At 32.8% G+C, this 71739-nt stretch overlaps 2 protein-coding genes and 1 pseudogene across 11 annotated transcripts; all 3 read right to left on the bottom strand.

Annotated features, from left to right (window-relative positions):
- Positions 1-11220: 11220 nt before the first annotated feature.
- On the bottom strand, positions 11221-25092 carry LOC147383760 (protein ZINC INDUCED FACILITATOR 1-like). 6 transcript variants are annotated; one of them, XM_086425014.1, is made up of 18 exons: positions 24787-25092; positions 24371-24411; positions 24187-24247; positions 24007-24109; positions 23807-23909; positions 18428-18481; positions 17887-17949; positions 17555-17604; positions 17349-17424; positions 15328-15543; positions 15051-15138; positions 14821-14906; positions 14598-14705; positions 13689-13733; positions 13470-13558; positions 12855-12898; positions 12197-12323; positions 11221-11475 (listed from the first exon to the last, which is right to left on the bottom strand). In XM_086425014.1, exons 1-17 carry the CDS (start codon positions 24935-24937, stop codon positions 12214-12216), a joined length of 1488 nt encoding a protein of 495 aa, XP_086281140.1. In that variant the 5' UTR covers positions 24938-25092; the 3' UTR covers positions 11221-11475; positions 12197-12213. The 6 variants fall into 6 exon arrangements, with proteins under 6 accessions (XP_086281140.1, XP_086281142.1, XP_086281138.1 ...); XM_086425016.1 differs by lacking the exon at positions 24187-24247 and having other exon boundaries at positions 24787-24929; XM_086425012.1 differs by lacking the exons at positions 24371-24411; positions 24787-25092 and having other exon boundaries at positions 11221-11487; positions 24187-24263.
- A 5024-nt stretch (positions 25093-30116) lies between these two features.
- LOC147383759 (protein ZINC INDUCED FACILITATOR 1-like) lies at positions 30117-46839 on the bottom strand (annotated as a pseudogene). Its single transcript, XR_015172456.1, has 15 exons — positions 46531-46839; positions 46102-46142; positions 45917-45977; positions 45737-45839; positions 45537-45639; positions 40147-40200; positions 39586-39648; positions 39254-39303; positions 39049-39122; positions 34644-34860; positions 34367-34454; positions 34137-34222; positions 33912-34019; positions 32793-33056; positions 30117-30388 (listed from the first exon to the last, which is right to left on the bottom strand). The product of XR_015172456.1 is annotated as a protein ZINC INDUCED FACILITATOR 1-like (transcript).
- Positions 46840-54225: 7386 nt separating this feature from the next.
- Positions 54226-67852, bottom strand: LOC147383758 (protein ZINC INDUCED FACILITATOR 1-like). 4 transcript variants are annotated; one of them, XM_086425020.1, is made up of 18 exons: positions 67591-67851; positions 65806-65846; positions 65631-65691; positions 65451-65553; positions 65251-65353; positions 64526-64579; positions 63944-64006; positions 63527-63576; positions 63355-63430; positions 62396-62602; positions 62101-62188; positions 61892-61977; positions 61654-61761; positions 60960-61004; positions 60778-60866; positions 59219-59262; positions 58634-58757; positions 56753-56930 (listed from the first exon to the last, which is right to left on the bottom strand). In XM_086425020.1, the coding sequence occupies exons 1-17, from the start codon at positions 67739-67741 to the stop codon at positions 58666-58668; spliced, it is 1461 nt and encodes a 486-aa protein (XP_086281146.1). In that variant the 5' UTR covers positions 67742-67851; the 3' UTR covers positions 56753-56930; positions 58634-58665. The 4 variants fall into 4 exon arrangements, with proteins under 4 accessions (XP_086281144.1, XP_086281146.1, XP_086281148.1 ...); XM_086425022.1 differs by having other exon boundaries at positions 65631-65706; positions 67591-67623; XM_086425021.1 differs by lacking the exon at positions 64526-64579 and having other exon boundaries at positions 67591-67852.
- Between the last annotated feature and the right edge of the window lie 3887 nt (positions 67853-71739).

Raw genomic sequence — 71739 nt, 5'->3', positions numbered from 1 at the left:
CATGATGACATATGTATTGTAAAATAAGCAAGTGTGATTGGTTGGTGGAGTGAGTTTCTGAATGGCTAAAGGTAGAGTGACCTTGAGTTGGAACCTCATATCGCACTTCTTGACGTGAAAGTGGATAGGAATCATAGATGCTTTTTCACTCATGAAAAAGCATCTATGGTTACCATGCACTTTCACGTCAAGATGTGTTGATATGAGATTCTAGTCTGAGGTCACATTAGCATTATTCTTCCATTTTAAGTATCATAGATGCTTTTTCATGCCATGGACTTTCACGTCAAGATGTGCGATATGAAATTCTAGTCTGATGTCATATTAACATTATTCTTCCATTTTAAGTGATTTTCAATAAAGTCGTGTTGGAGTGACATCAACCTAGAACCTCTTATCACACTTCTTGACATGAAAGTAGATAGAAATCATAGATATTTTTCACTTGTATTTCGAAGAAAAAACATTTATGGTTTCTCACACACTTTCATATCAAGATGTGCAATATGAGGTTCTAACCTGAGGTCACTTCAACATTATTCTTTTCAATACACTTGACGTCATGCTATTAGGTTCAGGAACTCTAACTTGATGGTCAAGTTGAGGGTTCTACAACTTGGGTTAACCCTCAAACTCGCCCAAGTTGTAGTCCTACTATAATCCTTACTTAAAGTACTAACATATTTATCAGAAGAGTCGTATTGTAATACCATCTAAATGTACGTCGTGAGGGATATTTTTGACATGCATGCATGTCAGAATCATATATGTTTTTCATTGGGATACGAGTGAGATCTAGATGAAAGAATCTATTGGTTTTGATACAATGTACATTTTAATGTCACTTCACATCCTGATAAGAATGTTAGGGGTAATTTTGAAAACACGAAAAAGATGAAAATGGATCTGAGCTGCTTCTTATAAAGTTATGGGGACCAAAAATCAATTTGTCAAAGAAACAATCCGTGATAAACGTTGACAGTCACAATTGACAAAACTAACGTATGGCCGTTATGTGTATTGGCCCTACAATCAAATGTTTTTTTAAAGTACGATTAGAGGTGTGAAGTTAGTGCATTTGATTTTGCCACACATTGTGCGAAACCATCCCTCCACTCACTACTCTTTCATCAAATTGGAAAAAAAGACTACCATTCTCTTTCAAAATTTTGGAGGAACACTCCTCTAGTCATGATGGTGATGGTGATGGTGACGGTGATAATATCGAGATCCTTTTACAAATAATCGAATAGAGAAGACCAAGGATAAGAGGGCATATCATCGACTTGAAAGTAGGGTTGGCAACGGATCGATTCGATATCAGATCAAAACTATTCCAAAATTTTTTAAACATGTACCCGATCTGATCCAAACTAATGAATGAATATATGTGAATCGAATCTGATCCAAACACATTCTTTATTTTCAAATGATCAATGTTCAAAAATTTTAAAAATATATAATCACATAAAATTTTAAAAAAGATTAAAATATTTTATCTATATGTATTTATATGAAATTAAGAATAATAAAAAATTATTAAAATATGTTTGTATTAGATTTTTTTAGGAATGGATTGGAGTAGATCTGAATCTGATCTGACAATTTGATTTTTTATATTTTTTTGGAACAGATTGATTCGAGCATCGGGTATATTTTAGATCATTGCCAACCCTACTTGAAAGCATAAGGAGATATTTCAAATATTCACAACAAATAAAGAGCCATGTCAATCATTTTAAAAAAGTTTAGGGAATCACACATCATATGAAGAGGTCACCCACCCTTCAAATTACTCATCTCACTTTGTATAAGAGTTTATAAACATTGAAGCATTTGTTTTAGAGAAGCAATATTGGCAACCAAACTTTTACTTATTACAACCCACCTTTTTTAATTATTTATCACACCCCAATTAAAAATTAAAAGACACTCTTCAAATATTACAAAGGTTGGTCGAATTATAATCTCAATATTACAAAACATTATAATACTCATTTGAACAATTCCATTAGTTGTTTTGTTTATAATTATGATTAGGCTCATATAAAATTCTAAACCCAAAAAATTAAATTCTGGCAAAAAAAATGAGAAAGCTTCTATTGGCACCCGAACTTCTACCGTTTTAATCATTCACTTATTTTCCTTATACATATAATTGGGGTGTAATAAGTAAAAAATTGGGGTGCCAATAACAGCTCTCTTGTTTTAGGGTGAGTGGGTCCAAACTAATGTCATACCCCTTGACTTTCAACCTTTTGCCTCAACCCAAGGTTGAAGATTGAGGTTTTTGGATATTAAAAAAAATGCTTTTTCGTGAGATATTGAAGACAAGGGTATGTTGATCATTTTCTATTTGTCTCTCATAAAAGACCATGGTCACACCCTAGTGACTAGTGATAGAGCAAGTATTTCTATAAGTCATGATAATCTGACTCCCCTCCGATCTACTCCCCTGGCGTGGCAGTGCATAGAACCATAGATTTTTTCCTCAGGATATAAAATTACTCATTCTCATAATTATGTGTATCCCGAGGAAATATCTTGTTCTATGCACTGCCACGTTAAGGGAGTATTGGGGGGGGGGGGGGTAAAAATCATTATTCTTTGACTCGTGATTTTCTGGCATACACCCCATACTCTCCCCGCGTGGTTGTGCATAGAATCCTTGATTTTCCTCGGGATATACAACTACACAAATACGCCACGTGAGGAGAGTCATTAAATCATTATTCTTATTCTTTCCATAATATAATACCAGTCCACTCCACTTACATCTTGTTATAATCAGTCAATAGATTTAATGCTTTATTGAAAAAGTTAAGATTAAATTATGTTTTCTTTCTCTTTTATCAATTTCATTTTGAATTTTTATTAGAGTCGTGATAATCAGACTCCCCCAAGTGGCATACTCAAAATACTCTCCTGACATTTATTTCTTTGAAAGGTCAACAGGATTAAGGCAGACCCAGAACAAAATACTCTCCTAACATGACATGTGTTGTAATCATAGATTTTTGCCTCGAGATACACATGCACATCCCCATAAATATGCGCAATTGTGTATTATGAGATACAAAGATTAGTCTAAAAAGGATTTTTGAAGCGAAAATGTCATAATTACCCTTTTAACAAATTTTGAGATTTAAATAAATGTGTTTATTTGAGAATATTGAAAGTAATTTAACGTTTTAAAATTAATGACATGCCCCTTGACTATAATCATCAGTTATATAACAATGAAAAAAAAGATCTAAGTTAAAAATAAAAGAAAAAATCTTTGTTTTCTCTTCACGAAACTAGTGATTTTTAACTCACGCAGATGATTATGATGATGGGGATGAGTATGGTTATTATCATCATCAAACTAATGTGATCTATGTATAATATATTTATTAAAAAATATAAATAATTAAAACATTATTTTAAAAGTCAACTGCAATGTTCATCGAATTGATTCAACTCAAAACTTAGCAAGTGTACTTAAATAAATTAAATAAAATTATATTAAATTTATAAATAGATTTTAATAAATAAAAAAATTTATTTTTCATTTTTACAAAAATATTAACAACCAAATAAATTAATCAAGTTTTTTATTTGAATGCATGTATTTTTAGATTAGACCACTTTGTACAGTTAAACGGGGATTTCAGGTATTTTTCTTAAAAAATCTTCAAAAGTCCTTAACAAGTGAATAGTTTATTAAGTGGGATTTTAATGGTCCCTATTCTTTTTTAAGGGACTAATCAGTACATATTCTCAATAAAGAGTCCTTCATAGTCATTGTCCCAAGAAAATAATAATGAAAAAATGGATTTTCGGATGGATTTTGATGTACCCCATTCCACTCCGAAAAAATTTGATCTGAACATATTTTAATAAATTTTTTATATTCTTAATTTCATATAAATACATATTGATAAAATATTTTAGTCTTTTTGACTTCTCTCTATATTTTTAGTTGAAAAGTGGATTTTTTTTTTAAAAAATTTAGGAACAATGACCACAAACCTATTTTTTGAAAATATGTACGAAAAAGTCCATTACAAAAAAATATTGACTCTTTAGTAGCCAAATTATCATATATTAATCTAAGAAGGATTTTTAAAATGAAAATACCATAATTACCCTTTCAATGATTCTTTAAGTTTACAGAAACATGTTTTTTTGAGAATATTTGAGTTAATCCTATGTTTTATAATTAATGACATGCCCCTTAACTATAGTCATCTCTTATGGATCAATTTAAAAAAATATATAAATAATTAAAACATAGTTAAGGGGCATGTCATTAATTATAAAACATAGGATTAACTCAAATATATAAATAATTAAACTGATTTGGTCTATGTATATTAGATTTATTAAAATATATAAATAATTAAAACATAATTTTAAAACTTGACTTGAATGTTCATCGAATTGATTTGACTACTTATATTTTAAGATCAAACACTTTGTAAAGTTGTTAAAAGGGTATTTCAGGTATTGAAAAGATCCTTAATAAACTAATTTGAAAATAAGGCATATGCTCGGATCGGATCAATTTCGGATTAAGGATGAAATGAAACGGATTGGATTCAGTTTACATATTCATTAATCGAATCAAATCTGGTACATGTTTAAAATTTTCTGGATCAGTATTGGAGTGGTATTGATCTGATACCGAACCGATCCATTGCCAACCTTAGCTATTTTCAACAAAAAAAATAAAATAAAGAGTATTGGTATAATTTGGAAATTATTAATTATGAAAATGACATATATATTTTTAGGTTTTGTGTCGAGATGTTTCCTTGGCCTCAACCAAGATACGTACAAAATATTGATCGTGAAACATTGACCGTTTTTATTGTCTCAGTCGAGGTAGTCTCGTTTTTCTCTTTGATCGATACCATGCCTTGAGGAGAGATTTTAATCCCTATGTCTAGTAACATTCGAAAATTACACGAAATTGTGTAGAGTTCCCGTAAATAATGGTCAATATAAATAGTAAATAAAATTAAACAATACACTTCTACATCCCAACATCGAATTGAAACAAGGACCAATATGAGATTGTAGATACATCGGACAATTATAAAATTCCATCATCATTATAACTCTATCATGCTATCATACTCAATTTGAAGAAAAAAAATAATCACCTGACTATATCACCATTATAATCATATAATCAAATCAAACGATCATGAGTTGTCAATGGATCAGATCAGGTCAATTTGGTACAGATTTAATAAGGATCGGATCTTGGATTGATCCGATAAGTATTATATCCTTATCGGATCTTAATATTAAGATCCAGATCCAATCCATTAACAATCGAATAAGGAGAAACTCAATTTTATGTACAAAATCTAAATAAACTCTATATATCTCGACAAATATATCATGCAATTTATATACTTTCTAATATATTATCGAATCGGGTCCTTATCAGATTGGGACATGGTTGATCCAGATCCAATCCAATAAGATATCAAATCGAATCCTTATCATAATCCAAAACATCAATCAATACCTGAAGTTATCTGATCGGTTCCATTGACAACCCTAGATCCTATAGCTCTAAAAAATCACAACATGACAAATGCAGAAAAATTAAAATATATAAAAACAAATTGGAACTCTAATTAAACACACCATAAAGATGTGTACGACGTTGTTATTCCTTTATCTTATATCGATATCATACTAACTTATGACCATGACTATTCCACTTGACAAAACTAACGTACAATTATTATGTGTAGTGGGCCATTGGTCCTACGATCACATGATTTCTAGCATATGTATTATTACGGGTGTGATGATAGTGCATTTGATTTTTCCATATATGAGGAAGACGAAGCAATCATTCAGTTTTAAAATTTTGGAGGAAACCTCCTCTTTTCATGAGATGATGAAGATCATGGTTTTGAGATCATTTTTCATTGATCCGTAAGAAGGTAAAGGTTAAAAAAGGCATATCATCTAGGGGTGCAACTTGGTCTGGTTCAAATTGAGAATCGAACAAAACCGAGAGCTTTGGATTAGCTTGATTCAATTTATAATGAACTTCAGTTTAGTTCCAAGTTAACAAAATAAAGAACCAACCAATTTGGTTCGGTTCTTGGTTCATGTCTTGTAAGAACATAACCAAATTGAAAATGGAATCCTTATATTATTAAAATAATAAATAAATATTAGTAATCTATTTAATAAATTATACCTATTTTTTATGAATAAATTATTTATTTTTGTATGGATAGATTAATGACATTTTTTTTATGGATGAGATTAATGACTTATTATATGAGATTTCATATTCATATTTATTAAAACTATATTGATTCAATTAAGTTTTTAAGTTATTGACAATTCATAGATTTAAATCGAACCAAATTGACCTTAACTCTGTTTTGATTGGTTTGGTTCTATGAAAATTTGGTTCGGTTCCGATTCTCATTTAATGAAACCGACCTAGGTCATTTCAATTCTTATTTGGCCTGAAACCGATCCAAGTTGCACCCTTAATATCATCAGCTAGAAAGTAAGAGGATTCTACTAAAATTTTAAAGATCACAAACCTCTACAAAGAAAGGACGCGTCACCTGTATGTTTAAAAAAAAAAAAAAAGGTTTTTTTATATATAAATTATCTACTGTTGGAACACTAGTGCATTTGTTATAGTGGGTAGGCCCTAACTTAACTTTAGACCCAATTTGTTGGTACAAGTCCATCCATCAATTCAGTATGGTAGAAGTACTTTTTCTAACCTTTACCACAAACACCTCAACAATAGCCTTAATTGTGAGTTTGCCTTCCTTTGGGCCATGCCCCTTGCCCGTTAGGGTCCACTCCCAAGGGATCAAGCCAGAGTCATCGAATCAAATTTTTTAGGATTATAAAAGGAAAAATTGTATAATATTTTCTTAAGGATTTTTTTTTTAGAGAGAGATTGTATATTTTAGTAACTTCTGATTTTATAAATAGAGATCTATAGGTTTGTAAATGTTTGAGAAAATAATAATTATTCTTGCTCTGATTCGTAGATGTAAGCACATTACTGAACCGCAAGAATCTTTGTGTGCGATTTTTTCCTCTTTGTTTTTTCATTTTTCTTATAAATACATGTCAAACACCCTTTGACACCTAAGTTAAAATGGAAATGTAATAAATATTGACTAGCAAAGTCGAACATCTTTCTAAAAATCCTTCTTTTCACGATCACCCCTACCAATATGTAGGCTTCCCTATTTCCTTAACCACCTTGTTGGACAAGTCATCCCTTTCCTTGTTTTGGGGGATTTTGGATAATCTCTTTTTTAAATGAAAGCTTAGTTAACGGAAAGTTTTCACATAATAGCAAGTTATCCACTTAAGCAAAAATGTGAGTGATATGGTCAATCACTCTTATATTCTTGAGATACTTTCTCAATTGAAAATATATGATAGTTGAGCTAGTCTTGATTGAGTACCTACTCTGCTATGCTCTTCCAAATAGGAAATCAATTCAATTCAACAACACTGAGTTGATTAGCTCCTCAAGTACGATGGGATTGAGCTGTGTTTGGGTATGATCCTAACCAACCCCTCTCATATCAAGCTCAAGAGACAACTATTTGTTACATTGATTTTTACAATGCCATCAAATGTCGTCAGATCTTGTAAAATGGATGACATCTAGGCTTTGTAAAATTTGTTGTATATATATACTATCTTTAAACATAATGTAGATATGCGATTTTTGAATTTGAAATATCGACACTACGTGGATTGGAATCGTTACCATTCATTTTTTTAAAGGGTGTGAATGACCACCCAAATAATAATTTTGAAAACTTGATTTGAGACCTCGTAGTGACTATCAAATCTTGGGTAAAAAATTCAGTTTACTAAAAGTCTAAACAAGGGGGTCGATTAGAGATTGGGGAAGGTGTTAGGCACTCATCTCTCTCAACCTTAAGTACTTACCTTGAAAAATAGTAATTTAAAAGAAAACAAAATAATTAGAAAATTCGACAAAATGATGATTTTGTACGCTTAAACGTAAGAAGATTTAATGTTGGCTTAGATAATGAGGATCACCTCATTGAAAGAGATAAACCCTACTCATGTCTTACCATAAGAACATATTTTTTGAAAAGTATAGGCTTCGATTGTTATAAGCCTAATCTCATAGAATGAGGAGGACCCAATTACCTTTAGCCTCAAGACAATTTTAATTGTTAGTCCACATAGTGTATGTAATTTAAAGAAAATAAAATTTTTAAAAATGGTTTCAGTCTTTACACTTTCAACCGACACGAAACTCAATCTATTGGGAGTAGGGGATGGTGTTCATTGCATCCTAACACTTTTTAAACTTAAATTAAAGAAGAGAGGGGTGAGATAGGAGAGGGGAGGGAGGGAAAAATACTTAAATTCTTACTCTAACCCACCTTGAAGCTTGAGTTTCTCTTCTTTCTTGTTCTTCTTCTTAAGTCCTTAATGATATTTCATATTAGATCTTTTTTAGAAGAGAGAGAGAGAGAGAGAAGGTAAGCATGAGTAGAAATTTGTGTAGAGTTTGTAGGTTAAGAGATGATGATTTAATAAAATGAAATTTTTAATGGGAGAGGGGGGATTTTATAGAAGCTTAGGATAGCTTTTGAAGTCAAAAGGATGCAAGATAGTTTTAAGAATAAAAAGACATGAGATTTGGGAATAAAATGCTTAAAATTTGAGGTTGGTGAGGAGTAAATGTGGTAAGAAGGGTAAATGATTTTTTCCCCCATACCCATGGATAAAATCCTAATAGGTTGATTTGACAACCTATATCATAGATTGAGTGGTGGTTAAGTTATGAGGTGCATGTAGTTATTTGATTTTAGAATGGTGAATGCGGTGGTGGTGACATGTGAAAAAACAATGGAGGTGTGCGTTACATAGGTTGATTAAGATAATGGGATGTGGTGTAATATAATGACAACATGTGATGAGATTTTGGATTAAGTGAGGTTATGACATGTGGTGTGTGGTGTTGTGTATGACTTTTCGAGGGTGATGAGGAGGTTGGTTGGACTGGATTTGAGAGGTTGATTGTGGTGGTGACGTGTGACAATCTAATGAGAATGAGTTTTTAAGTTCTTATGAGGTTTTGACTTAAGTCAATGGATCTTGAATGAAATAAGGTTGGTTGAAATGAAGTAGGCTTTGAAATGAGACAGTGTTGGAAGTAGTTGTGTCAAAGGCATAGTGATTAGGGCCTAGAAAGTTGTTTTTAGGACCCTATTTACAGAGATTTTAAAGGTGAATAATACATAAAATTCCTTAAATAGACATAATAGATTCATAATCCATAATTATTATTGTTTTTGAATAAATTGTGAATTTTCGGACTAATTATAGTTATTTACGTGTAATAGGTCAAAGTCGCGAAATCCAGATGGATAAACCAGGACGAATGAAGAAATACATTGCAATCTAAAACCTAAGACAAGATTATAGATCAAAATCCAGACACATTGGGCCCACAAGCATCGCGACACAGTGAAATCAATAAGATATTCATCGAGATTCATGCACTATTAAAGAAGTGTGATGTGTATCGTAACAAGTTAAATTTTTGAGTCCTTGTAAAGTACGAAAGTATTTCAAATTCAAAAGGAACCCTAATCTGACCTTTATAAATAAGAGGTCAGACAATAGCTTAAAAAATCATCTAATATCTCTCCTCTTAATTCTTCCATAGTTTTCTAATTTTTAGGTATACTTTTTGTAAGAGCTTTGTAAATAAAAAAAGTATTTTACCAGATTCAATTCAAGATTAATAAAAGATCATCATTTTCTTCCTTATTCTATTCTCTTTTATTTTTACTTTGTTTTTATTATTCTTATTATAATATGTAGCTAGACCTCCATTAAAGAGGTCGATGAAGTCCAAACAAGATCAACTTAAATAATTATTTATTTTAATTATACTTGAATGCTTCATTATGATACCAATTTCTTAAGTAGTGATCATGGAATAGAATGTTTATTCTAATGATTTTGATAGTTTAATCTTAGATAAATTCAAGATAAACTATTCTTTGTTAGAGATGTAATGTTTTACCATTGATTTTGTCTTACTAAATATTATCATAAAATTTAAGATTGATAGTTGGATTGATCGGTTTTATATATCAATCCAATAACATTAGTTTTGTTAATTGGATCAAGATAAAAAATAAACAAATTAATTAATATGATAACTTGTTTTAGTGAATTTGACTGATCTAATTTTTTTTGTTGCATTGTGATTCTCATTCATGTTTATTTTAGAGTAGTTTTAATTTAGTTTCCTATAATTCTTCGAACCTGATTAATTGTTTTAAATAAAAAAAATAAAAAATTATTAGATCAATATTGTCTTTCTGAATCAACCATTTCTTACCAAGGTTTTATAGATTTTTGTTCTCTTACTTTTATTGATAATCTACACTGAACACGTGGGGTTAGACTTGGATTTGGTTGAGGATTTTGGGATTAAAGGGTTGGTTAGGATCGATTTAATGAATTTTGAAAAAAAGAGGGTAAGGTTTAGAACTTGTTTTGAATCAAATGCAGTGAGAAGCCATATAAAAAAGAAATAAAAAGTTATTTGTGGGCCCATGGGCCATTTAAAGGTCTTCGACCATTTTACTAGCATAAAAAATGATTATTTCATATACTAGGTCCTTAGACCTTTTGATTGACAAATCACTTAAATTTCCTTTTTATGGGCCTTCGCGAGGTGAGCCCATGCAAATTAGGGTGCTTACACATACGAAGTTCCACTTCATTAGATGAACCTACTTTTTGGCGACGATCACAAGTTGCAGATTTTCAAATCTTTTTACTTAGAAATTTGTAAGAGCTTGTGTTTCAATCTCAATGAACATAGTTAGCCCATTAGAAATTTATAAGGATGATTTTAGTCTGCCCTCACTATTTATTGATTGATTAATTGAGTTAAAATAATTTTCTTTAGTGAAAATTTGTGTTGATCCCTTAAGAACCTAATATAAAAAAATAGTCATCTTTTTTGCAAATCTCTAAACCAATAATAACTTTTGAATAATGATTAAGTGGCCTCGAGATTGGACCCCACATTGCATACTTGTCACGAAACTGAATGGGAATCATAGATGCTTTTCATTATGAATTTTTTTTTATATTATAATCGCAAACATCATGTTTAAAACGAAATATAGTCATCTATACATTTTAAAAATTTGGAAGAATTTTATATAAATATAAGGTTTGGTGATTTATTTGATTATACAATATCAAGAACATAGGACCAACAAAATCATTAATCTTAAACCCAACATAATTTTTTATTTTAAAATTTACCCTTTTTTTTACGAATCCTCTCCTTGCCGACGTATTTCCAAACCCCGACTTGGTGATTTTGGTTATAACAAACCCTTTCAGAACCTTAGATGTCTCGCTGGCCTCGACCAAGATTCATACAACATATTGATCCTGAAACATTGACTATCTCGAGCGAGACCATGACTAATAAGTAATAACTTCCTAAAATAACACATCAAAGTGGACAATTCATGGTTGATATAAATAATAAAAAAGAAAAAAAATATTAAACCATTTGCTTCATCCCAATCCCAACATCAAACAGAAGCAAGGAATGGTTTGAGACCGAAGATCCATCCAACGGTTATGAAATGCCGACATCATTATAACACTTGACCATATTGTGATTATATATAATCAGATAATCAAATCCAATGATCATGCATGTATCCCTAAAAAATTACAACATGATAAATGCACAAAACTTATTCATGTGTATACATATATATAAAACATCGAACTTGAATTATACACATTTGAAGATGTGTCACAATGTGAAAAAAGCCCAAATTTGACGGCCCAAGGCCGTCAAATTTCATAAAATTCTACGGACCAAGGGGTTGAATTTTTCATTGTCAATTTTTTTTCGATGGACAAAACCATCAAATTAATGAAGAATGGGAGAAATTTGATTGCTATAAGCTGTCAAATTTTCAAGAATTTCGACGGCCTTAGACTATCAAAATTGAGTTTTTAAAATTCATAGGCCTTGGCTCATCAAATTTTCCAGTTTTCACGGTGACATAATTTACAACTATGGCGTAATGCTAGATCAAGTAATTAAATGATGATGATGATGTAGTAATTAGGTAGTTCAAACTTGAGATCTAACCTTTTTTTCTATCCAAATCAATATTGTGCCATGGTCCGCTCAGGTGGTAGGGCTAGAAATGGCTTGAAGGTCATTGCCAATGCAATCGCTTCAATCACATTTAAGAGAAAAAAGACCATCTGAACTCCTGCATCTCAATAATAAAACTGAATTCAATATTTGGAAGGAAAGATTTTGAAAATTTAAGTTTAGAAAGATTTTTGAACAAATGATAAGTTCGGGGGTCCAACCCAAAATCAATAAGCAATGAGTGGAGAGGCACAAGAGCTTATAAGAAGAAATACAAGGTAATGAGTGTCCGATGTGGAACTAAATTCAACACACCCCTGCATGTGTGGGCCGAACGGGGCCAAAGCACGTGGAGATATGAATTGATGACATAGAGGAGAGAAAAGCTTGCTCTGATATCATGATAAGTTTGGAGGTCCAACTTAAAACAAATTGACAATGAGTGAAGAGGCCCACGAGCTTATAAGAAGAGAGAGACAAAGCAATGGGTGTCCAATGTGAGACTAAACTTAACAAATAGACTTTAACATTATTTGGACTAGGAGTTGTCATGGAAAATCACAACAGATGATGGAACAACCAAATGAACTAATCTCGTCAAGAAACCAAGATGTTTTCTTAAGAGTTAATAGTAGGTGAAGCTTCGTACCTGGGAGGATGGAAGCATCACGACGCTTTTGTGCCCAAGAAAACCTGCGAATAGAAGCCATGAAAAATTAGATGGCACGATTAAATCATAGATACAAATTTTTAAGAGTGAGTCTAAAAGCAAATTTGATTCACACGCGTGAGGTATCGGATATCGTTATAAATTTCTACTGCTTGGCTAACTCAATTCAATGTCACAAGGTCCGCTTTCTATTAATCTTAAACTTTAGGATTGCATGATAGAAATATTCTTGAGATATATGTTCATGTGTGGAATGATTTTGAATATTGTAAAATCTCACATTGCATTGTTTGTTCTACGACAAACCATCAATGATTGATCACGGATGCCAAATACAGATTCCAAGACTAACTTGTATCACAAAGATATGCCTAACAGTGAATTGGCATGAATACGTGTTTTTGTTTCATCTTCAATCAAACAACTTAAAAGCCTAACACTTGGAGATTCAAATTTTCTTGGCCGATATACCAAATCATTTAGGAATTTATTCTAAGACGATTAGGCCGTGGTGGTATTATAAGCACATGAGCACAATTGTTCCTCAACCACCATAACAAAAATGTAAAAGAAATGTTTATAGGGGGAACTTACAGAGCGCCTCCTCCAGCTGGACCAAATGTTTTGAAGAGAGACATTCCGGTCATAGAAATGCCATTTGCGGCTCCTCTTTGGCTTTGGGACTGTTGTAACGATATTTATAACAAATAAGCATCCATAACAAAAATTACAGTTAAATACTGAGTTGAAAATTTTCACTTTAAAAGGGAAAAAAGAAGAAAAACAAAAACCAAACAAGATGAAAAACATTACCACTGCGTTGTTTTGTAGCACGAATAGTCCAGTGACAATTGAGACCTGATTGATTTTCAAATAATAAATTAAGAGAATTATTTCTTGAAAAGACAAACATTTAATATCCAAAAGACTAAATTACCCTTACCTTTATCACTAAAAGATAAAACAACTAAAGGCGTTGTTGACAAAAAAAAGTTATTGAAATTTCTCTAGGTAGAAAGGTCTTTGAGTCACATCGATTCTTGATTCCTACACAATGTGAAAAAAACCCAAATTTGACGGACCAAGAGGTCGAATTGGCGTCGAATTTTTCATTGTCAATTTTTTTTTTTCGACAGGTTAAATCTGTCAAATTAATGAAGGAAGAGAGAAATTCAACAACTCTAAGCCGTCAAATCTGGGAACATCAAGAATTTCAACGGTCCTAGATCGTCAAAATTCGGTTTCTAAAATTTGTGGGCCTTGACCCATCAATTTTTTCAATAGAATTTTCCAGTTTTCACATAGTGCTACCCTTTAAATCACAGGTGTCCCAAGGTATGGAATTTAAATCGATATGTTTTGAATGTTGGCGGATCTCTTCCCCACATATCTCGAGGTTTATTCTCAAGTCTCGAGATTTGGGACAAGGTCAAGTATCCCCCAATCACGTTGCCAAGTCGACGTAGTATCGGATTTTGAGGCATGATAGAGTTTAAGGTTAGCATACATAGACTTTAGGGTTGTAGTATCATCAAGGAGTAGACCAAACATGCCCGCACACAAGGACATGTATGATATTGGCAAACATGTTTGAAAATATCTGTTATTTAGAACACAACGCACGATCATATATGTCCATGTGCTGGTGTATGCAAGTACATCACATCTTCTTGTCTTAATTTTTGAAAATACAAGAAAGAAAATCTTTGAATTTAGACTTACAGAGAAAAGATTCTTCAGCATGGATGCACAATTTAATAGCAGTGTAAGGCTGAACCCAGATAGCAAACCTATGAAGGGGTAACTTGAAAGCACCACTATGGATAGAACCTTCATATATAACCATAAAAAGTGGAACCATCAGTCAAATAACATATATCAAATTCAAAGAGATTAACTTCAAATTATTTTGTATGTATTAAAAAAAAAAGTGAGGAAAGAATACCGCTGCAATGCGCGACACCATGATGGGCCCAATAATTTTCTCAACAATTGGATATAAAGAAGTTTGAAAGATCAACAGGCCAAAACCTAATAGTGAAATAGGTAGTCAGTAACTCAACTCCATGAATGGATACACTCGACAAAATTTATTAGACACTCAACGAATTTCAATTTACAAGCAAAACAAATGCACTTCTTATTCTAAGGACAAATGAGATTCTGTCGAAATACCTGTTATTGAAAGAACACCACCAACCTCATCAGTCGTATAGCTTAATCCCCCCAATTTTCTAGGACTGACAGCCCATAATGAGAATATCTGTGAAAGAAAATTTGGTCATCAAATATAATGCATTTACAACTACATAAATAAATAAAAGTTCTTGTCATTACAAAAGCATAGTTAATAGATTGAAAAGAACAAAATTATTCTCCATTGATGCCAGCCTAAATAAGATCATGATGTAAATCAAACCATAACACCAAAAGTAAAACATGAACACATTACCTCAGCGTAGGCCATATCATGAAGCGAGAAAACACAATATATAATGATAGATGACATTAATGGCCAGTTCTTAAAGAGATTTGGCTTAGGATCCTGTGGTCTTCCGTCCGTCTCTTGAATATTCTCTCTCACATCACACTCATGAGATGAAGCTTCCAAAGCTTTATATGAATCAGATCCTTCCGTGTTTCTTCCATGATGCTTGTGTAACGATTCCTACAATCCCAAAATTAAAGAACATCAAATCGTAGTAAAGAGGCACCTCAATCGTTGTGAACAACATTGTAAGATTGCTCAAATTAACATGCTAATATCATACCTAGTGCAAACATAGCACAAAAAAAAAAAAAAAATTGTCGATACTGTACGGTATGCATTTCTCTCCCAAATATAAAAGGATGGAAAATAAAATATTAGAATAAGTGGTTCATGCCCACATATTCACTGAGGCCTACCTTCTGATGAACATTTTCAGGCATTTTTTTTTTATGTGGGTAAATACTAGAACTTGTTTATCCTTGCTATCAAAGGAAGGATAATAAGATGTTTCTTTCGATGAACTTCTATTGGACATTTATTTAACTAATCTCCACATAGTAGCATATTTTGACATGCATGAACAACCAAAACAAATAAAACTAAAGGTTTCAAAATGTTAATTTTCTTTTCAAGCAAAAAAAAAAAAAAAACGATGTCATTGAACAGAATTGCAGATGATTAATCATTAAAAAATAGAAGAAAAAGTATTAGTTCACTACTTTACTGTTCTCGATTAAAATTTTGATCTAATTATGAACATTACATCCTTGTGTTATGGAAAATGGGTTTGTATATGATTTGAAATTAATTCTAGGATTCTAGATGCAATTACAATTATGTTATGAGAAAGTAAATAGGGACAATAGACACTCACTTCAAATTGGTACTTGTTTCCTAAGTGGCGCAAATCGTTTATTCAAAATATAGTTGTTTTGGAGTAAGGAAAGCAATGTATCTCATGTGAAACTGATATTTATCTTCAAAACTGATATTGGTTAAAATTGTTGTATCATGCAATTTTCATTTGTACAAGTCTACAAGAACTAGTTAGTGTTTACCAACCAACTACTCCAAAAGACCGATTTGTTGGAGAGAGGGGGAGAACTATGAAGATAAGAGGGTCATGGGGCTTAACTGGGGTATGAAACATCCAAGAGTGAAGGAAAATATACACTCAACACTCCCTTTCACACATAAGGGTGGAAAGAATCAAACCCGTGACCTATACAAACCCAATGCTCTTATACCATGTTAACTAACCAACTACTCCAAAAGACCCATCTGTTGGAGAGGGGAAGAACTATAAATATAAGAGACTCAAGGGATTAAGTGGGGTATGACAAACCCGAGAGTGGAGGAAAATGTACGCTCAACACTCCCCTCACCCATAAGGCTGGAAATAATCGAACCCATAATCTATACGAGTGCTTTGATACCATGTTAACCAATCACCTACTCCAAAAGACCAATTTCTTGAAGAGGGGAAGAACTATGAATATAAGAGGGTCACGGGGCTAAACTGGGGTATGACACACTCAAGAGTGGAGGAAAATGTACACTCAACACTCCCCTCACCCATAAGGCTGGAAATAAACGAACCCATGACCTATACGAGCGCTTTGATACCATGATAACCAATCAACTACTCCAAAAGACCGATTTCTTGAAGAGGGGAAGAACTATGAATATAAGAGGTTCACAAGGCTAAACTGAGGTTGACACACCCAAGAGTGGAGGAAAATGTACGCTCAACACTCCGCTCACCCATAAGGCTGGAAATAATCGAACCCATAACCTATACGAGTGCTTTGATACCATGTTAACCAATCAACTACTCCAAAAGACCGATTTCTTGAAGAGGGGAAGAACTATGAATATAAGAGGGTCACGGGGCTAAACTGGGGTATGACACACCCAAGAGTGGAGGAAAATATACACTCAACAATTATGAAGGAAGTTATCAGATAGATTAGGAAACATACCGGAAGCCAAAGACAACAAAAGCTTACAACCAATGCAATGGCTGATATGCAGAGGCAAGGTAAGAAGTATGGGAACCTGCACAAAAGTTGTTTGTGTTTCACAACATCAGCTAAAATTAAACAAAAGCAAAAAAAAGAATGCTGAAATGACACATAAAACAACACTACAATTGGAAGTAAAAAAAAGTTGACATAGTAATGCTTACCTCCCAAATAGAGATTCTTGGGAAAATATATTTGGAAATTTCTCTGCTGGCTAGGAACATAAAGTCATTCATAGACACTACATTCATTAGTTGAATTCACATGTAGATCAAAGATTAGAAAAGGAAAAATATCTGATAGAGATAAAATTTATGACAATTTATCATATATAAATCACAATATGCAGTGAAAATGAAGTAATTTTTGATTAGTCTTCTCAACTGCCTAGTACTATATTTATAAATAAAAAAATTCCACTTCTCTTATTCATATATAGTACCCAACAAGAAGAAAATGAAAGGTTCTCATAAACAAATTGCTAAGCTACCAATACCTGTGCAAGGAAACCTCCAATAGCTGGACCAATGATCAATCCTAAGCCCCATGCTGTACTAACCTGAAATGAAATTTGGCGTTGACTCCATTATAAATTACTGGAAAAGATATAGAGATGGGGTTATATGGGTCGAAGGATAATCTATCTGTATGAACCACATGCCAACGTGGCACCCAAAAACACCATCGTGTGCTACATGTATGTAGAAAATAAAAATTTATGAAAACGAAATTGAAAATATATTTTTTTTCACTATTGGATTTAAATTTTAAATTTTGAAGTTCAGTGGCCATCTATTTTCATAATTAAAGAAATGGCCCAAAAAAAAAAATTGGGAGGGGGGGGGGGGATTTTTTTTTTTTCAAACCAAATCTAGACCACAAAAAAGATGGCTAAATGTCATTTGGATCAACGGGGAAGTCCACATGGCCCTAATGTGAACCTTGGTTTAGGCTCTACATGGTCCTTCGGGCCATGCAACCTTTTCCCTACACACACACACATACATGATAAACTAATGCAAACAAAATGTTCTTACAAGTGATAGTCCCAAAGCTTGATCTTCTGGATGAGAAACTTCGGAAGCATATGCCTTAAATACAGTCAAATAAAACAGCTTAAATATGTATAGGAGAAACAAAGGTAGTGAAAATAAAGAATATAAACAAATACCATTTATAGATATGTGGGAGAGAGTTTAAGAGTTAAACATTAATCTACTTGCGTTTTCGGAGTCGCCACCATTCAAGATTTAAGGTGTGAATGGACACCCTAAAAAATGATTTTGAAATCTGATTTTAGGTTTTTATAGTGACTCTCATCAATGGTAAAGGTAAGGTCCACCTAAGAACTAGGTAGGGAAGTTCGACTGTGAGACAAGGAAGGTGTTAGGTACCTTGTCTCACCCACTAAGGTGCTGGTTATCAAAGAATGACCCACTATGAAGTTTCATTTTTTAAAATCTTTTTTATAGTTTAAAAGCAAAGTAAAAAAGTCAAGAAACAAACAAAGTATAGTTCAACCTCTAAGTGGAAATACGTGCTTGTTGGAATTTTTTGTGAGATTGAGGTTTGGGTGAAAATTATCATAGATCTCTTACCCTCTAGGTCTCTAAGCACTTGTCCTACACTTATGCACTCACTAAGGAGTGTTTTTGTTGGTTAGGTCCTAAGGACATGCTCATGGGTTGAACATATTCTTGAGAGAACCCTTACCTTATGCATGAAGTGTATGTCCACTTGGGACTGTTTTTCTTAGTTTAGAGTTATAAGTATGATTTCCATGGAGCTTTCATAGTTTTGACCCATAACTTCTTTAAGATAAAGAAGCAAAGTAAGCTTAAATAAACAGAAAAATCAGTAACTTAAGTCTCCCACCCCACCTTCGTCTTTTCTTTCTTTCTATCTTCTTCTTCTAGTTTTAGGCTTCCAAAAGGGATGAGCCACAAGTTGGGCAGAATTTTGGACTTAGAAAGGCTCTTGAGAGGGTATTTTGACAAAATTCTCTTATTCCAAAAACCTCCTCCTCTTTAACCTTGAATAGACCTCTATTTATAAGCTCTTGGGGGGACCTTTGGGGGCAAAAGAGTCATATTCTTCTCAAGTACACAATATTCCCAAGAATACCTCTATGGGTGATCCTTCTTTCCTCCCATACCCTTGTCCTTAATGGTCATTCTCAAGCTCTTGAGTCTCACCAACCAAGATCTCTAAAGGGCAAAAGGGTAAAAGAGCATGAAGTTCCAGAGAATTCTCTTTAGAGGGCAAGATGGGCAAAATCCCTTGGCTTTGGTTAATTTACCTTGAACTGAGTGGGAAAGAGCTTTAAAATGTGACATGGTCGGCTATAAAGCTAGTCTTAACAAAAAAGGGGGTATGGTTGTCATTGTTCACTTGTCGTCTGTGGGAACCAAGGTCAAAGCTAAAGGAATGAGCCAAATTACTTTAAGATCATGGTATATGGTGTTGGGAGAGGATAACGTAAGATTACAATGGTAAAAGGCTTATGGTCCCCAAAATAAAAAGGGGTTAATGGGGTGTGAGGTAGCATGGAAGAGATTCCAAATTGAGAGTGTAATGCCATGAAATTTATTACGTATATCAAGGAATTAAGTAAACTATATTGACATGTTTTCCTATTAAAATAATAAATAAATTATAAAAAAATCATGTTATTATCAATATAAAATATTAATTTCTAGAAGGAGAATTTATTAAATGAAAAGTACAATTCGAAGAACCTTATCATAATTATGATCGAAGAATTAGAACATTGAATCGAAGTAGATAAAATTAAAAAATTTATAGGAAACTCTTTTGATCAAACAAACATTATTGTTGAATTCAAAAGTATTGAAAAATATAGTTTAGACTATCAGCATGCTTAAATCCAAGTTGAATATGATAAATTATGAAAAATTAACGTAAGGGTATTTTAGTCAATAGAAAAAAATTAGTGAGGGATTTCGATAATCCGAGATACACAGTTTGAATTGGTCTAATGTAATGGATATAATGGAGAAAAAAATATATATGAAAAAAATAATATTATTTAATTATTTTTATATTATTAAAATATTAAAATAAATTATTTTATTAATATTAGGTTTAATTATAATTATTTTTATAAAAAGAAGATATTTGAAAATTTTGAAATGTTAAAGGGATAAAATGTAATTAAAATAAATATAAATATTATTATATTATATTATATATTATTATATAATATATTATAAGTTAAAATGTGTTAGAAAATGTGACAAACAGCTGTATTCGTTTATATATTATAATATAAAATATTATATTATTATAAAGTACAAAATAAAAAATAAATTGATGTTTATTATACCCATGAGATTGAAATCGAAACAAAAACGAGTGAGTTCGAAAGTAGATTCGCGAACGTTGCGTTCAATCGAGATTTAAACGTGTTTATAATGTGAATTAAGATCTGGCACTGTAGAAGAAAATATCCACAACTTCAAATTTTACTTAGTTACTAGATTATTTGGTCGAATCACTGATGAAATTAATTAAAAAAATCATTTTTATGTCATAAGAACGTGTAAAACCTAATTGTAAAGGTAGAAAATTTATAATTTCAAAATCGTAATATAGTTTTCAATGAAATATGTTTTATTTCAATTTTGATAGTTAGTTTCAAATTTATTATGATTTGCATTTAAAATTCATGTATCGACTTATATAATAATTCACTTTATATATTTTTATGATATTTAAATATTGCGAAATAAAAATAAATAAATTTGAGTGGGTGTAACAAGAAAATCTATTTGTTTAACAAATTGATTTTCATAGTAATTTCCGTATAATGTTCATTTTAAAAATTGTTAAGATGTCATGTTTTGAAAATATATTTTCATTAGGTGATTATCTATTTAAAAAAATGAAATGTTTAAGTTTAAATTTGAAATCGAGAATGAAATTCTTGATTGTTTATAATCGAGAATGGGATTCTCGGTTGTCTGTACTTGTATTGAGGAATTTTCAAGTTTAAAATGCTTTTTAGCACTATGTAATAGAGCATGAGATGTAATTATAACAGTAACCGTAGGACAGTGTACTTGCATGTTTACTGCTTTTTGATTTATTACTTTCAATATCTACTGCATGTTTATAATTCTAGAATACCTGAAAATATCGTTACACTTGCAAATTTATTTTAAATAAATTTTAAAAAATATAATTATTATTTTTGTTATCCATTAAATGGGTAATGAATGCCCATAAGATTAATCAGTAGCTCTTTCCGAAAACAACTAATTAATTGACAATAATAGGGGTTTGATATTCTCTCCGGTAGTATGGGATACCACTTGAGAATATATTTATACTTACTATTTTGGGAATTCCTATCTTATCTTTATTGGAAAATAACAAATTAGACTGTAAAGATGGTTGGTGGATGACTAGATTGATTGAGGACACATGCATATCATAGAGGTACAATGAACCTAATTTGTCAAATGATCATTTGTAGTCTATAGTAATCAAATGATTTATCTCCGTTAGAGATCAATGGCCAACTTGAGCTAGAAAACACGATCAACCAATTATGGTAAATTGTCAGACCGACTATAAAATTAAGAATTAACGGTAAGTTCTACACTAGTTAAGTATTGGAGCATCGATATACAGATCGGTACGTTTGTATCAGTCATGTATCTCGTCATTCTTATCAAATACACCACCATGATTAATATTCTTATGACATATTTATGTTTATTTTTTTTCATTTTGAGATGGAGATATTCCGTTATCATTTTATTAAAGATTAATCTATTTTGAGTGTTATTCATTTTGTTATTTATTTAAAAATATGTATTATTTATAATATATTAGCTTGTTTATTCATTCATATTATGATTATTAATTTGAAATGTGAATTTACTATTGAGTAACTTTCATGTTACTTATCCTACCAACAAAATATTATATATGTCTCAACTACTGAGATGCTTATTCTTGATGAAGAACATTATGTAGAGGGATCGTAAAATCAAAATGATGAACACTATATTGTGTTACATTTGAACTGAAATTTGAGTTTAGTAGAACTATTAGTGTAGTTTTGGACTTCCTTATATATATTAACATCATGTGTTTTGTATATATATGTTCAGAGAGTAAGAGTTAATATTTATGACGTGAACAACTGTTGATTGATCTGAGATGTGTAGTTGATTTATGTACACTTTTGGGTTGTAATTATAGTATGTTTTTTGAAGTGATGTATATTCGTTATGATATGGTGGTTGGAATGCAGTGAATATATGGATTTTGATTATACAAGTATATTTCTACAAGTGAAAATTTTTCATTAGTCTAACTTTTAGAGAAAACTCTGTCTAAATTATTTGGAAGAAATTCATATCGTATTTAAGCTTTGAAGATCTACATTTGAATATTTTTCAATTTTTTTTCACTCCACCCTCGAGATTTGAGAAAATTTAGAACCTAAAACAGAGGCGTGACAAAGAGACTTGGCCAAATTACCTTGGACCCAAATGTGAGGTGCTAGATGGGGAAAAAGTGAGTCTAAAATGGTAAAAAGGCTTGTGGTCCCCCCCCCCCCCCAGAATGTTCTATGTGCACGTAGGTGAAGTGGGGAGATGAGAAAATTAAAGTTTTCAAAAGGTGGGGTGTTGGGAGGCTAGAAATTAGCCCTTCCACACCTTAGCTACGGACAAGCCAAATTTGGCCTGTCCACACATAAGGTACAAACATGCTGGGCTTTGCCAGGCCTCTAGGCCTTGGTTCTTTCTGGTGGTAGGCCTTTGAGCCTTCTATGCAGTTTCCTTGGACTAATCCTTCTTCCGCATGATTTTTTAAGCTTTTGGGTTCAATCAAGACAAAGTGAAGTGTTTACACCATCTAACCCACCATTAAAGCTTAATCCCAATAATTTCGGGTCACTTGAATGAATTATGTTCCTCCATTCAATTTTATCTAAAGCGATGTCTTCTGTTAATTCAACACTCACTACTTCAATCCAAATTCCTTTTTTCCTTACTCTCAATCTTTTTGAGCATTCAATTGGCACATAACCCAAAATAACACCTATTGGAACTTATATATGTTAACAAACCAACTGCTCCAAAAGATCGATCTGTTGGAGAAGGGAAGAACTATGAATATAAGAGGGTCACAAAGCTTAAGTGGGGTATGACACACTCGAGAGTAGAGGAAAATATAACCTCAACACTTCAAACTACGAACTTAGCACTCTTATACCATGTTAACCAATCAACTACTCCGAAAGATCGATGTGTTAGAGAGAGGGAGAATTATGAAATAAGAGGGTCATGGTGCTTAATTGGGATATGATTCGTATACCCGAGAGTGGAGGAAAATATACACTCAACAATATATAGTCCCACGCATGCTCGTACACACACCTTTATTGTACCAAGTAGACCATTCATAGATCCAAGAAGAAACCTCGTGATAAGTGCCATCCAAAAGTTTGTACTGAGGCCGAAGAGAGTGTTGAGTATGACCCTGAGATGTATTATTAAAACAGAGTAAATGACAAAAATAGTTTTGAGACTACAAATCAAGTTTAATTATATAGGGAACTATGTCAAGCAATACTAACACTGAAATTGTACCAATCACTATAACAGGTTTTCGACCATATCGATCAGCTATAACTCCCCAAAGAATAGAAGTTAAAGTTCTTCCCAACATATATGAAGCTCCTACAACACATTAAACGTATTACAAGCTTTGTATTGTGAAGTACTCAAGTGAAATACCATCATTAGCACGTGCTCACCCACAAAACCAGCATAGAATCCAATATCTTCTTCCCTTTCCGCAATATGAAAGTCTCGTATCTACAAAAAGTGAAAATGAAATTTACTTTATAGGAATATTTAGCACAGATTTGACATGAATATGAGCAAATTGACAGGAAGAGAGTGATGAACAGAATACAATGAAGTAAATTACATACTTACCATGAAGTAAAGAAATGGAAAGAGAGACACAATTGGCAAACCTGAAAATGTATATTACATAGAAAGGGAGGTTAAGGGTTCAACTATATGATTAATGAACATAGAATATTGTTCTTATAGGTAGAGCTAACCAAAATATTAAAGAGAGATTAGTGAACAATTAATATAATACAACATCATCAACTATTAGATGTGTTTTAAAAAGTCGAAAAACAACAACTTTGATAAGATTTTGTCAACAAGAACATCTTAAAACATCAGCAACCCACTGAGTTCCCATCCATTAAAATTTCTATAAATAAAAAAAAAGCAGAACCCAAACCAACAACAATATATAATCTACTATGTGGCAGCTCAACTTTAATTCAATCTCATAAACAAAAAATTTGAAAATCACAAGTTTTCTTAGTTCTTACCAGTACATAATACTATGATCGATATAAAAGTGAATTCTCTGTAAGGGATTCCTCGATGGGAATCCTTACGTTGGTCCAACTTGCAACCTGGGCAATTCTCATAGTAAACTTTCTTATTCTTCGACAATAATGTTTCTTTATTATCCGCCATTATCAGCACCACACTTAGAAGAAAAGAAAAAAAAAAAAAAAAAAACTCAAGTTTGAACTAAACTGTGGTCAAGCTTTGTTAAATCCTTCGTCCGGATCTTTCTTTCAAGCAAAGAAGAAGAACTACTGGCTAAGAAGAAGGAGAGACAATGGGTTGCAATTATGGGTACAATGGGTTACTATTTATGGGTATTTCTGGGGTGTTAACTACAATCATGCCACCAATAAAATCCTACCTATAAATTTTTAAATATTTTTTTAATTAATGTAGGATTTAAATTAGTAAAAGTTGGGGTGCCCAACAACAATAAAAAAGCATGTAAGTTGGTGTGCCAACAGCAGCACTAATTTAGGGTGTAAATAAGTAGGGTGCCCAACAGCAATAAAAAACATGTAAAATTTGATATGGCAACAACAACACTAATTTGGAGTGTAAATGAGTAAAAGTTGGGGTGTCAATGAAAAACTCCAATGATTTTTAATCCCTCTTGGTTTTCTTCACCAAGAAAATGCAAAACCAGTCGAGAGCGAGAGAGAGAGATAGAGACCTAAGAATCCGAATCCATAATTCCAATCGGTGTGTTGGAACTCAATGAAGAATAAAAATGGAAATTTCTAATTTTTAAAGTTTTAATTTAAAGAAATTTCCCTCCAAAAAATGAGTAAGTTGAGGGAAGTACCAATTTTTGGTATCGGTATGCTCAGAACCAATTTTTTTTTATTTAAAAATGGTCTTGCGTTGGAGTCGAAATTTTCGGTGTCCATTACCCATTTTCGACAATTGGGATCGAGCTCATGGGTATAGGGAAGGGTACCACGTTGGAGCTTCTCTAACATATGCAAAAAAATTAAAGAAAGTGAAAAATTACTAAAAGGATAATTATAAAAGCAGCCCACGAATTAATAAGGGCAACCCACACATAACCGAATTGTTTGGTCTTATATGGGTTGAAAGTTTCGGAATGAACTGACTTTTGGTGAGAATGTTCTCTATGGCGAGGAGATTATCCTCACTAAAAATCAGCCCATTCCAAAATTTATAACCATATTAAAATTGGTTTACAAAAAATGGACAATTAACAATTCTTGACAAAACAATACGGCAATGTGGGTTGCCCTTATTAATTTGTGTGGTGCTTTTATAATTATCCATACTAAAACAACTATATATTTTGTGGAAATTATTGTATCAGTCATATTTTATTAATATTTTCTAACATGTAACATAAGTTTGATGAAATTACCTGTATACCCTTGGGTTGGGTGTAGATTCTTAGGGCCCGTGTGGATACAGGAGCCAGAAGTACTTAGAACATAAGTACTTTCATAAGTACTTTTTTAAGTACTGTCTGGAGTAAGTGGATAACTGTTGTGTGTTAGGATGCAGGTTCTGAAAAGTACTGTTAGAAGTACTTTTGATAGAGTTTTGTGTTTGGAAACTATTTTGAATTCTGTTTAAATGATCAAAATGCCCTTATAAGTATCAGTTACTATTATTAACATTATAACTCAACAAATTATTCTTCAAAAGAAATAAAAGTTATTGTTTTTATCCATAAAAACTAATATAAACACCCAACAATTATAAATAAATAGAAAATATTGTGAGCAAATATATACAACCACTAAAAATATGAAGAAGCTTTCACCACATCAATGGATAGTAAATTTGTGTGTAATTGTTCACATCAATTTTCCAATAAGAAAATTTCAACCATAGTTGGAATGCTCATGGATAAATCATTGAGTAAGCAATTGGGGAGTTAGAAATTCAAATTCAAATGCTACACTAAAAGACTACAACCACATCAATGGATAATAATAAAATATTATTTAATTGCATTTTTTAGGGTATGCTTGTAATTTTCAAAATTTATGATGGACATACTTGTCCCAAATGCTATACCAAAAAGCTACCACCACATCAATGGATAGTAATATAGTATTACTGCAATTGCATTTTTAAGGGTATGCTTGTAATTTTCAAAATTTATGAGGGGTATACTTGTCCCAAATGTTACACTAAAAGGCTACCACCATATCAATGGATAGTAATATAATATTATTTCAATTGCTTTTTTGAGGGTAGATTTGTAATTTTTGAAATTTATGAGGAGCATACTTGTCCTAATCTCGTCATTTTGACAATATTTTGTAGCTCCGCGCAAGAGTAGTTTAGAGAAGTAGCACCATCAGTACTCCGTAAAAAAGCACTAAAATGACTCCACAGTAAAGTAGTTCTTCTAGGAGTAATTTATCCAAACACCTTTAAAGTGCTTCTGACTCCCCGCAAAAGTCAGAAGTACTTAGAAAAGTCAATCCACACAGGCCCTTAGGAAATATAAATAAGTAGCTAAAATATACGGGGGAGGTTCGAGGGTTATACCCAAATCATAGCAAAAGACGAAACACAAGATCTGGTGGATCTGGACCAATTAACGGTTGAGAAGCCTTTTAACTAAAACAATGCTTTACATTTGTAAAGCAAAATCAACTTTCTTTTTTTTTTTTTTTTTGTTTAATATGATATTTGCAAATTCCTCCCAATAAAATCATAGAACGCATTTACAAAAATTTAAGTACAAACTTTTGTGCAATATGGTGGCTTTTTTTTTTTTTTGTATGAAAAGAAAAAACTCTATTCGCATGGGTAGGAAATGAATTCTATTTAGGGAAATGTTCAGCACCAAACATTTTGACAGAACATTTTTCAAAACATGGGTTAGAAGTTTTGGAATGGGCTGATTTTTGGTGAGGATGATCTCTATGGTGAGGAGATCATCCTCACCAAAAATCAGCCCATTCCAAAACTTCTAACCCAAGTAGGACAAAAATGGTTGGCTAAAATGTTGGCCCAAATGTTTGGTGCTCAACGGGATCCTTTTATTTATGAAGATAGTTGCTATTGGCACCCCAATTTTTACTTATTATATTCTAATTAAAAAATAAAGAAAATAAGTTAAAAGGTTTTTGTTTTGTTTTTTTTTTTTTTTTTTTTTCTTTTATTAGAAGGGTATCTGGGCCAACTTGCTCGCACCAACTATTCCCTCCTCCCCGAACAAGACTTGCGAAATAGGATTTTAATCCTGCGGTCCGTAGTCACTAATATTAGTAGCCGGTGGGAATCAAACTTGAGACCACAGGGGGAGTACACCCCTTGATCCCGAAGTGCTAGCACTCGGCCACCCATCTGGTGGTTAATAAGTTAAAAGGTTGAGAATAAGTAAAAGTTGGGGTTCCATTACAAGCTTTTTCTTTATTTGATAAACATTTTATTTTATAGATTTAAGATTTTATGTGAATCTAACCATAATTATAAACAACTATTGAAATTGTTTGAATGAGTCTAATGTTTGAAGAAGAGAGTGTTTTAATTGTAAATCGTGATAATATGACTTACTCTCACTGCATACTCAATCAACACGTCTGACATGATAGGTTTGAGAATTGTAGATTTGCTTTCCTTGAGATACAAAACTACAATTCTCCATATAAAGGTATAATTTTGTATTCTCAAGAGAGCAGATCTATGATTCCCAAGCCTATCATATCAGGGATGTCGATTGAGTATCCCATGTGAGTAAGTGAGATTATCAAGACCCTTTAGTCTTTTAATTAGGGTGATAAATAATTTAAAATATTGATATGTAATGAGTAAAAATTGGAGTGCCAATAGCAACTCTAGGTATCATAAGACATAATACATTTTGGAAGACCTATTCACAAGATTTTATTGTGTGCACGTTGCTATTATTACTAGTCTATCTCATCCCCCTCAACCCCACCTTTGAATGGTACTCGGTTTGAGTAGTATCGTTCACAATTTATTATAGTTTGGAATCTTAATACTGTAAATTGATGTTTTTCTCAAAAGTCTCAAAAATTCTTTCATTGCAAAGTTGACTTAAATCCTCTTTTCTTAAAGTCGTGCAGGGGTGACACAACGGTGACACAATAATGTGGTGGTGTGCACATAATCATATATGTTTTTTTACGAGATTCGAGTAAAAAGCATCTATGATTATATGCGTGTCACTAAATCATTTTTATCACCTTTGTGTCTGTGTTATTCGACCATTTTTCTTTCTCTAATTTGATTTCGGTTACTCTTGTGGATGATTGTGTTGATATGCCTTTATTATTTTGGAGCATATGGGTGGAGATGTGGTGATTTTTTTTTTTTATATATATTTTTATGAAATTTTTCGTAAAGCAATCTAAGATTTGAGAGTCAAAAAGATTTTCCTTAAAATAAAATAAAAAAATGGATAAGATTTGTGAAGTCATGTGCAAACAAAATCCATTTTTTTTTTGGAGAGAGAGTGCTAGTGGGGGTGAGAAGTGTGTCATTCATTGTACGGGCAGTGGGAGCAAAGAAAAGAAAAAGTGTAAAAAGAAGGGGTTTACCTTGAAGACTTAAGTAGAGGTTGGATCCACATAATTATCGTTTTTTAACAATCCAACCCCACATGAGTTTTGGAAAAAATAACTAAAATGCAAAATTCAATGGTTGAGATTTATTCTCAAGATAAATATCTTCGAGATGTGTCTCATGGAGATATGTATGAATCATGAATGTTGGATTTTGTGTTTTCACGGTCGGGATCATGTGTTTTCTCATGAGTCAACGGATCCCGACTTTTAAAATATTTCTCAAAATGGTTATAATTTTTTTACAAAAATGGTATTTTACTCACAATTTGATCAAATTAAACTTTATATATGCCATTGAATTGAATGTATACAAATGGACACCTTTTTTTTTTTTCTTCGAAAGATGCCATTTTTTTCTTATATAATTATGAAATAAGCAATGCTATATAAACCATCCATTCTTTTCTTCTGAGAGTGCACACGAGTGGTCGAGTTAAATATGATATTTTTGGGATTTTTTTTTGTTGGGTCTTTATCAAGACCTGAGTCATCTCGGTATCATCCAAAAACAAGTTAGATTTACACAACGTCTTAGACTTCACATCATCTCACCAGATAAACGACCCAACTCAAATTGATCAAGATCCTTATCATAATTCAAAACATCGAACCAAACCCAAAATTATCTGTTTATTCTGATCCATTGACAACCCTAAGTCCTGTAGCTCTAAAATATTACAACATGACAAATGTACGAAAATTACATGAATAAAAAATGGAACTCTAATTAAACACACCTATGACGTCGTAATTCCTTTATCTAATAGCGATATTATGTTAATTTATGATCATGAATATTCCAATCGACAAATATACATACGGCCATTATTTTTATTGGCCATTGGCCCTACGATCACATATTTTCTGTTGTATGATTACAGTGTGATGATAGTGCATTTGACTTTGTCAAATATGAGGAAGACAATTCCAATTACTCCACCCACCCGGCCCCTTTCAAATTGAAAAAGACTTTGAAGGCTCTAAATTTTGGAGGAAAGCTCTTCTTTTCTTGAGATATCTCAAATATTCGTTTAAATAAGTTAGTTGGACCATGCGCTATAATTATTAAGAGAATTTCTAAAGTTTTGAGGCGGCCAGGCGGGTAGGCCACTTCAAAGTCACATCACATCATAGCTTTAAAAATTGGTTTCACGTCACATCTCGTCTCGTCCAGCAAAGATACCAAGTTAACTCGGATGATATGTCTCGTCTCGATCAAGTTGTCTCGTTTAGCATTGAAACAATGATTTTTAACTATTTAAAAAATCTGATAAAAAAATCTTAAAAACTAAAGAAATGATTCCTATTACAAAGGGAAGCCAAAAAGAGAAGATGAAGAAAAATCGATTTGGGGTGAGAGCATAGGGTTTCAAACTTGAAAACATGTTTTCTTGTTTAACTTGGACGAGATTGTGCAAAATCTCGTCCGAGACGATAAATTGTTGTCTGGATTGTCTCGTTTGTGTCAGACGAGATTTTGCAAAATCTCGTCCAAAACATCTCGTTTATCTCGCGATACCCGACTATCTCAAATGGGTTTGTGCGTTTGTCTCGTCCCGCCATGATACCGAATTAACTCGGACGATACATCTCAATCTTGAATGAGTTTTAAAACTATGCATCACACCCCCTCAAATTGCTCTCTTTATATTGAGAAATGCAATCCACATTCCTTGGTAGGAGGAGCATGACCACAACTCTCTAAAAAGTAAGGACACGTCACTTGTATTTTAAAAACGAGTCACGATATTTTGACTCGAAAATTTTCATTTGTACTTGGTCGACATGGCTAGTGTGTATAACCATAGATATTTTCAATCTTTTTCTTCGAGATACAAAAGGAAAAAAAGATCTTCGGTTCTATTCACTTGCCACGTCAACCAAATACAAACGAGTGAAAAATTTTGAGTCAGATTATCATTAGTCTTTATAAAAAAAAGAGTCATGATAACCGGACTCATTTTTGTGTACTCAATTTGACTCCCCCTTCACATCATTGTAAATCCTTTTGCTTCAGATACACAGGTCCAGATGTTTATAGTTTTGTACGATGGTGTGAAGGGGGAATCAAAGTGCGTACACAAAAAAGAGTCAGTTATCTGCAGGACTCTTGGAAAAAAAAAAAGATTTTTCACTTATAATTTACCTACCAGTGCAACTTTTTGATGGTTAGACCTATGTTACCCAATTTATTGGTACAAGTCCATCCAACAAATGTTCTAAAGAGTAATGATTTTCTGATTCAAAAAGACTCACTCGATCTATACCCAATTGACGTGAAAAGGGTGCAAAACCGTGGATCTTTTTCCTTATGTATCTCGAAGAAAAAGATCTATGGTTCTGTGCCCTTGCCATGTCAAACACTTACAAGCCGAGTGAGTCTTTTCGAGTTAGAATATCACAACTCTTTTCTAAACATACCACCAACACCCCAACAATAGCCTTGTGTGAATATGGTAGTCTTGTGTGAATGTCTTGTATTTTGTTGGCGTTGCAGGGGTGCAAGGGGATACTTTCTCAATTGAAAATATAGGATAGCTGAGTTTGTCCCGAGTATCTACTCTACTATACTCTTCCAATAGAAATCAATTCAGCAATATTGAGCTGTTTAGCTCCTCAAGTACAATGGGGTTGAGCTGTGCTGGGGTATGATCCTTCCCAACCACCCAACAACTCTCAAATCATGCCACGTATAGTGGTTAGGATCGAGGGACAACTATTTGTTACAATGATATTTACATATGTGCGACGTTAAAAATGTTGTGACAAATAATTGTCTCTGATCCCAAATAGAGATCATCCTCACAAAAAATCGGCCAATTCTAAAACTTATAACCCCTATTTTGAAAAATATTTGGCTCTCTTTAGGGCCTCTGAATGCTTCCCATATATATATACTATCTTTTAACATACAAGTTGCACTTCATTAGATGAACCTATTTTTTCATCTTCCCCAATTTACTTGTGTTCTTTTTTGGCGACAATCGCAAGGTACCATGCATTTTTCTAAACTTTTTAATTTAGAAATTTAGAAGAGCTTGTGTTTGAATCACAATGAATGTAGTTAGCACATTAGGTCATGAAGCTTATCACATATCATCTCTTTCTCTCAAATGAAAGGATTCACTATTTATTGATTGATTAATTGAGCTAAAATAATTTTCTTTAGCGAAAACTCGTCTTGATCCATTAAGAATCTAATAATAAAAAATAGTAATCTGTTTTTTTTTTTTTTTGCAAATCTCTAAACCACGAATAATTTTTAAGGGCATGTTTGAGATGGAAGAATAAAAGAAGGAAAAAAAAAAAATAGCAAAGGATTTTCATTATTAGGCCGTGGTGGTATTATAAGCACATGAGCACAATTGTTCCTCAACCACCATAACAAAAATGCAAAAGAAATGTTTATAGGGGGAACTTACAGAGCGCCTCCTCCAGCCGGACCAAATGTTTTGAAGAGAGACATTCCGGTCATAGAAATGCCATTTGCGGCTCCTCTTTGGCTTTGGGATTGTTGTAACGATATTTATAACAAATAAGCATCCATAACAAAAATTGCGGTTAAATACTGAGTTGAAAATTTTCACTTTAAAAGGGAAAAAAGAAGAAAAACAAAAACCAAACAAGATGAAAAACATTACCACTACGTTGTTTTGTAGCATGAATAGTCCAGTGACAATTGAGACCTGATTGATTTTCAAACAATAAATTGTAAGAGAACTATTTCTTGAAAAGACAAACATTTAATATCCAAAAGACTAAATTACCCTTACCTTTATCACTAAAAGATAAAACAACTAAAGGCGTTGTTGACAAAAAAAAGTTATTGAAATTTCTCTAAGTAGAAAGGTCTTTGAGTCACATCGACTCTTGATTCCTACACAATGTGAAAAAAGCCCAAATTTGACGGACCAAAAGGTCGAATTGGCGTCGAATTTTTCATTGTCAAAATTTTTTTTTTCGACAGGCCAAATCTGTCAAATTAATGAAGGAAGAGAGAAATTCAACAACTCTAAGCCGTCAAATCTGGGAACATCAAGAATTTCAAAATTTGACCGTCAAAATTTGGTTTCTAAAATTTGTGGGCCTTGACCAGTCAATTTTTTCAGTAGAATTTTCCAGTTTTAACATAGTGCTACCTTTTAAATCACAGGAGTCCCAAGGTATGGAATTTAAATCGATATGTTTTGAATGTTGGCAGATCTCCCCACCGCATATCTCGAGGTTTATTCTCAAGTCTCGGATTTGGGACAAGGTCGAGTATCCCCCAATCATGTTGCCAAGTCGACGTAGTATCAGATTTCGAGGCATGATAGAGTTAACATTAGAGGTTAGCATACATAGACTTTTGGGTTGTAGTATCATCAAGGAGTAGACCAAACATGCCCGCACACAAGGACATGTATGATATTGCCAAACATGTTTGAAAATATCTGTTATTTAGAACACGACGCACGATCATATATGTCCATGTGCTGGTGTATGCAAGTACATCACATCTTCTTGTCTTAATTTTTGAAAATCTTTGAATTTAGACTTACAGAGAAAAGATTCTTTAGCATGGATGCACAATTTAATAGCAGTGTAAGGCTGAACCCAGATAGCAAACCTATGAAGGGGTAACTTGAAAGCACCACTACGGATAGAACCTTCATATATAACCATAAAAAGTGGAACCATCAGTCAAATAACATATATCAAATTCAAAGAGATTAACTTCAAATTATTTTGTATATATTAAAAAAAATAAAGTGAGGAAAGAATACTTCTGCAATGCGCGACACCATGATGGGCCCAATAATTTTCTCAATAATTGGATATAAAGAAGTTTGAAAGATCAACATGCCAAAACCTAATAGTTAAATAGGTAGTCAGTAACTCAACTCCATGAATGGATACACTCGACAAAATTTATTAGACACTCAACGAATTTCAATTTACAAGCAAAACAAATGCACTTCTTATTCTAAGGACAAATGAGATTCTGTCGAAATACCTGTTATTGAAAGAACACCACCAACCTCATCGGTCGTATAGCTTAATCCCCCCAATTTTCTAGGACTGACAGCCCATAATGAGAATATCTGTGAAAGAAAATTTGGTCATCAAATATAATGCATTTACAACTACATAAATAAATAAAAGTTCATGTCATTACAAAAGCATAGGTAATAGATTGAAAAGAACAAAATTATTCTCCATTGATGCCAGCCTAAGTAAGATCATGATGTAAATCAAACCATAACACCAAAAGTAAAACATGAACACATTACCTCAGCGTAGGCCATATCATGAAGCGAGAAAACACAATATATAACGATAGATGACGTTAATGGCCAGTTCGTAAAGAAATTTGGCTTAGGATCTTATGGCCTTCCGTCCGTCTCTTGCATATTCCCTCTCACATCACACTCATGAGATGAAGCTTCCAAAGCTTTATATGAATCAGATCCATCCGTGTTGCTTCCATGATGCTTGTGTAACGATTCTTACAATCCCAAAATTAAAGAACATCAAATTGTAGTAAAGAGGCACCTCGATCGTTGTGAACAACATTGTAAGATTACTCAAATTAACATGCTAATATCATACCAAGTGCAAACATAGCACACAAAAAAAAAAAGGGTCGATACTATACAGTATGCATTTCTCTCCCAAATATAAAAGGATAGTGTGGACACGGGATTTTCATCATTTTGAAACGTCCCTCCACTTTGGGGTGTTTTGGAGTCGCCACCATTCATATTTGGAGATGGGTGTGAATGGTCACCCGATGTCATATTTTTGGAAATCATGTCATTTTGACATTTGATGACTCTCGTAGGATAAGGCTCACTTAGTCCAACCTTTGATTCAAGGTAAGGGGGTCCATTTATGGAGTAGGGAAGGTGTTAGGCACCCTACTCCATCCACCATAGGTAATAACCTCGGATTCGATCCTTTTTTAAAATAAAAAGAAAAATAAAATCGAAAAAACTCAATGTGTGCCCTCAAGTATGAGGGGCTTTAATGTTGGTTCAAACCATTAAGGGCACCCTTATTGAAAAATGGGCCCTTTGATGATTCAAACCATTGTGGTGTGTGCAAATGTGTAGAGAAATGGAGAGTAGAAGAGGGAAGTTGGGGGGGTATTTTTTTTTGTCCAAACCCACCTTGATCCAATCTTGATCTTCTTTTGGCTTTCCTTGATGAATCTTTTTTTTTCTTTTCTTGATTTGTTTGAGAGAAGGTTGAGAGTTGAAAGTTGTGAGATGAGTTGAGAGTTGTGAGATGAGTTGAGAGTTTGGTGTTTTTTTTTGTCCAAACCCACCTTGATCCAATCTTGATCTTCTTTTGGCTTTTCTTAATGAATCTTCTTTTTTCTTTTCTTGATTTGTTTGAGAGAAGGTTGAGAGTTGAGAGTTGTGAGATGAGTTGAGAGTTGGGTGTTTTTTTTTGTCCAAACCCACCTTGATCCAATCTTGATCTTCTTTTGACTTTCCTTGATGAATCTTCTTTTTTCTTTTCTTGATTTGTTTGAGAGAAGGTTGAGAGTTAAGAGTTGTGAGATGAGTTGAGAGTTGGGTGTTGAGAGTAGAGTAAGAGTTGAGAGTTGAGGGTTGGGAATAGTAAGGTGAGTTGAGGGTTGAGAGTAGTGAGAAGAGAGTTATCTTTTTTAGAGGATTTTTTGTCAAATTTTTATTAGGGATTGAGAGTTAAGAATGATGGGGTTTTTATAGAATTTGGGAGTTATTTTGAGGGGTAGAGTTGGGTGAAATGATGAGAAGTGATAGAATGGTGTGGGGTTTAAGAGAGGGGTATGTGTAAATTGATGGGGTTTGAAGGGTATTTGTGTAAGAAGGTTAAATGGGTGAGTTTTGACCCAAATGGTTTGGATCTTACCCAACCCATTTGGGTGGAGTGTTTGGTGAGGTGAGTTTAATATGGTGGTTGTGATTAAATGGTATTTGGTTTAAGAGAATGGAGGATTAAGGAAGTGGTTGATGATATTTTGGGAGGGTGAGGGAGATGATGCCATGTGTCAAAGTGGGTGGAAATGAAGGATTAAGATAAGTTGATGGGAAATGATGAGTGTTTGATTTGAGAGGATGGGTGTAGGTTTAGATTGTAGATGTAGGTTTTGTAGGAAATGATGGGGATAGATTAGGGAGAGGTGTAGGTTATAAGTGTTGATTTGAGAGAATGGATAGGATAGGTTAGGGGGGAGGAGTAAGTTGGAGGTGTAGGTAGATGATATTTAAAGAAAAGGTGATGGGATAGGTTGGGGATGAGGGGGTTGAGATGGGGTGATGACATGTGTCACACCTTAATGATTGTGGTGATTGGTTGTGATGTTGGATTGGGTTGAGTTGGGTTCGGGTTGAATGATTTGGGCTTGGGTAAAGTGTTTGGTTGGGCTTAGTTGTTGGTTGAATAGAAATGGATTTAGGTTGAGTTGAATAGGCTTGGATAATGGGTAGAATAAGAATGAGTTTGCGCTTATGTTGGATTGATTGAGGAGTGTAGAATGATAGCAAGGGATTTGGTCCGTGGGCCACGTGACAAGCCTTGGGCCATTTATTGAAAAATGATTACAAAATTTATTGGATTTTTGTAGGTTTGGGCCTCGGAGCCCATTCCAATTTTTACGATTTTTGGGGTATTTTGCGTCGAGGGCCCGGTCAAATTTGGGTATCTACAGATAGAAAATAAAATATTAGAATAAATGGTTCATGCCCACATATTCACTGAGGCCTACCTTCTGATGAACATTTTCAGGCATTTTTTTTTATGTGGGTAAATACTAGAACTTGTTTATCCTTGCTATCAAAGGAAGGATAATAAGATGTTTCTTTCGATGAACTTCTATTGGACATTTATTTAACTAATCTCCACAAAAATATAGGTATAGTAGCATATTTTGACAAGCATGAACAACCAAAACAAATAAAACTAAAGGTTTCAAAATGTTAATTTTCTTTTCAAGCAAAAAAAAAAAAAACGATGTCATTGAACAAAATTGCAGATGATTAATCATTAAAAAATAGAAGAAAGAGTATTAGTTCACTACTTTACTGTTCTCGATTAAAATTTTGATCTAATTATGAACATTACATCCTTGTGTTATGGAAAATGGGTTTGTATATGATTTGAAATTAATTCTAGGATTCTAGATGCAATTACAACTATGTTATGAGAAAGTAAATAGGGACAATAGACACTCACTTCAAATTGGTACTTGTTTCCGAAGTGGCCCAAATCGTTTATTCAAAATATAGTTGTTTTGGAGTAAGGAAAGCAATGTATCTCATGTGAAACTGATATTTATCTTCAAAACTGATATTGGTTAAAATTGTTGTATCATGCAATTTTCATTTGTACAAGTCTACAAGAACTAGTTAGTGTTAACCAACCAACTACTCCAAAAGACCGATTTGTTGGAGAGAGGGGGAGAACTATGAAGATAAGAGGGTCATGGGGCTTCACTGTGGTATGAAACATCCAAGAGTGAAGGAAAATATACACTCAACACTCCCTTTCACACATAAGGGTGGAAAGAATCAAACCCATGACCTATACGAACCCAATGCTCTTATACCATGTTAACTAACCAACTACTCCAAAAGACTATCTGTTGGAAAGGGGAAAAACTATGAATATAAGAGACTCATGGGATTAAGTGGGGTATGACAAACCCGAGAGTGGAGGAAAATGTACACTCAACACTCCCTTCACCCATAAGGCTGGAAATAATCGAACCCATGATCTATACGAGTGCTTTGATACCATGCTAACCAATCACCTACTCCAAAAGACCGATTTCTTGAAGAGGGGAAGAACTATGAATATAAGAGGGTCACGGGGCTAAACTGGGGTATGACACACTCAAGAGTGAAGGAAAATGTACACTCAACACTCCCCTCACCCATCAGGCTGGAAATAAACGAACCCATGACCTATACGAGTGCTTTGATACCATGTTAACCAATCAACTACTCCAAAAGACCGATTTCTTGAAGAGGGGAAGAACTATGAATATAAACGGGTCACGGGGCTAAACTGGGGTATGACACACCCCAGAGTGGAGGAAAATGTACACTCAACACTCCCCTCACCCATAAGGCTGGAAATAATCGAACCCATGACCTATACGAGCGCTTTGATACCATGTTAACCAATCAACTACTCCAAAAGACTGATTTCTTGAAGAGGGGAAGAACTATGAATATAAGAAACTGAGGTTGACACACCCAAGAGTGGAGCAAAATGTACGCTCAACACTCCCCTCACCCATAAGGCTGGAAATAATCGAACCCATGACCTATACAAACGCTTTGATACCATGTTAACCAATCAACTACTCCAAAAGACCGATTTCTTGAAGTGGGGAAGAACTATGAATATAAGAGGTTCACGGGGCTAAACTGGGGTATGACACACCCAAGAGTCGAGCAAAATGTACACTCAACACTCCCCTCGCCCATAAGGCTGGAAATAATTGAACCCATGACCTATACGAGCGCTTTGATACCTTGTTAACCAATCAACTACTCCAAAAGACCGATTTCTTGAAGAGGGGAAGAACTATGAATATAAGAGGGTCACGGGGCTAAACTGGGGTATGACACACCCAAGAGTGGAGGAAAATATACACTCAACAGTTATGAAGGAAGATATTAGACAGATTACGAAACATACGGAAGCCAGAGACAACAAAAGCATACAACCAATGCAATGGTGATATGCAGAGGCAAGGTAAGAAGTATGGGAACCTGCACAAAAGTTGTTTGTCTCACATCATCAGCTAAAAGTAAACAAAAGCACAAAAAAAAATGCTGAAATGACACATAAAACAACACTACAATTGGAAGTAAAAAAAAAGAGTTGACATAGTAATGCTTACCTCCCAAATAGAGATTCTTGGGAAAATATATTTGGAAATTTCTCTGTTGGCTAGGAACATAAAGTCATTCATAGACACTAAATTCATTAGTTGAATTCACATGAAGATCAAAGATTAGAAAATGAAAAATATCTGATAGAGATAAAATTTATGACAATTTATCATATATAAATCACAATATGCAGTGAAAATGAAGTAATGTTTGATTAGTCTTCTCAACTGCCTAGTACCATATTTATAAATAAAAAAATTCCACTTCTCTTATTCATATATAGTACCCAACAAGAAGAAAATGAAAGGTTCTCATAAACAAATTGCTAAGCTACCAGTACCTGTGCAAGGAAACCTCCAATAGCTAGACCAATGATCAATCCTAAGCCCCATGCTGTACTAACCTGAAATGAAATTTGGCGTTGACTCCATTATAAATTACTGGAATAGATATAGGGATGGGGTTATATGGGCCGAAGGATAATCTATTTGTATGAACCACATGCCAACATGGCACCCAAAAACACCATTGGGTGCTACATGTATGTAGAAAATAAAAATTTATGAAAACGAAATTGAAAATATAAATATTTTTTCACTGTTGGATTTAAATTTTAAATTTGGAAGTTCAGTGGCCATCAATTTTAAAAATTAAAGATATGGCCCCAAAAAAAAAATGGGGGAAAGGGAGGGGGGGGGGCGATTTTTTTTTTTTCAAACCAAATCTATACCACAAAAAAGATGGTTGAAGTGTCATTTGGATCAACAACGAAGTCCACGTGGCCCAAATGTGAACCTTGGTTTAGGCTCTACATGGTCCTTCGGGCCATGCAACCTTTTCCTTACAAACACACACACACACACACACACATGATAAACTAATGCAAAGAAAATGTTCTTACAAGTGATAGTCCCAAAGCTTGATCTTCTGGATGAGAAACTTCGGAAGCATACGCCTTAAATACAGTCAAATAAAACAGCTTAAATATGTATAGGAGAAACAAAGGTAGTGAAAATAAAGAATACAAACAAATACCATTTATAGATATGTGGGAGAGATTTTAAGAGTTAAACCTTAATCTACTTGGATTTTTAGAGTCGCCATCATTCAAGATTTAAAGTGTGAATGGACACCATAAAAAATAATTTTGAAATCTGATTTTAGGTTTTTATAGTGACTCTCATCAATGGTAAAGGTAAGGTCCACCTAAGAACTAAGTAGGGAAGTTCGGTTGTGAGACAAGGAAGATGTTAAGTACCTTGTCTCACCCACTAAGGTGATGGTTACCAAAGAATGACCCACTATGAAGTTGAAAAGTCATTTTTTTAAATCTTTTTTATAGTTTAAAAGCAAAGTAAAAAAGTCAAGAAACAAATTAAGTATAGTTCAACCTCTAAGTGGAAATACATGCTTGTTGGAATTTTTTGTGAGATTGAGGTTTGGGTGAAAATTTTCATATACCTCTTACCCTCTTGGCCTCCAAGCACTTGTCCTACACTTATGCACTCTCTAAGGAGTGTTTTTGCTGGTTAGGTCCTAAGGACGTGCTCATTGGTTGAACATATTCTTGAGAGAACCCTTACCTTATGCATGAAGTGTATGTCCACTTGGGACTGTTTTTCTTAGTTTAGAGTTAAAAGTATGATTTCCATGGAGGTTTCATAGTTTTAACCCATAACTTCTTTAAGATAAAGAAGCAAAGTAAGCTTAAATAAATAGAAAAATCAGTAACTTAAGTCTCCCACCCCACCTTAGTCTTTTCTTTCTTTCTATCTTCTTCTTCTAGTTTTAGGCTTCCAAAAGGGATGAGCCACAAGTTGGGCAGAATTTTGGACTTAGAAAGGCTCTTGAGAGGGTATTTTGACAAAATTCTCTTATTCCAAAAACCTCCTCCTCTTTAACCTTGAATAGACCTCTATTTATAAGCTCTTGGGGGGACCTTTGGGGGCAAAAGAGTCATATTCTTCTCAAGTACACAATATTCCCAAGAATACCTCCATGGGTGATCCTTCTTTCCTCCCATACCCTTGTCCTTAATGGTCATTCTCAAGCTCTTGAGTCTCACCAACCAAGATCTCTAAAGGGCAAAAGGGTAAAAGAGCATGAAATTCCAGAGAATTCTCTTTAAAGGGCAAGATGGGCAAAATCCCTTGGCTTTGGTTAATTTACCTTGAACTGGGTGGGAAAGAGCTTTAAAATGTGACATGGTCGGCTATAAAGCTAGTCTTAACAAAATAGGGGGTATGGTTGTCATTGTTCACTTGTCGTCTGTGGGAACCAAGGTCAAAGCTGAAGGAATGAGCCAAATTACTTTAAGATCATGGTATATGGTGTTGGGAGAGGATAACGCAAGATTACAATGGTAAAAGGCTTCTGGTCCCCAAAATAAAAAGGGGTTAATGGGGTGTGAGGTAGCATGGAAGAGATTCCAAATTGAGAGTGTAATGCCATGAAATTTATTACGTATATCAAGGAATTAAGTAAACTATATTGACATGTTTTCCTATTAAAATAATAAATAAATTATAAAAAAATCATGTTATTATCAATATAAAATATTAATTTCTAGAAGGAGAATTTATTAAATGAAAAGTACAATTCGGAGAACCTTATCATAATTATGATCGAAGAATTAGAACATTGAATCGAAGTAGATAAAATTAAAAAATTTATAGGAAACTCTTTTGGTCAAACAAACATTATTGTTGAATTCAAAAGTATTGAAAAATATAGTTTAGACTATCAGCATGCTTAAATCCAAGTTGAATATGATAAATTATGAAAAATTAACGTAAGGGGTATTTTAGTCAATAGAAAAAAATTAGTGAGGGATTTTGATAATCCGAGATACACAATTTGAATTGGTCTAATGTAATGGATATAATGGAGAAAAAAATATATATGAAAAAAATAATATTATTTAATTATTTTTATATTATTAAAATATTAAAATAAATTATTTTATTAATATTAGGTTTAATTATAATTATTTTTATAAAAAGAAGATATTTGAAAATTTTGAAATGTTAAAGGGATAAAATGTAATTAAAATAAATATAAATATTATTATATTATATTATATATTATTATATAATATATTATAAGTTAAAATGTGTTAGAAAATGTGACAAACAGCTGTATTCGTTTATATATTATAATATAAAATATTATATTATTATAAAGTACAAAATAAAAAATAAATTGATGTTTATTATACCCATGAGATTGAAATCGAAATAGAGACGAGTGAGTTCGAAAGTAGATTCGTGCACATTGCGTTCAATCAAGATTTAAACGTGTTTAGGATGTGAAATAAGATCTGGTACTGCAGACGTAAATATCCACGACTTCAAAATTTACTTAGTTACTAGATTATTTAGTCGAATCACCGATGGAATTAACTAAAAAAATCATTTTTATGTCGTAGGGACGCATAAAACCTAATTGTAAAGGTAAAAAATTTATAATTTCAAATTCGTAATATAATTTTCAATGAAATCTGTTTTATTTCAATTTTGATAGTTAGTTTCAAATTTATTATGATTTGCATTTAAAGTTCATGTATCGACTTATAGAATAATTCGTTTTATATCTTTTTATGATATTTAAATATCGTGAAATAAAAATAAATAAATTTGGATGAATGTAACAAGAAAATCAATTTGTTTAACAAATTGATTTTCATAGTAATTTTCGTATAGTGTTCATTTTAAAAATTGTTAAGATGTCATGTTTTGAAAATATATTTTCATTAGGTGATTATTTATTTTTTTTAAATGAAATGTTTAAGTTTAAATTTGAAATCGAAAATGAAATTCTCGATCGTTTATAATCAAGAATGGGATTCTCGATTGTATGTGCTTGTATTGAGGAATTTTCAAGTTTAAAATATTTACGAACACTATGTAATAGAGCATGAGATGCAATTATGACAATAACCGTGGGACGGTGTACTTGCATGTTTACTGCTTTATGATTTATTACTTTCGATATCTACTGCATGTTTATAATTCTAAAATACCTAGAAATATCGTTACACTTGCAAATTTATTTTAAATTTGAAAAATATAACTATTATTTTTGTTATCCATTAAAAGGGTAATGAACGTCCATAAGATTAATCAGTAACTCTTTCCGAAAACAACCAATTAATTGAGAATAATAGGGGGTTAATATTCTCTCCGATAGTATGAGATACCATTTGAGAATATATTTATACCTACTATTCGAGGAATTCCTATCTTATCTTTATTGGAAAATAACAAATTATACTGTAAAGATGGTTTGTGGATGACTAAATTGATTGAGGACATATGTATATCATAGAGGTACAATGAAGCTAATTTGTCAAATTATCATTTATAGTCTATAGTGGTCAAACAATTTATCTTCATTAGAGATCAATGGCCAACTTGAGCCGGAAAATACGATCAACCAATTATGGTAAATTGTCAGACTAACTATAAAATTAGAAACTAATTGTGAGTTTCATACTGATTAAGTATTTGAACATCGATATACAGATCGGTACATTTGTATTAGTCATGTACCTCGTCATTCTTATCAGATACACCACCATGATTAATATTTTTATGACATATTTATGTTTCTTTTTTTTCATTTTGAGATGGAGATATTTCGTTATCATTTTATTAAACATCAACCTATTTTGAATGTTATTCATTTTATTTATTTATTTAAAAATCTGTATTATTTATAATATATTAGCTTATTTATTCATTGATATTATGACTATTAATTTGAAATGTAAGTTTACTATTGAGTAACTTTCATGTTACTCATCCTACCAACAAAATATTATAGATGTCTTAACTACTGAGATATTTATTCTTAATGAAGAACATTATGTAGAGGGATCGTAAAATCAAAATGATGAACACTATTTTCTGTTACATTTGAGCTGAAATTTGAGTTTAGTAGAACTATTTGGTGTAGTTTTGGATTTTCTTGTATACATTAACATCATGTGTTTTGTATATATATGTTCAGAGAGTGAGAGTTAATATTTATAACGTGAACAACTATTGATTGATATGAGATGTGTAATTGATTTATGTACACTTTTGGGTTGTAATTATAGTATGTTTTTTGAATTGATGTATATTCGTTATGATATGGTGGTTGGAATGTAGTGAATATATGGATTTTGATTATACAAGTATATTTCTACAGGTGAAAATTTTTAATAAGTCCAATTTTTAGAGAAAACTCTGTCGAAATTATTTAAAAGAAATTAGTATCGTATTTAAGCATTAAAGATCTTCATTTGAATATTTTTTAATTTTTTTCACTCTACCCTTGAGATTTGAGAAAATTTAGATCCTAAAATAGGGGAGTGACAAAAAGACTTGGCCAAATTACCTTGGACCCAAATGTGAGGTGCTAGATGGGGTAAAAGAGTCCAAAATGGTAAAAAGGCTTGTGGTCCCCCCAGAATGTTCTGTGTGCATATAAGTGAGGTGGGGAGATGAAAAATTATAGTTTTAAAAAGGTGAGGTGTTGGGAGGCAAGAAATTAGCCCTTCCACACCTTTAGGTACAAACATGCTGGGCTTTGGGCTTGTTGGCAAGACCTGTAGGCCTTGGTTCTTTCTGGTGGTAGGCCTTTGAGCCTTCTATGCGGTTTCCTTGGACTAATCCTTCTTCCGCATGATTTTTTAAGCTCTCGGGTTCAATCGAGACAAATTGAAGTATTTACACCATCTAACCCACCATTAAAGCTTAAACCCAATAATTTGGGATCACTTGAATGAATTATGTTCCTCCATTCAATTTTATCTAAAGCGATGTCTTCTGTTAATTCAACGCTCACTACTTGAATCCAAATTCCTTTTTTTCTTACTCTCAATCTTTTTTAGGATTCAACTGGCACATAACCCAAAATGATACCTATTGGAACTTATATATGTTAACCAACCAACTGCTCCAAAAGACCGATCTGTTGGAGAGGGGAAGAACTAGGAATATAAGAGAGTCACAAGGCTTAAGTGGGGTATGACACACCCGAGAGTAGAGGAAAATATAACCTCAACACTTCTCCTTACTCATAAGGGTGGAAAGATTCAAACCTGTGACCCATGACGTATACGAACTTAGCACTCTTAAACCATGTTAACCAACCAACTACTCCGAAAGATCGATATGTTAGAGAGAAAGACAATTATGAAATAAGAGGATCATGGTGCTTAATTGGGATATGATTCGTATACTCGAGAGTGGAGGAAAATATATACTCAACAATATATAGTCCCACGCATGCTCGTACACACACCTTTATTGTACCAAGTAGACCATTCATAGATCCAAGAAGAAACCTCGTGATAAGTGCCATCCAAAAGTTTGTACTGACGCCGAAGAGAGTGTTGAGTATGACCCTGAGATGTATTATTAAAACAGAGTAAATGATATAAATAGTTTTGACACTACAAATCAAGTTTAATTATATAGGGAACTATGTCAAGCAATACTAACACTGAAATTGTGCCAATCGCTATAACAGGTTTTCGACCATATCGATCAGCTATAACTCCCCAAAGAATAGAAGTTAAAGTTCTTCCCAACATATATGAAGCTCCTACAACACATTAAACGTATTATAAGCTTTGTATTGTGAAGTGCTCAAATGAGATACCATCGTTAACACGTGCTCACCCACAAAACAAGCATAGAATCCAATATCTTCTTCCCTTTCCGCAATATGAAAGTCTCGTATCTACAAAAAGTGAAAATGAAATTTACTTTATAGGAATATTTAGCACAGATTTGACATGAATACGAGCAAATTGACAGGAAGAGAAGTGATGAACAGAATACAATGAAGTAAAATACATACTTACCATGAAGTAAAGAAATGGAAAGAGAGACACAATTGGCAAACCTGAAAATGTATATTACATAGAAAGGGAGGTTAAGGGTTCAACTATATGATTAATGAACATAGAATATTGTTCTTATAGGTAGAGCTAACCAAAATATTAAAGAGAGATTAGTGAACAATTAATATAATACAACATCATCAACTATTAGATGTGTTTTAAAAAGTCGAAAAACAACTTTGATAAGATTTTGTCAACAAGAACATCTTAAAACATCAGCAACCCACTGAGTTCCCATCCATTAAAATTTCTATAAAAAAAAATATATAAAAAAAAAAAAAAAGCAGAACCCAAACCAACAACAATACATAATCTACTATGTGGCAGCTCAACTTTAATTCAATCTCATAAACAAAAAATATGAAAATCACAAGTTTTCTAAGTTCTTACCAGTACATAATACTATGATCCCTATAAAAGTGAATTCTCCGTAAGGGATTCCTCGATGGGAATCCTTACGTTGGTCCAACTTGCAACCTGGGCAATTCTCATAGTAAACTTTCTTATTCTTCGACAATAATGTTTCTTTATTATCCGCCATTATCAGCACCACACTTAGAAGAAAAGAAAAAAAAAAAAAACTCAAGTTTGAACTAAACTGTGTTCAAGCTTTGTTAAATCTTTCATCCGGATCTTTCTTTCAAGCAAAGAAGAAGAACTACTGGCTAAGAAGAAGAAGGAGAGACAATGGGTTGCAATTATGGGTACAATCTGTTGCTATTTATGGGTATTTCTGGGGTGTTAACTACAATCATGCCACCTATAAAATCCTATATAAATTTTTAAATATTTTTTTAATTAATGTAGGATGTAAATAAGTAGAAGTTGGGGTGCCCAACAACAATAAAAAAGCATGTAAGTTGGGGTGCCAACAGCAGCACTAATTTAGGGTGTAAATAAGTAGGGTGCCCAACAGCAATGAAAAACATGTAAAATTTGATATGGCAACAACAACACTAATTCGGAGTGTAAATTAGTAAAAGTTGGGGTGTCAATGAAAAACTCCAATGATTGTTAATCCATCTTAGTTTTCTTCACCAAGAAAATGCAAAACCAGTCGACAGCAAGAGAGCGAGCGAGCGAGCTAAGAATCCGAATCCATGATTCCAATCGGTGTGCTGGAACTCAATGAAGAATAAAAATGGAAATTTCTAATTTTTAAGGTTTCAATTTAAAGAAATTTCCCTCCAAAAAATGAGTAAGTTGAGGGGAGTACCAATTTTTGGTATCGGATCTGCTCGGATCCAATTTTTTTTATTTAAAAAAGGTCTTGCGTTGGAATCGAAATTTTCGGAGTCCATTACCCATTTTCAACGGTTGGGAGCTCATGGGTATAGGGAAGGGTACTATGTTGGAGTTTCTCTAACATATGCAGAAAATTAAAGAAAGTGAAAAATTATTAAAAGGATAATTATAAAAGCACCCCACAAATTAATAAGGGCAACCCACACATAACCAAATTGTTTGGTCTTATATGGGTTGAAAGTTTCGGAATGAACTGATTTTTAGTGAGAATGTTCTCTATGACGAGAAGATCATCCTCACCAAAAATTAGCCCATTCCAAAATTTCTAACCCTATTAAAATTGGTTTACAAAAAATGAACAATTAACAATTCTTAACAAAACAATACGGCAATGTGGGTTGCCCTTATTAATTTGTGAGGTGCTTTTATAATTACCCGTACTAAAACAACTATATATTTTGTGTGGAAATTATTGAATCAGTCATATTTTATTAATATTTTCTAACATGTAACATAAGTTTGACGAACTTACCTTTATACCCTTGGGTTGGGTGTAGATTCTTAGGAAATATAAATAAGTAGCTAAAAGATACACAAGATCTGGTGGATCTGGACCAATTAACGGTTGAGATGCTTTTTAACTAAAACAATGCTTTACATTTGTAAAGCAAAATCAACTCTTTTTTTTTTTTTAATATGATATTTGCAAATTCCTCCCAATAAAATCATAGAACGCATTTACAAAAATTTAGGTACAAACTTTTGTGCAATATGGTGGCTTTTTTTTTGTATGAAAAGAAAAAATTCTATTCGCATGGGTAGGAAATGAATTCTATTTATGAAGATAATTGCTATTGGCACCCCAATTTTTACTTATTATACTCTAATTAAAAAATAAAGAAAATAAATTAAAAGATTGAGAATAAGTAAAAGTTGGGGTTCCATTATAAGTTTTTTCTTTATTTGATAAACATTTTATTTTTTAGATTTAAGATTTTATGTGAATCTAATCATAATTATAAACAACTATTAAAATTGTTTGAATGAGTGTAATGTTTGAAGAAGAGAGTGTTTTAATCGTAAATTGTGATAATCTGACTTACCCTCACTGCATACTCAATCAACATGTCTGACATGATAGGTTTGAGAATTGTAGATTTGCTTTCCTTGAGATACAGAACTACATTTCTCCATAAAAAGGTGTAATTTTATATTCTCAGGAGAGCAGATCTACGATTCCCAAGCTTATCAAATCAAGGGTGTCGATTGAGTATCCCATGTGAGTAAGTGAGATTATCAAGACTCTTTAGTCTTTTAATTAGGGTGATAAATAATTTAAAAAATTGATATGTAATAAGTAAAAATTGGAGTGCCAATAACAACTCTAGATATCATTAGACATAATACATTGCAAGACCCATTCACTAGATTTTATTTTGTACACGTTGCCATTATTAATTACCAGTCTATCTTAGTTTGGAATCTTACTAGTGTGAATTGATGTTTTTGTTTTTCTCAAAATTCTTCAAAATTCTTTGCATTGCAAAGGTGACTTAAATCCTTTTTTCTTAAAGTCGTGAAGGGGTGACACAAAGGTGACACAATAATGTGGTGGTCTGCACATAATTGTATAGATGTATTTTTACGAGATTCGAGTAAAAAGCATCTACAATTATATGCATGTCACCACATCATTTTTATCACTTTTGTGTCTCTGTTTGTGTTGTTCGAGCATTTTCCTTTCTCTAATTTGATTTCAGTTATTTTTGTGGATGATTGTGTTGATATGCCTTTGTTATTTTGGGGGCATATTTGTGGAGATGTGGTGATTTTTATTTTTATTTTTTAAATATATTTTTATGAATTTTTTTCGTAAAACAATCTAAGATTTGAGAGTCAAAAAGATTTTCCTTAAAAAAAAATGGATAAGATTTGTGAAGTTATGTGCAAACAAAATCCATTTTTTTGGAGAGAGAGAGTGCTAGTGGGGGTGAGAAGTGTGTGTCATTGTACGGGCAGTGGGAGCAAAGAAAAGAAAAAGTGTAAAAAGAAGGGGTTTACCTTGTAGACCAAAGATAGAGGTTGGATCCACATAATTATCGTTTTTAACAATCCAACCCCACACAATGAGTTTTGGAAAAATTAACTAAAATGTAAAATCCAAATGATTGAGATTTATTCTCAAGATAAGTATCTTGGAGATGTGTCTTATGGAGATATGTATGAATCATGAATGTTGGATTTCGTGTTTTCACGATTGGGATCATGTGTTTTCTCATGAGTCAACGGATCCCGACCCTTAAAATATTTATCAAAATGGTTATACATTTTATTTAATTTTTTTTACAAAAATGGTATTTTACTTAAAATTTGATCAAATTAACCTTTATATATGCCATTGAGTTGAATGTATACAAATGGACACCTTTTTTTTTTTTTTTCTTCGAAAGATTTCATTTTTTTCTTATATAATTATGAAATAAGCAATGGTATATAAACCATCCATCCTTTTCTTCTAAGAGTGCACATGAGTGGTCGAGTTAAATATGACATTTTTGAGATTTTTTTTTTTTTTGGTTGGATCCTTATCAAGACCTGAGTCATCTCGATATCGTCCAAAAACAAGTTAGATTTACACAACGTCTCATACTTCACATCATCTTACCAGATAAACGACTCGACTCAAATTGATCAAGATCCTTACCATAATTCAAAACATCGACCCAAATTCGAAATTATCTGATCAAAAAAGATCGGATTTCAAGTTTGTTCTGATCCATTGACAACCCTAAATCCTGTAGCTCTAAAATATTACAACATGACAAATGTACCTAAAATTACATGTATAAAAAATGAAACTCTAATTAAACACACCTATGACGTCGTAATTCCTTTATCTAATAGCAATATTATGTTAATTTATGATCATGAATATTCCAATCGACAAATATACATACGGCCATTATTTTTATTGGCCATTGGCCCTACGATCACATATTTCTATTGTATTATTACGATGTGATGATAGTGCATTTGATTTTGTCAAATATGAGGAAGACAATTCCAATTACTCCACCCACCTGACCACTTTCAAATTGAAAAAGACTTTGAAGGCTCTAAAATTTTGGAGGAAACCTCCTCTTTTCTTGAGATATCTCAAATATTCGTTTAAAAATGTTAATTGGACCATGCGCTATAATTATTAAGAGGATTTCTAAAGTTTTGAAGCCACCGAGTGAGGCGGCCAAGCAGGTAGACCACATCACATCATGGTTTTAAAATTCGGTTTAACGTCACGTCTCGTCCAGCAAAGATGAGTATGATACATCTCGTCTCATTCAAATTGTCTCGTTTAGCATTGAAACAATGATTTTAACTATTTAAAAAATCTGATACGGATTCACTATTTATTGATTGATTAATTGTATTAAAATAATTTTCTTTAGTGAAAACTTGTCTTGATCCATTAAGAATCTAATATAAAAAATAGTCATCTTTTTTTTTCAAATCTCTAAACCAAGAATAATTTTTAAGGGCGTGATTGAGATGGAAGAATAAAAGAAGGAAAAAAAATATAGCATAGGATTTTTAAATGATGGAGTGCAATTGGTGACGGGTGGTGTGCAACTAATCAGAAGATTTTTTCGTTCCCGCAAAAATCCACCGTCTTCAACTTCTTGAATCTTTAATAAAAGTGAAAATTTTAATTTATTTTCCAACCCTAGATTTTTTTTAATTTTCTTTATGAAAAAATTCCAAATTCTTGATTTTCCCACTTGAACATTATCTTCAACTGTTGATTTATTTGGCAAAGTCATTAGGGTATATTTTTATTTATTTTCTTCTCATTTGTTTAAGGACAAAACTGTAGAGAAAATTAAACAATCCATCAAGCCCACAATCGTATAACCAAATCTCAAGGTTGAAGCTGATTGATTTTTTCGGAGATTGATATCAAGGGTTTTTGGCGAGAGATCGAAAACAAGGGTAAGTTCATAATTTCTACTAGTCTCTCATAAAACATAGTAACAAAAACTGTCATTTTTTAAAGAAAGAAAAAAAAAAAAAATAACGTGTCTTGTACCTCTAGCAATTAAAACGATAACAAATACGTGACTTCTTATTATTTTATATTGATAATTAAATAATTAAATACGTGACTTTTTATTATTTTATATTGATTATATTGAAAACATAAAGTAAATTAAAATAATTTTCTTATGTACTATTAGTGTGGACACGTGATTTATTCAATTTTGAATATATCATCCACTCTAAGGGATTTTAGAGTCGCCACCATTCATATTTGAAATAAGTGTGAATGGTCACCCGGATTGCATTTTTTTGAAAAATCATGTTTTTTAATATTTGATGACTCTCGTACAGATATGGCTCATTTGGTCTAACTTTGATTCAAGGTAAGGGGTCCATTTTATGGAGTAGGGAAGGTGTTAGGCACCCTACTCCATCCACTGTTGGTGGTAACCTCGAACTCGGTCTATTTTTGAAAATAAACATAAAATAAAAGGAAATCGAAAATATCCGATGTATGTCCTCAAGTTTGAGGAACTTTGATGTTAGTTCAAGCCATTAAGGACACCCTTATTGAAAAAGAGGCCATTTGATGACTCAAACCATTGTAATGTATGTGCAAAAGTGTAGAGAAAATGGTGTAAGAAAAAGAGGGAAAGTTAGAGGGGAGAAAGAAGAAGATCCTTGTGGAAACCCACCTTGAACTTGATTTGATTTTCTTTATCCTCCCAAAATATGAGTCTTTTTTTCTTAATCTTGATATGATAATGACTTAGACTTTTGATGGTTAAGGGTTGAGCTGATAAGTTGAGAGAATTAGAGAGTTGAGGTTATAGGGTTAAGTATAATAATGAGAAAAGATTTTTTTTTCTTATTAGACTTGGGGGTTTTTTCTTAAATTTTTAGTAGGTAGTGAGAGTTGAGAATGAAAGGGGGTTTTATAGAGTTTGAGAGTTGTTTTTAAGGTAAAATTATGTGAAATGAGGAGGAATGGTGTGGGGTTTAAGAGAAAGGTAGGGGTAAATTAGAAGTGTTTGGAAGGTATTTGTGTAAGAAAATTAAATGGGTTGTTTTACAACCCAAATGGGTTGGATCTTTCAACTCATTTGGGTTGAGTGTTAAGTGAAGGATAATAAATGGTGAGGATGGGGTGTAAGAGAGTGATGGATGGGTTGAGTGTTTAGGGAGTAGTGTTTGGATTTGAGAAAATGGTGGGTGGAAGAGGGTGATCGATGATATTTTGGGAAGGTGTGGGAGATGATGCCATATGTTAATTTGGGTGAAAATGAAGGGTTGAGATGAATTGACGGGAGAGTATGAGTATTTGATTTGAGAAGAGGAGTGTGGGTTTAGATTGTAGATGTGGGTTTTGTAGGGAATGATGAGAGTAAATTAGGGGGAGGTATAGGTTAGGAGTGTAGGTAGATTAGATTTTTTTAGAGAAAAGGTAATGGGTTGATATAGGTAGATTAGGGGGAGGTATAGGTTAGGGGTGTGGGTAGATGATGTTTAGAGAAAAGGTGATGGGATAGATTGAGGATGAGGGAGGTGAGTTGGGGTGGTGACATGTGTCCCACCTTGATGATTGTAGTGATTGGTTGTGATGTTAGGTTGGGTTGAGAATTGGACTTGGGTAATGAGTTGGGCTTGAGTAGAGCGTTGGGTAGGTATAGTGTTGGATTGGGCTTATGTTGTGAGTTGAATATGAATGGATTTGAGTTGAATGGGCTTGGGTAATGGGTAGAATAAGAATGTGTTTGGGGGTTGAGTTGAATGGGCATAGGTGAGGTGTTGAATAATAATGGGTTTGGGTTGAGTTGAATGGGCTTAGGTAATGGGTATAATAAAAATGGGTTTGGACTTATGTTGGATTGAGTTGAAGAGTGTAGAAGGGTGGTGAGGAATTGGGGTCAATGGGCCACGTGGGAAGCCTTAGGCCATTTATTGAAAGAAATAGAGGACTTTTGGAGGTATGGGCTTTGAGGGCCCAATCCGTTTTTTACTATCTTTTTGGGCATTTTGCGTCGAGGGCTTGGTCAAATTTGGGTGTCTACAATTAGATATATACATTATGACGTCCCAAAATTCGAATCCACGACCTGACCCTTTACCTGTGAGGAATAATGTACATCCGGATATTAAAGGTCAAAAAATTATAAATCCCTTACGATATAAAATATGTGTAATTTTTTTTTTTTTTTTTTTTGACAAAAATATTTCATGGTTAACACTTAAAAACTCTTTATAATAGTCAACACTAGTAGTAAACATTGGCAATCCAAAATGTTTGACTTTATTCAATTATTGAGACATCGAAATAATGCATTATCTAAACTGTTAGATTTGTAATTCAATTTACTTTTCATAAAAAAATATAATAGTTACACATTACATAATAAGATTTCATAAAAAATTAACAAATGTATATTGTTTCATTATAAACAAAACAAACACATTTTAAAAAAATGATCACTGCAGATTATGCGCTCATTATTTTTACAAATGGTCAATGGGGTTGGAAAGCTAACACAACAACCTAAAAGTTTCATGTTTTGACTATTTTCAGAAAAAGAATATTTCTGAGAGATAAACGGGTCAAAACATAGCCCATTTGCAAAGACAACATAAATTCAGATTCACATAATTTATTTCAAAAAAAAAAAAACATCTAAAATTTTACACTTAACCAATTTAGATGATTTTTCCCATTTTAAAAAGATATTCTTGACCTCTATCAAATCACAATGGAAGAATATTCTAAAATTAATAGTTTACTGAATGAAATTCAATTTATATCCAATCTACTAATAATCAAACATAACATCAATCCATTATTTAAAGAAGTGAATAAAATCAATCTAAGATACCTCTTTGATGATTCATTACATAGAGTTCATGAATAAAATAAAAATAAATAAATAAACCACTACGTATTTATTAATCTTTCCATCATTTATTTCGACATGAATTAAAATTGAAATAAGAGTAAAGTAAAAATGAAATTTTCTAAAATTTGACTAAGGCACCTCCTCTGGATGAATATCTGGAAAAAAAAAAATTGAATAAACAATGTGAAAAAAATCTCAATAGGTACTATTATACTCATCCATTACTTAATCGATATAATAACCCTATCAAATAACAAAAGGATAATGTAAATCTTCTATTGAGTATCAGAAAATAATATGCAATATAATGAATATTGTATGCAAAAGTTTCACCTACATAACATTGGGCATACATTACTAGGTTATACACTCATATAACACAAGATCTTCCACGGGACAATTGGGACCTTTCACCCTAGGGCATTTTGTCTCCTTCTTGCTCACTCGGGATTTTACTAATTCGTTATGCCAATGAAAAATATCATTATCATGATCCATTCATCATTAATGAATTATTCTATCATAAATAATATATAGAAAGAAACACACATAATTTTTTTTAAATCAAGAAAAGATGAACAAAAATCTTCAAAAAAACAAAAAAAGATCAAGAAAAAATATTAAGTGTGCACTTACCTAATAATTTAATCTGGAAATGAAATATGTTTTAGACTTTGATTAGATGAACTTTCGTGTTTCGTCCAAGAGCAAACGATTTTTTCATATAAAAGTTTCATGGGCTTCTACGATAGTATCTTTCTAGCAAATAATGGTATTTTCTAAATATTTTGAAGTAGGGTGAGGTGAGTACAAATTTGGGAAGACCTTTAGAACTTTTAAAAGCTCAGAAGTTTGTTTTTCTAATCCCCCAATAGTAATCTAAGTTCCAACAAATTGGTGTGGCCTTGATCCTACAGTTTGTACCTATTTAAACTAAGATACTCCCTATTTTGTCATGATTATTGATTATTGATTTTTGAACCACATAGAAACACCTTAGAGTTCAATGTAATCAACCAATAGGACTAAAATACATTTCAAAAAAATAAGATTTCGAGCAATAAAAAGCAACACGTGACATGAAAAAGTTATACAAATTCAAAATTATCAAATTTATAAGATAAGCATCAATTAACCACCCTATTCTCTCCCACAATATAACAACAATTTAAAATTCAAAATAGAATATTTTGAGATGCCTTTTGACTTTTGAAAATTTCAGAAAAATCCCTCCTCATTAAACCTCACATAAAAAGATCAAAATACCATTTTTCAAAAATTTATCAATTTTTAACCAATAAGACAATCAATATCATCAAATTATTTTTAAATCTTTATTATAAAATATAAGATTATCACAAAATAAATTATATAGAAAATAAAGAAGACAAAAAATACGTGAAGGGCAAAATAATCCAAAAATGTCATATTTCCTAAAATTTAGGAAATGTAATATGTTTTGTAAAATTATATTTTAAACATCTTTCATATTTTGGCCGATGTAAAATGTTAACATTTTGGTGCCCAAAAATATAAATTACTCAAATGCAAATGAGGAGTACATCTAACATAAAAATATTCTTATTTTTTGACCAAGTTATGATTTCCAAGACTTAAAAGAGTTTTTCAAATTCATGTAAAATGATAAATATTTTCCTCATAGTTATATTTTCAAAATGACTAAACTACCTTGAAATGAAATTATATTTTTATCCTTAAAGAGAAAAAGATTATAAACGAAGAAAATGATAAAATAAACTTTATATCCATATGCTATCAACTATATTAACCAAACATATCTTTTTACATATATATAATATTATATTTATACATTTCATTATTTTTCAGGGTTATTACATATATATTTTTTTATCTTTTATTTTCATCCTTTTTTTCCATTTTTTCTAAGGTTTTCCCTTGTCGTTTTAAACCCATACTCCAACTTTGTGACTATGTCATAGAAGACCACAGTCACCATGATCCACCCAATTGATAGAGCAAATATTTTCATTGGATGCACAATTCACTATCATGATAAAGTGTTTAGACATAAAAACCAACCCATTGCCATGTTGTAATCATGATAAAGTGTTCATTGGATGCACAACTCTCTATCATGATAAAGTGTTTAGACATAAAAACCAACCCATTGCCATGTTATAATCAATCACTCAATTTGTCAAAAAAGTCACGATTAAATTATGACTTTTTACCTTTATCATTTTGATTATGAACTTTTTTTATAATCTCGAACTTCACCTTAAAACAAAATAGACATCTATAGCATTTTTTAAAAATTGGAAGAATAAAACTCATATAAATACGAGGTTTGGTGATTTATTATTGTATAGTTAAACGCATAACAACTTTTTATTTTAAATGGTTGTTATAACAAACCCTTTTAGAATCTTAAGATGACATCTTATTTTTCCATCAAGCAGACCAAATGACACTTAAATTTGACCTCCATTGTAGCTATTTTAAAAAATAATAATAAAGGCCATTACTACAATTTTGAATTATTAATTACAAAAATCTCAGGCCAAATCATATTTTTTTAATTTTTTGTATCGTCTCAAAATGGGCCCGGTCTCGATGTCTCCTTGGCCTCGACCAAGATTGATCCTGAAACATTGACTATCTCGAGTGAGACTATGCCTTGAGAGATTTTAAGCCATATGTCTAATAAGTAATAGCATTTGAAAATAACACAAGAAAGTGGACAGTTCATGTATATAATCGTTGATATAAATAGTAAAAAAATAAAAATAAAAATATTAAACCATACGCTTCATCCCCATCCCAACATTGAACGAAAGCAAGGAACGGTTTGAGATTGTAAACCCATCCAACGGTTATGAAAGGCCGACGTCATTATAACTCCACCATATTGTCATTATATATAATCAGAAAATCAAATCAAATGATCTTGCATGTAGCTTGATCAAGGCCTAGAAAGTCGTTTCTAGGGTCATATTTACAGAGACTTTAAGGGTGAATAATACATAAAATCTCTTAAATAAACATAATACGTTGATAGTCCATATTTACGTGTAATAACCCAAAGTCGCAAGATTCAAAAGGATAAACCAAAATAATTGAAGATGCGCATTAAAATCCAAGACCCAAGACAATTCCACAGACCGAAGACCAAAGTCAATGGGCCCACCAGCACTACGGTGCGGTGAGCACCTTAGGTGGTGTGGTGACGTCATTAAGACTCATCTCGAGATTCATGCAATATTGAGGCGGCATGATTTATAATGAAACGTATTAAGTTTCAGAGTCCTTATAAAATACAAAAGTATTTCGAATTCTAAAGATACCCTAATCTAACCTCTATAGATAAGAGGTCAAACAAGAGCTTAAGGGAATCATCTAATATCTCTTATCTTATTTCTCCTATTTTTCTAGTTTTTAGGTTTATTTTCTGTTCAAGCTTTGTAAACAGAAGGAGTATTCTGCCAGATTCAAGCTAAGATTAATAAAAGGATCATTACTTTTCTTCCCTATTCTCTTTTCTTTTTATTTGCTTTTATTATTCTTGTTATGATCTATAGCTAGAATTTCGTTAGAGAGGTCAACGGAGCCCAAACAAGATCATCTTAGATAATTATTTTTTTCAATCATGCTTCAATGATTTATTGTGATACCAATTTCTTAAGTAGTGATCATTGGATGGAATGTTATTCTCATGATTTTGATAGTTTAATCTTAGATAAATTCAAGTTAAACTATGTTTTGTTAGAGATTCAATGTTTTACCTTTGATTTTGTCTTATTAAATATAATCACAAGATTTAGGATTATTATTTAGATTAACAGATTTCATATTCCGAACCAATAACATTAACTTTGTTAATTGGATCAAGATAAAAAAAGTTAACAAATAAATTAATAGGGTGACTTGTTTTGGTGGATTTGATTAATCTAATTCTTTACATTGTGATTTCTACTCTTGTTTATCTTAGAATAGTCTTAATTTAGTTTCTTCTAATATTTCAAACCGGGATTGTTTGAAGTCAAAAAAAAAAAATTGTTGGATCAACGTTGTATCTATAGATTGTCAATGTCTTTTTATATTTTTGCTTTCTTATTTTTATTGATAATTGCACTAAACAGAACTCTAAAAAATGACAACATGACAAATGCAGGAAACTTGTACATGTTATATAAAACATCAAACTTGAATTATACACATTGTAAGATGTGTAAGACGTTTTTGTCTTTATCTAATAGCGATATCATACTAATTTACAACCACGACATAATGCTAATTAAATGATGATGATGATGTAGTAATTAAGAAGTTCAAACTTGAGATCTAACCTTGTTTATCCAAATCATTATCGTTTTGTGGTCTACTTAGGTGGTATAGCTAGAAATGGCTTGAAGGTCATTACCAATGCAACCACTTCAATCACATTTAGGATAAAGAAGATCATTTGAACACCTGCATCTCAATAATAAAATTGCATTCAATATTTGGAAACAAAGATTTTTGAACAAATGATAAGTTTGGGGGGTCTAACTCAAAATCAATTGGCAAAGAGTGGAGAGGCACAGGAGCTTATTAGGAAAGAGATTAGGCAATGAGTGTCCGATGTGGGACTAAACTGAACACGCCCCCACACATGTGGGACAGACAGGGCCAAAGCATGTGGAGATATGAATTGATAACATGGAGGAGAGAAAGGCCCGCTCTGATACCATGATAAGTTTGGGGGTACAACTCAAAACCAATTGGCAATGAGTGTCCAAGTGAGACTAAAGTCAACAAATAGATTTTAACATAATTTGAACTACGAGTTGTCATGGCAAAATTACAACAAATGGTTCCACAACCTAATGAACTTAGCTCAACAAGAAACCAAGATGTTTTCTTTAGAGTTATTAGTAGGTGAAGATTCATACCTGGGAGGAAGGAAGTATCACGACGCTTTTGTGCCCAAGAAAATCTGCGAATAGAAGCCATGAATAATTAGATGGTACGATTAAATCATAAATGCAAATTTTTGAAGGCGAGTCTAGAATCAAAGCTAAAGGTGAATCAAATTCGGTTCACACATATGGGGTATTAGACGTTCATTGTACAGGTTTTCTATTGCTTGGCGGTTTTTTATTACTTGGCTAACTCAATTCAATGGCACAATGTACGCTTTCTATTAATCTTGAACTTTAGGATTGCATGATAGAAATATTCTTGAGATATATGTTCATGTGTGGAATGATTTTGAATATGGTAAATGTTAAAGCCCATGGGCCTAACTCATCCTTGAAAACCGGCTTGTAAGGAAAGGGTTCCCCCGGCTTTATACATTGCACATCCCAATAATACCCAAACAATGTGGGACTATTCTAATACTCCTCCCAAGCGCCAGGGCTTGAGATAGTCAACTCTCCCCCTCTACGTAGGGCTGGAGATACTAACCCAACCCACCCTTAAGGTACATCGTTTTGATACCATGTTAAATCCCTTGGGCCTAACTCATCCTTAAAAATCGGCTTGCAGATAGAGGGTTGCCCCCGCATTATACATTGCACATCCCATTAGTACTCAGATGACATGGGACTATTCTAATAGTAAAATCTCACGTTGCATTGTTTGTTCTGCGACAAGCCATCTATGATTGATCATGGATGCCAAATATACGGAGGATGGGTGATCCAAGAGGATCTACATGCATAGTCTACAGTAAATTTGGCATAATTCTGTCATACGGACTCAGAATTCGAAGATTCCAAAGGCGTTGGAAAGAGGACTTAGAGGACTACGTGATCGAATGCTCAAGCTCTTATTCCATGGAATGAACGTAACTTACTAAAGCATTTCAACATCATTTACCCTTTCGAAATCATAATCAAAGTTGGACTTTCTATTTATAGAATCTTTGACTGAAAATAACTCAAATTCGATCGTGATTCTAAAGTTGTGGCAGAAGAGAGTTTTAATGTACTTCAGATTTTTAATCCAATTAGGAAGTAATTAGGACTTTACTATTTTTAGGCTTACTATAAATAGTATTTACTATTTATAGTACGCACGCAATTAGAACTCTAGAATTAGAATAGAACTAGGTTTTGTTTGTTCTTTCTTCTCTTATAAACACCATTGTAACTCCGTTTTGGAGAAAGATATAAGCACTTTCTTCTTCTTCAATTATTTTGATTTTGTTCTTCATTATCGAGGATTGTTTGGATTAATGGGTGATTGGAAATTCCAAGACTGACTTGTATCACAAAGATGTGCTTAACAGTGAATAGGCATGAAATAGTGTTTTTTGTTTCATCTTCAATCAAACAATGTAAAAGCCTATCACTTGGAGACTGAAATTTCTTGGCCGATATACGAGATCATTTAAGAATTTATTTTGAGACGATTGGGCCATGGTGGTATGTATAAGCACATAAGCACCATTGTTCCTCGAGCACCATAACAAAAATGTAAAAGAAATGTTCAAGGGGTAACTTACAGAATGCCTCCTCCAGCTGGACCAACTGCTTTGAAAAGAGACATTCCGGTCATAGCAATGCCATTTGCGGCTCCTCTTTGGTTTTGCGTCTGTCATAATGGTTAAATAACCAATTGGAAATTTTCACTTTAAAAGGGAAAAAAGATGAAAAGCAAAAGCTCAAACAAGATGAAAAACATTACCACCGCATTGTTTTGTAGCACGAATAGTCCAGTGACAATCGAGGTCTGATTGATTTTAAAACAATCAATTGTAAGAGAACAATTTCTTGAAAAGACAAACATTTAATATCCAAAAGATCAAATTACCCTTACCTTTATCACTAAAAGACAAAACAACCAAGGGAGTTGTTGGAAAAAAAAAAAAAAGGTATTGAAATTTCTCTGGGTAGAAAGGTCTTTGAGTCACATTGACTCTTGATTCCTACCTTTTAAATCACGGGAGTTCCTAGGTATGGAATTTAGATCAATATGTTTCAAATGTTGACGGATCTATCTCCCACATATCTCAAGGTTTATGCTCAAGTCTCGAGATTTGGGGCTGAGTCGAATATTCCCCAGTCATGTTAGCTTACATAGACTTTGGGGTGTAGTATCATCAAGGAGTATACCAAACATGCCCAAACACAAGGACATGTATGGTATTGACAAACATGTTATTTAGAACACGACACACAATCATATATGTCCATGTGCTGGTGTAAGCAAGTACATTCCTTACTAGAATGAACATGGTTTATATGAGAAATTATAAAGTACCATTTTGGGTATTAATGAAATTTTATCAAGATAAATGTCCCATACTCATAACCAATGCCCATCTTCTTGTCTTAATTTTTGAAAATACAAGAAAGAAAGTCTTTGAATTTAGACTTACAGCGAAAAGATTCTTCAGTACGGATGCACAATTTAATAGTAGTGTAAGGCTGAACCCAGATAGCAAAGCTATATAGGGGTAACTTGAAAGCACCGGTATGGATAGAGCCTTCATATATAAGCAGAAAAAGTGGAACCATCAATCAAATATCATATATCCAATTCAAACAGATTAACTTCAAATTATTATTATATATATATATATATATATAATAAATAAAATAGTGTGGAAAGCATACCGCCGCAATGCGAGATATCATGATGGGCCCAACAATTTTCTCAATCATTGGATATAAAGAAGTTTGAAAGATAAGAAGGCCAAAACCTAAAAGTTAAATAGGTAGTCAGTAACTCTACTCCATGAATAGATACACTCGACGAATTTCAATTTACAAGCAAAAAAAATGTGCTTCTTATTCTAGGGACAAATGAGCATCTATCAAAATACCTGATATTGCAAGAACCACCCCAACCTCATCAGTCGTATAGCTTAATCCCCCATATTTTTTAGGACTGACAGCCCATAATGAGAATAGCTACAAAAGAAAATTCAATCATTAAATATCATAAATTTACAACTACATAAATAAATAAAATTTAGAGGATTTCATGTGTATTTAGCATCATTTACTCATGTTTAGATCATGGATCAACTAGCACAAATTTGTTGAGGACAATTGACAAATCGTGACATAAATCGAACCATAACCCAAACACCAGAAGTAAAACATGAAACACATTACCTCAGAGTAGGCCATATCATGAAGTGAGAAAACACAATATACAATGATTGATGACATTAATGGCCAATTCTTGAAGAGATTTTGTTTAGAATCTACTGGTCTTCCGTCGGTCTCTTGCATATTTTCTATCACATCACACGCATGAGATGAAGCTTCATATGAGTCAGATCCTTCTGTGTTGCTTCCACGATGGTTGTGCAACGATTCCTACAATCCCAAAATTATAGAACACCAAATTTTAGTAAAGAGGCATCTCAAATGTTGTGAACAACACTTACGTAACTGATCTCCACAAAAATTTAGGTATAGTAGCAGATTTTGAAAAGCATGAACAGCCAATACAAATACAACTAAACTGAGGCCACTCGAGAGTGGAGGAAAATATATGTTTAGTCCCACATTGGACACAAATTGCCGCGTCTCTCTTTATTAGCTTCTGGGCCTCTCCACTCATTACCAATTGGTTTTGAGTTGGACCCACAAATTTATCATGGTATCAGAGCGGGCCTTTCTCTCCTCCATGTCGCCCAGTTCATATCTCCAAGTGCTTTGGCCAAGTCCGGCCCACACATGCGGGGGCGGGGGCGTGTTGAGTTTAGTCTCACATTGGACACAAATTGCCTTGTCTCTCTCCTTATAAGCTCTTGGGCTTCTCCACTCATTGCCATTTGGTTTTGAGTTGGACCCCCAAATTTATCACCCAAATTTAGCAATATACACTCAACATTCCCCCTCACCCACATAAGGGTGGAAAGAATAGAACTCGTGACCTATACCTAGTGCTTTGATACCATGTTAACCAACCAACTACTGCAAAAGACCGATTTGTTGGAGAGGGGGAGAACTATGAATATAAGAGGGTCACAACACTTAAACGGGGGGGTATGACACCCAAGAATGAAGGAAAATATTCACTCAACAGTTATGAAGGAAGATATCAAATGGATTAAGAAACATACCGGAAGCCAAAAACAACAGATGGTTACAAACAATGCAAAGACTGATATGCATAGGCAAGGTAAGAAGTATGGGAACCTGCACAAAAAAAATGTTTGTGTTGCACAAAAAATGCTGAAATGACACATAAAACAATGCTACTGTTGGAAGAAAAGTTGACATAGTAATGCTTACCTCCCAAATAGAGATTCTTGGGAAAATATATTTGGAAATTTCTCTGCTGGCTAGGAACATAAAGTCATTCATTAGTTGAATTCACATGAAGATCAAAGATTAGACATGAAAAATATCTGAGAGAGAGAGAATTTTTTTGACAATTTCTCATATAAAATGATCACAATATGCACATAAGTGAGAATGAAATACTGCTTGGTTGGTCTTCTCAACCACCTGATACTATATTTATAAAAATAAAAACTTTTTTCCATCTATTTGATACTTCTCCGAGAGGAAAAAAAATTCCATTTCTCTTATTCATGTATACTACCTGACAAGAAGTAGATGAAAGGTTCTCGTAAAAAAATTGCTAATATGTAGTAAGTTATGTCATTTTTTGTGGCATTATGCATTTAAGAAGTAAGGTACCAATACCTGTGCAAGGAAACCTCCAAGAGCTGGACCAATGATCAATCCTAAGCCCCATGCTGTACTAATCTGAAATGAAATTCGGCGTTGAGTCCATTATAAATTACAGGAATACATATAGGGATGGGGTTATATGGACCAATGGATCATCTATGTCTATAAACCACATGTCAACGTGACACCCAAAAACACCATCGGGTTCCACATGTATGTAGAGCATAAAATTTTATGAAAACAAAATTGAAAAAATCAAATATTTTCACTGTTGGATTTAAATTTTAAATTTAGGAGTTTAGTGGCCGTCCACTTTCAAAATCAAGATATGGCCAAAAATATTGGGGGGATTTTTTTTTCAAACCCAATCTAGACCACATAAAAGAGGGTTAAAGTGTCATTTGGACCACCGGGGAAGTCCACGTGGCCCAAGTGTGAACTTCAGTCCAGGCTCTATATGGTTTTTTGGTCCATGCAACATTTTCCCGTGTGGGAGGGGGATGTGGGCGTGCGTAGGGGTGTGTACATGTGTGTGTGTGTGTGTGTGTGCGCACGCGCATGCATGATAAACGAATACAAAGTAAATGTTCTTACAAGTGACAGTCCCAAAGCTTGATCTTCTGCTCGGGAAACTTCGGAAGCATATGCCTTAAATACAATCAGATAGAAAAGCTTAAATATGTATAAGAGAAACAAAGGTTATGGAAATAAAGAATCTAAACAAACGCCATCTAACCCACCATCATCATTAAAACCGTATCCCAACAATTTGGGGTCAGTTGATTGAATTATGTTCCTCCATTCAATTTTATCTAAAACTATGTCTTCTGTTAATTCAAGTGTGTTCATCAGCTCTTACTACTTCAATCAACATTCTTTTGGTCTTACTCTCAATCTTTTAGAACCTTCATCTGGCATATAACCCCAATTAACACCTATTGAAACTCATATATGTTAACCAACCAACTATTCCAAAAGACCAATCTGTCGAAGAGGGGTAGAACTATGAATATAAAAGGGTCACAGGGCTTAACTAGGATACGACACACTTGTGAGTGGAGAAAAATATACACTCAACACTCCCCCTCACCCACAAGGGTGGAAAGAATCAACCAACTATAACCCCAATTAACTCCTGTTGGAACTCATATATGCTAACCAACCAACAACCCCAAAAGACCAATATGTTGGAGAGGGAGAGAATTATGAAATAAGAGGGTCATGGTGCTTAATCGGGATATGATTCGTATGACACACCCGAGAGTGGAAGAAAATATGCACTCAACAATATATAGTCTCACGGATGCACGTACACACACCTTTATTGTACCAAGTAGACCATTCATAAATCCAAGAAGAAACCTTGTGATAACTGCCATCCAAAAGTTTGTACTGAGGCCAAAGAGAGTGTTGAATACAACCCTGATATGTATTATTAAAACAGAGGAAATGACAGAAATAGTTTAGAGACAACAATTCAAGTTTAATTATATAGGGAACAATGTCAAGAAATACTAACACCGAAATTGAGCCCAACACCATAACAGGTTTTCGACCATATCGATCAGCTATAACTCCCCAAAGAACAGAAGTTAAAGCTCTTCCCAACATAAATGAAGCTCCTACAGCACATTAAACGTATTATAAGCTTTGTATTATGAAGTACTCAAATGAGATACCATCGTTAAAACGTGCTCACCCACAAAACCAGCATAGAATCCAATATCTTCTTCCCTTTCCGCAGTATGAAAATCTCGTATCTACAATGAAATTTACTTTATAGGAATATTTAGAACAGATCTGACATGAATATGGACAAATTGACAGAAAGATAAGTGATGAACAAAATTCAATGAAGTAAAATACACACTTACCATGAAGTAAAGAAATGGAAAGAGAGATGAAATTGGCAAACCTGAAAATGCATATCACATAGAAAGGGAGGTTAAGGGTTAGACGGATCAAGTCATGACAACCCAGGCCACATAGGGGCTGGTTTCATTTTTTGTGATGTGGAGAGTGAGTTGATCAAGGTTGGCTATAGTTATTTGGTTGGCTCAAATAACTTAGCAGAATCCAATGCTCTTCTGTTAGGATTAGAGCTTATCCCCCTCTAAGGCGTTAAGCTAATGGTTGAGTCAAATTCAAGTCTTCTTGTTAATGCCATTAAGGGTGGGATCTAACCTTGGACGTTGGAAAATTCAATTAAAAAGTGTTTGTCTATTTTGGCTCAGATTGAATGGAATATTAGACATGTCTTCAAGGAGGCGAATGGGTCAACGGATGCTCTGGCGGTTTTTGCTTCTAAAACTAGATCTTTTTTTTTTTTCTTTTCTTTTTTCTGCAGATAATTTGCCTTTATTGGCTCGTAAGGAGTTTCTTGGGGACAAATTAGGTCTCCCAAACACCGGGCGTCTGTAATTTTTTTTTTTTCCTTTTTCTCTTAATAAAATACTTGCTTGCTTATTAAAAAATATATATATTAGATGTGTTTTAAAAAGTTTTAAAAAAACTCTGAGCAAATTTTGCCAACAAGAACATTTGATCAGGTTCAATACCCATTTGTTCATTTGCAAAGAAAACAATTTTCTCAAAGATTTTCTCAGAAAACAAACGTATAGTGAGATGGGTTTCTTTCTTTATTGGGAAAAATCCATGGGAAAATCAAGTTTCTTAGAAACCTATTTGTTCATTTGGAGAGAAAATAATTTTCTCACAGATTTTCACACCAAACAAACAGATGGTAAAAAGTAATTCCATTTTCCTCCAACTTATTTCTTAAAACACTAAAAACTACTTAGTTCCAATAATTTAAAATTTCTAAGTAACAGAACTAAACTAAAAAAATTATATAATCTACTAAGAATCAATTCAACCTTAATTCAATCTCACAAACAAAACAAAAGAAAACAAGAAAATCATTCTTAAAGCATCTTAAAACAACAAATAAACAAACAAAGAGTTCTCATCCATTAAAAATTCTAAAAAACAGTACCAAACCAACAACAATTATATAATCTACTATGACTCAACTCAACTTTAATTCAATCTCATTAATATTTAAAAAAAAGGATGAAAGTCATCCACAAATTATCTTAAAAAACAACAGCCCACTGGGTTCTCATCCATTAAAAACTTTAAAAAAAAAAAAAAAAAAAAAACAAAAAAAAAAAAAAACCAACCACATTATATAATCTACTAAGAATCAACTCAACTTTAATTCAACCTCAAAAACAAAAAAATATATATCCTTCTCAGTTTATCTTAGAACACCAACAACCCACTGAGTTCTCATCCATTAAAAAAATATCTGACGGGCTGAGACCGTCAAATATGGGCTTTTTTCACATAGTACCAAACCAACCATGTTATATAATCTGCTAAGAATCAGTTCAACTTAAATTCAATCTCACAAACAAAAAAAAGAGAAACAAAAATCATTCTCAAATTATCTTAAAACACCAACAAATACTGAGTTCCTATTCATTAAAATTTCTAAAAAAACAGAACCCAAACCAACACATTATATAATCTTCTTCTTTTTTTTTTTTTTGGCTAAATAAAAGGGGTTTTTATATAATCTACTATGTGTCAGGTCAACTTTAATTCAATCTCATAAACAAAAAAATATAAAAATCACAAGTTTTCTTAGTTCTTACCATTACATAACACGATGATCCATATAAAAATGAATTCTTTGTAAGGGGTTCCTTGATGGGTATCCTTACGTTGATCCAACTTGCAACCAGGGCAATTCTCATAGTAAACTTTCTTCTTTTTCAACAATAATGCTTCTTTATTATCCTCCATTATCAACCCCACTCTTAGAAAAACAAACAAAAAAAAAAACTCAAGTTTGATCTAAACCCGCGTTCGAGTTTTGTTAGACTTTCTTTCAATCAAAGAACAAGAACTAATGAAGAAGAAGGAGAAGATGATGAACATATAACAATGACAACATGTACGAAAATTTTAAGAAAGTGAAAAATTACTAAAACAGCCATATATTTTTCGAAATTACTGAATCAGTCATATTTTATTATTATTTACTAAAGATCATGTAACATAAATTGAACTTGACTTTATAAGAGAGATTCTATTGCCACACCTACTTTTGCTAGTGCCACCTCAATTCATATGTAAAGTTTTTGTCCCCTTCATACCTTTTAACTTCTTTTTTTTCTTGTTCTTTTTTTTAAGCCTTTTTTTTATCTAAAGGGGCATAGGTCTAGTCCTTTTTTGATACTTAGACAGGGACTAGGGATTGTCAGGGAAAACTTATGGCTACACGTGCATTTTACTCTTGATTAACAAGAAGGTACTGTAAATCAAGCCATATAAAATCTTATGTGTTCTTATACCCCAACTTTTGATGAAAGACTGTAATTTGTAACTATGAATTTTTCTTTATAGTGAAATCGGTGTGATCCATGAATGTACCTCAATCTAGAAAGAATCACATAAAATCTATGTGTTTATTTGTGTGATTGCATATTGTGTTTGATTTTTTAATTTGTTTTTTTTGTTTCAATTGCACATGTTTTCTTAACATCAACCTCTAATTAAAATCCTACCTAAAATAAAAAATAGACAAATTGAAAGAGAAAAGAATTAGCTAACAATTATAATGCGCATTCAACATAATTATTCTAAATACCAAATCCATGAATATAAAAATTCAACAAAACTTTTGGGTTTGTTTACAACAAAGTATCAATCCTATGTTCAAAATCAACAAGTAATCAAAACCTATTAAACTAATTGAACTTTTGTAAATACCAACAAGTGCACGGTCCTACATTTCAAGATTGGTTATGGATCAGTAGAGTGATAATTTGCTCAGAGCCCAACATATGTTTGACATATAACATTGATGACATAAACAATAAGAGAGAAAATTTCTCTCTCATGCCCATAGTAAAAAAACAAAATTTCCTAATTAGATCATATCATGAGATTTGTAAATCATGGGTATTTTGATCACAATTAGTATGGGCAATTAGGTAAATTTATACATTATCTATTAAAGAAGAGAGTCAAGAGAGGTCAAAAGGGTAAATTTCACAGTTAAATTGAAGAAATCCTTCAAAAATATTAATAATGGGTGGTGCTGGAGTAACAATACAATTGACAACGTTTGGGACACTGGTGTGCACAAAACCATACATGCTTCTCATTCGTATCTCGATGCAAAGCATCTATGGTCTATACACGTTCAGGTAAAATGAGTGATTGTTTTTGCTGATAGACTCAAATACCCGTTTGACATATGCGCAGATGATGTAAGTAAGAGAGAGAAAATTCCTCCCACCTCACAATTTTAGTTTTAAATTTTCAAATATTAAAAAGGGTCGTGGGACCCAAATGGATTATCATATTGGCAATTGAAATTGTGGTTGAAAAAAAAAAAAAAACAATTAATTAGAATACCACAACATTATGAGAAAAAAAATCACTCTCGTAAAATTTGCTATTTTTGTTATTTTATGAGATTTTACAAGAGCGTCAAACGAGAACTATATAACTACAAGGTTCGATATATTAACAGAGCCATCATGATTTTAAATCTCGTCCAAGTCATCTCGATATCATTCAAGCAACGAGATGAGTTTACATGGCATCTCAAACTTCACATCTTCATGCTTGATAAGCGATATGACTCGGATTATATATAAAAATCTTGGTCAAGTCAAGTAAGATTTTGTATATTTTAATTAAAATAATTAATTTTTTAAAATTTAAATATATATTATATAAATAAAGTATGATTTTATGATTAAACATCTTCTGGCATACCTTATTTCATAAAATCATTATAACTCAAGTTAAATGATTGATCTCCAGTTGTACAATTTGTCTTATTCACTGATAAGAGGTCAAATCAGATTTTGAACACATGGTTCCCATTGAGTGGAAAAACACAAAATACAACTATCATAATTAATGTATATATATGTATATATATATAATTATTGGGAGACTCATGGAAAAATACAAAATGCAACTATCATAATTAATGCAAATCCCTAATAAATAAATAAGGGTCCCGTTAAGCAACAAACATTTTGGTAAAACATTTTTCAAAACATGGGTTAGAGGTTTTGGAATGGGTTGATTTTTGTGAGGATGATCTCTACGGTGAGGAAATCATCCTCACAAAAATCAGCCCATTCCAAAACTTCTAGTCCCAATTTACAAGTTGAAATATCGTGAACCGTCCATTTTTTATAAACCATTTTTGATGGGATTAGAAGTTTTGGAATGGGCTGATTTTTGGTGAGGATGATCTACCGTAGAGATCATCCTCACCAAAAATCAGCCCATTCCAAAACCTTTAACCCATGTTTTGAAAAATGTTTTGCCAAAATGTTTGTTGCTGAACATTTCCCTATATATATAAATTATACTAATTCCAATGCAACTATCATAATTAATGCAAATCCCTAATTAATGTAAATCTTGATTGATGGATTTTATGTTTTAATGATCAGATCATTTTCTTTTCGGTGAGTCAATTTGTTTATATTATTAGTAAGCCTATTTTTAATGAGTTCAGTAACTCAGTGATGACAGGATTTGAATTTAGGTCTCTGATATCATCACCTAAAAACTTCACCAACTAATCTAGCTAGCACCTGCCTCTTAACCTTATTCTACTAAAATATGATGTATAGAAAATGATGTAAATGCCCTTATTTTCAATCTTTAAGTAAAAAATTCTTCGTTTTCCTCTAAAAAATAAACCATCGTCAATCTCTGATGAGATAAAAGTTAAAAAAATAATAATAATACTAATAAAAAAAAATCTCTTCTTTAATTTTAAGATGTTGCTGTCTTCAAATTCCATACGTCAAACAACAATATAGGTCTTCAAATTTAAAAGTCGGACCCACACATCAATCATTAACATTCCGCCTTCAATGTGATTTGGTGCTAATCTAACCATAATAATGATAGAGTAGGGATCCAGTCAAGTGTCTCGTTCCTAACCAAGGTCAGGTGACACCCCATTTTTATGCCACATGGCATTTTTGTGTACCTACTGACCGTATGGATATCTGATCCTCCCTTGGTGATCCTACACGCCAAAAATTATAGTGTTTGATAACTTGTAACCACTAGATCTAATCTCCTGAAAAAGAACTCCAATCCAACGATTAGAAATCATTCTTAAGAAAATGTGATAATAAATGGATGCACATCACCAATAAAACTTTTTTTTTTTTAATTCACCAAGGGATGGAGCACATATCCATACGGTCAGTGGGTCACCAAAAATGACACGTGGCATAGAATGGGATGCCATTTGACCTTAGTTATGAACGGGACACCATTGGATATCTTCCAAATTGTATGCACCTTGTGTGAAAGGTTGAAATTCTCCTCCCACACCCCAATACACGTCACGTAAGTCATAATCCAAGGAATTACCTCCTAAAATATCTCCTAAAAATTTTCTTGTATTATGATTTACATGGCATATGGTAGGTAATTGAAAGGCAGATTTATCAAAACATGCACAACATTTAAAATGTTTATCAAAACGGTGCACTGTAGCAATTAATTCCGAATTCATTTTAAAAACTGTACTGTTTTGATAAATTATTCTAATTTAAATACAGCCCGCACATGGCTGTATGGTTGTTGATGGAGGGGTTGATTGTATGGCCCAACATGGCTGGAAGCCTACCTGCATTTTATGTGGTATCTAAGTCTCCACGATGCAGCTGAAATAACAACCATGAAATAGGAATGTCGTACTTCGACAGTGTGGCTGGTTTTGGCAGCTTACATGAAACTAACTTTTC

The sequence above is a fragment of the Akebia trifoliata genome, chromosome 15 (genome assembly GCF_017979445.1).
Source record: "Akebia trifoliata isolate Shusen 1 chromosome 15, ASM1797944v1, whole genome shotgun sequence".
Classification (NCBI taxonomy): domain Eukaryota; kingdom Viridiplantae; phylum Streptophyta; class Magnoliopsida; order Ranunculales; family Lardizabalaceae; genus Akebia; species Akebia trifoliata.
Note: the sequence above shows the minus strand (reverse complement) of the source record. Positions and strands in the feature narration are given on the sequence as shown.

Coding starts and splice junctions, on each gene's coding strand:
- LOC147383758 (XM_086425020.1), bottom strand. CDS start 67,741: ATGGAGGATAATAAAGAAGCATTATTGTTGAAAAAGAAGAAAGTTTAC. Junction 61,978..62,100: donor GGTGGTTCTTGCAATATCAG/GTATTTTGATAG, acceptor TTTAACTTTTAG/GTTTTGGCCTTCTTATCTTT. Junction 61,762..61,891: donor TGATATCTCGCATTGCGGCG/GTATGCTTTCCA, acceptor TTATATATGAAG/GCTCTATCCATACCGGTGCT.
- LOC147383760 (XM_086425014.1), bottom strand. CDS start 24,937: ATGGCGGATAATAAAGAAACATTATTGTCGAAGAATAAGAAAGTTTAC. Junction 23,910..24,006: donor GTGATTGGTACAATTTCAGT/GTTAGTATTGCT, acceptor AATACATCTCAG/GGTCATACTCAACACTCTCT. Junction 15,139..15,327: donor ATGATATGGCCTACGCTGAG/GTAATGTGTTCA, acceptor TTTCTTTCACAG/ATATTCTCATTATGGGCTGT.